Source organism: Scyliorhinus torazame, chromosome 2 (assembly GCF_047496885.1).
Source record: "Scyliorhinus torazame isolate Kashiwa2021f chromosome 2, sScyTor2.1, whole genome shotgun sequence".
In the NCBI taxonomy this organism is placed as follows: Eukaryota; Metazoa; Chordata; class Chondrichthyes; order Carcharhiniformes; family Scyliorhinidae; genus Scyliorhinus; species Scyliorhinus torazame.
This window is the reverse complement of record NC_092708.1, coordinates 27,296,981-27,369,069: the sequence shown is the minus strand read 5'-3', so window position 1 is coordinate 27,369,069 and position 72,089 is coordinate 27,296,981. Positions and strand designations below refer to the sequence as shown.

The 72,089-nt window shown below is 48.7% G+C and overlaps 1 protein-coding gene across 1 annotated transcript; it reads left to right on the top strand.

Moving 5' to 3' along the window:
* The first annotated feature begins 17,988 nt into the window (after window positions 1-17,988).
* LOC140407757 (galectin-8-like) lies at window positions 17,989-58,516 on the top strand. Its single transcript, XM_072495043.1, has 5 exons — window positions 17,989-18,214; window positions 26,795-26,883; window positions 42,270-42,477; window positions 51,138-51,268; window positions 58,223-58,516. The coding sequence occupies exons 1-4, from the start codon at window positions 18,188-18,190 to the stop codon at window positions 51,255-51,257; spliced, it is 444 nt and encodes a 147-aa protein (XP_072351144.1). The 5' UTR covers window positions 17,989-18,187; the 3' UTR covers window positions 51,258-51,268; window positions 58,223-58,516.
* The last annotated feature ends 13,573 nt before the right edge of the window (window positions 58,517-72,089 follow it).

Genomic DNA, 72,089 nt, shown 5'->3' with positions numbered 1-72,089 from the left:
CAGGGGTTATGGGGAGAAGGCAGGAAAATGGGGATGAGAAAATATCAACCATGATTGAATGGTGGAGCAGACTTGATAGGCCGAGTGACCTAATTCTGCTCCTATGTCTTATGGCTTATGTTGCGTGCAATGAAGCTGCTGAATCGTGCCCATAAATGTTATTTTATGAATAGCTGCCTGTGGTAGCATTCTTAAGGTAACAGGCAAACACTCGTGACACCCCATCTAGACCCTGAAGACCAAGACCAAACATTTAGGGCCCAGACTTGCTATCTAAAGAAATGAAGCATAAAAACATTTTTTTTTAAAATTCTTTCATGAGCTGTAGATATCGCTGGCAAGGCCCATTCCCAATTGAACTGAGTGTCTTGCTCGGCCATTTCAGAGGACAGTTAAGAATCAACCGCATTGCTGTGGGTGTAGGCCAGACCAGGTTTCCTTCCTTAAAGGACACTGGTAACCAAGAGCTTGGTCAGAAAGTTATGTTTTGAAATGTATCTTAAAGGGGGAAAGGGAGGCAGAGAGATTTAGGGAGTGAACTCCAGAGCTTGGGGCCCAGACAACCAAAAGCATAGTCACCAAAGGTGGAGCAATTATATTTGCAAAGAGTGGAATTACATGAGCACAGGTATCTCGGAGGGGTTGTAGGGCTGTAGGATATTACAGATATAGTGAGCACGCAAGGCCATGGAGAGGTTTGAAGACAAGAATGAAAAATTCAAAATCACAACACGATTTGACCAGAAGCCAACGTAGGTCTGAGGGCGAAGGGGCGATGCGGGATTTGCTGCGCGTCATCTAAAGAACACAGACACCGTCTAATCGAAATAGATTTAGAAACAATTTGTGATGGAGCATTAGTGTTCTGAAATTTTAACAGCTGAACTAATGGAAGAGGATATAATTGCCTTTGGTTTTCAGAAGGTATTTTCACAGCTGCGATAGCGGAAGATGCTTAAGACCAGGATGATGCAAGGACTCTGGATTCTAAGTAACAAGAAGTGATTTGCAGCTTTGAATTTAGCTGAAGACAAGATACATGCTGTCAAAGCTTTTCACCAGGCACTCATCAGGACAGGTGCCAGAATTCCAAGTTTCAAGGAGCGGCAACAATTTGTACTGCATGAGAAAAGTGGCGCAATTGGTTGACAATCAGCTCTGATTGGTCGACACGATGCCATGGAGAATGCATCAGGGTATTATTGTCCCCCATGCTTAAGGTTGCCAACCCTCCAAGATTGGTTTGGAGTGTCCAGGAATTGATGATCAATCTCCAGGACACTGCTTTCTGCAAACCTGGACCAAAATCATCGGGACATTAAAAACTATATTTTTTTGTCATTTTCTTTGAACATTCCTCTTTACCAGATTAAAAAGTATTGAAAATGCGGAAAATAAGTTGATTGGCTGCCAGTCGAGCATCATCCAATTGGGTACTGAGGCCTTTTGCTTTCCAACTGGTGTATGAAGGCAGTGCCCCACAAGGATGGATGTGGTTGAATAACTAATAGCAAGATCGTGGGGGTAGATCATGTGATAAATCCTCCAAGAATACATTTAATTGCATTGCCAACCCTAACCATGCCTTTGTTTAATTCAAAAAAGATGCATTGCCTAACCTGTTCCTTTTGTCAGCAGAGGACGAGATCTCTGCATGTGAACATATGTAATTTCTAACTAGTGTAAGTGAGCCACTCTGCAAGCCTGACTGATCATTTGAAATTACTTGATAATGTAATTATTAACACACTTGGGATTGTTCAGCAAGTGCTGACATTTGGAATCCCTGAACCTGTTATGAATGCAAGATAAAAAGCCTCGACAGGGACATGTCCCTAATGTCATGATATGCAGACATGCAGATAATGATATGACAGGCAGCAAATGAACACACAGAACAGGACATGACCAATGAGCAGGCAGGACACTCAGGGGTGGTATTTCACTATAAAAGCCACAAGGCACTCACACTCCGCCTCTTTCCACTGATGAACATCTAGAGAGTGAGTCAGGGTGTATGTACAGTATAACACCTCCAGCACGTGGCTAAGAGCTAGTCTGGTTCAGTCAGACAGAGTAACCACACTTAGGTTAACAGAGTCGAACTCATAGAGAACTGTGCTACTGGTTCAATAAATCAGATTGAACTAACTTCAAGGTCTGGAGTATCTTTTGGTTAAAGCTGCATCCAGTTGCAGCCTGTGTTATCCCAGAGTACATAACACAAGACCTAAGACATGAAGGTGATCATAAAGTATAAAATCAAACTTTTTTTTTTGCTTATTCAAAAATAGACTTTGCTGAACTAAAACATGGCTGTTGCAGGTCACATGATTCACTAGATTGGCCACAGTTTCTGGAAATTTATAACAGCAGTTTACAAGGACAAAAGAGTTCCACGCTTATCCTTGTGGAATCATTGTAAGAACACATAATCCACAAAGCCTGAGGACTAGCAGATGATATGGATGATATATCGAGATATTCCCATGGCTATTTGAAAAATTAAATCTGGACAAAAACCTTTTAAAATGGTTGAATTTGTGCCTGTTTGTGACCCTCGAACAAAAAGAGCTACCTGATGAGAGCTATACAAAGGCCATCTGCATTTCATAATCCAAGTTGGTCAACCAGAGTCTACGTGTCTGCTAGGACAAATGGCCCTGCACCCTTCCTTTCAATCCTTATGAGTTGAGACATTTCACCATCTTGGGGACCCAGAAGAGGGTTAAAAGACACTGTAGGGAGTCATGAAAAATGAAAATCGCTTATTGTCACAAGTAGACTTCAAATGAAGTTACTGTGAAAAGCCCTTAGTCGGCGCCTGTTCGGGGAGGCTGGTACAGGAATTGAACCGTGCTACTGGCCTGCCTTGGTCTGCTTTAAAAGCCAGCTCTTTAGCCCTGTGCTAAACCAGCCCCCTATGTGCTAAACCAGCCCCCTGTCATATGACATATATAATTTGCGGAACCAGTACATTGCCTTGCTATAATCACAAACTCAGTCTGCCATTTTGCCATCCGACTAGCAGCATCACAGAAAAGGGACTGCTCAGATTGAATAGCTATCCCAATCTACACAGTTCTTGGATCATATCAAAACTGAGAGATTGGGAAGTAAATCAAAACAACTTTCTGTTTATGGATGGGTGGTGAGAAGAGAAATTAGTGCTGTTTAAATTAACTCCCTTCTTGTCCGTGACAGTAGCCTCACAAGGCAGTCTGCTGATTTAACACCAACCTGTGAACATCAAAAAGCAGGACTCTGGGCTGACAAAACAGCCTGCTACAAATCAGAGCCTCTTTGAATCTTGTTTCTCTGAATGCCAATGGTCATCGCCTGCCTAGAAGACAAGTGTCTGAATGTCAACCTCACTTCATTGCACTGCCATCATCCTTAAAAGGGATTCTATCCTCCTGCTTTCAGACAGGAACCTGCCTGAATTGGAACTTGAGGGATTTGGACATTGTGAGGGATTTGGACATTGTGAACGATGGAAATCACATGGACAGATATCCATTTCTGGACGGCATAATGGCACAGTGGTTAGCACTGCTGCCTCACGGCACCGAAGACCTGGGTTTAATCCCAGCTCCAGGTCACTGTCCGTGTGGAGTTTGCACATTCTCCCCGTGTCTGAGTGAGTCTCACCCCCACAACCCAAAGATGTGCAAGGTAGGTGGATTAGTCACGCTAAATTGCCCGTTAATTGGAAAAATAATATCAATTTCAGTGGTTCTTTTTACTGTAAAGTTACTCATAGTTAGCGTGGGTTTCCTCCGGGTGCTCCGGTTTCCTCCCACAGTCCAAAGATGTGCAGGTTAGGTGGATTGGCCATGCTAAATTGCCCTTAGTGTCTGAAAAGATTGGGTGGGGTTCCTGGGTTACAGGGATAAGATGGAGGTGTATGAAGGCAGTGGGTAGGGTGCTCTTTCCAAGGGCCGATGCAGCCTCGATGGGCCGAATGGCCTCCTTCTGCACTGTAAATTCTATGATTCTAGTTGTAAAACCCCACTTTCCTATTCCCCTTACTCTGTACTTGTTTTCAGTTGCAATCATCTCCCAGGTTTGAATGTGAGAATAAACTAAACGAAAGATGTGGATGTGGAAGACACCCCAACAATCAAACAAAACCCTTACCAACTGAGCCCCAACAACTTGGCTCTGGTATGACAGGATATTCAGTCCATGTTGGACAGTGACATAATTGAGCCTGGTCAGTGTAGTTGGAGCTCTCCCAGTCCCCAAGCTGGGTGGATCAGAACAACTTTGCATTGACGACTGAAAAATAAATGCAGTAACCAGGGCTGATTCCGACCCAATTCCATGCCTTGAGGATTGTATTGACAAAGCAAGCCACTAAGCCAGCAAAATGTGTGTTGGCAAGTCTCCTTGACCCTCAGGGCAAGAGAAATTTCAGCCTTTGTCACCTCGGTTGGCCTACCCCAATGTGTGATCATGTCCTTTGGCCTAAAAAATGCTCCAGTAACCTTTCAGAGATTGACAAACTAGGTAATACCTGACCTCAGAAATTGTGCAATGTATCTGGTGACTAGGTAATTTACAGTAGCACCTGGAATGACCACTTAGATCACCTGGAGGCATTGTTTCAGGGTATGAAAAAAGAATGAAGAACAACTAAAATTACAGCACAGGAACAGGCCCTTCGGCCCTCCCAGCCTGCACCGATCCAGACCCTTTATCTAAACCTGTCTTCTATTTCCCAAGGATCTACTTCCCTCTGTTCCCCGCCCGTTCATATATCTGTCTAGATGCATCTTAAATGATGCTATCATGCCCGCCTCTATCACCTCCACTGGCAAAGCGTTCCAGGCACCCACCACCCTCTGCATAAAAAACTTTCCATGCACATCTCCCTTAAACTTTCCCCCTCTCACCTTGAAATCGTGACCCCTTGTAATTGACACCCCCACTCTTGGAAAAAACTTGTTGCTATCCACCCTGTCCATACCTCTCATAATTTTGTAGACCTCAATCAGGTCCCCCCTCAACCTCCGTCTTTCCAACGAAAACAATCCTAATCTACTCAACCTTTCTTCATAGCTAGCACCCTCCATACTAGGCAACATCCTGGTGAACCTCCTCTGCACCCTCTCTAAAGCATCCACATCCTTCTGGTAATGTGGCGACCAGAACTGCATGCAGTATTCCAAATGTGGCCAACCAAAGTCCTATACAACTGTAACATGACCTGCCGACTCTTGTACTCAATACCCCGTCCGATGAAGGCAAGCATGCTGTATGCCTTCTTGACTACTCTATAGACCTGCGTTGCCACCTTCAGGGTACAATGGACCTGAACTCCCAGATCTCTCTGTACATCAATTTTTCCCAGGACTCTTCCATTGACCGTATAGTACGCTCTTGAGTTAGATCTTCCAAAATGCATCACCTCGCATTTGCCTGGATTGAACTCCATCTGCCATTTCTCTGCCCAACTCTCCAATCTATCTATATTTTGCTATATTCTCTGACAGTCCTCCTTGCTATCTGCAACTCCACCAATCTTAGTATCATCTGCAAACTTGCTAATCAGACCACCTATACCTTCGTCCAGATCATTTATGTATATCACAAACAACAGTGGACCGAGAACGGATCCCCGTGGAACACCACTAGTCGCCTTTCTCCATTTTGAGATGCTCCCTTCCACCACTACTCTTGATCTCCTGTTGCCCAGCCAGTTCTTTATCCATCTAGCTAGTACACCCTGAACCCCATACGACTTCACTTTTTCCATCAACCTGCCATGGGAAAATTTATCAAACACCTTACTGAAGTCCATGTATATGACATCTACAGCCCTTCCCTCATCAATTAACTTTGTCACTTCCTCAAAGAATTTTATTAGGTTTGTAAGACATGACCTTCCCTGCACAAAACCATGCTGCCTATCACTGATAAGTCTATTTTCTTCCAAATGTGAATAGATCCTATCCCTCAGTATCTTCTCCAACAGTTTGCCTACCACTACATAGAACATAGAACATAGAAAATACAGCACAGAACAGACCCTTCGGCCCACGATGTTGTGCCGAACCTTTGTCCTAGATTAATCATAGATTATCATTGAATTTACAGTGCAGAAGGAGGCCATTCGGCCCTTTGAGTCTGCACCGGCTCTTGGAAAGAGCACCCTACCCAAACTCAACACCTTCACCCAACACCAAGGGCAATTTGGACATTAAGGGCAATTTATCATTGGCCAATTCACCTAACCTGCACATCTTTGGATTGTGGGAGGAAACCGGAGCACCCGGAGGAAACCCACGCAGACACGGGGAGGACGTGCAGACTCCGCACAGTCAGTGACCCAAGCCGGAATCGAACCTGGGACCCTGGAGCTGTGAAGCAATTGTGCTATCCACAATGCTACCGTGCTGCCCTTGAGAACAAATAAATCTACACTATATCATTTAACCGTAATCCATGTACCTATCCAATAGCTGCTTGAAGGTCCCTAATGTTTCCGACTCAACTACTTCCACAGGCAGTGCATTCCATGCCCCCACTACTCTCTGGGTAAAGAACCTACCTCTGATATCCCTCCTATATCTTCCACCTTTCACCTTAAATTTATGTCCCCTTGTAATGGTTTGTTCCACCCGGGGAAAAAGTCTCTGACTGTCTACTCTATCTATTCCCCTGATCATCTTATAAACCTCTATCAAGTCGCCCCTCATCCTTCTCCGTTCTAATGAGAAAAGGCCTAGCACCCTCAACCTTTCCTCGTAAGACCTACTCTCCATTCCAGGCAACATCCTGGTAAATCTTCTTTGCACCTTTTCCAAAGCTTCCACATCCTTCCTAAAATGAGGCGACCAGAACTGTACACAGTACTCCAAATGTGGCCTTACCAAAGTTTTGTACAGCTGCATCATCACCTCACGGCTCTTAAATTCAATCCCTCTGTTAATGAACGCGAGCACACCATAGGCCTTCTTCACAGCTCTATCCACTTGAGTGGCAACTTTCAAAGATGTATGAACATAGACCCCAAGATCTCTCTGCTCCTCCACATTGCCAAGAACTCTACCGTTAACCCTGTATTCCGCATTCATATTTGTCCTTCCAAAATGGACAACCTCACACTTTTCAGGGTTAAACTCCATCTGCCACTTCTCAGCCCAGCTCTGCATCCTATCTATGTCTCTTTGCAGCCGACAACAGCCCTCCTTACTATCCACAACTCCACCAATCTTCGTATCATCTGCAAATTTACTGACCCACCCTTCAACTCCCTCATCCAAGTCATTAATGAAAATCACAAACAGCAGAGGACCCAGAACTGATCCCTGCGGTACGCCACTGGTAACTGGGATCCAGGCTGAATATTTGCCATCCACCACCACTCTCTGACTTCTATCGGTTAGCCAGTTCGTTATCCAACTGGCCAAATTTCCCACTATCCCATGCCTCCTTACTTTCTGCATAAGCCTACCATGGGGAACTTTATCAAATGCCTTACTAAAATCCATGTACACTACATCCACTGCTTTACCTTCATCCACATGCTTGGTCACCTCCTCAAAGAATTCAATAAGATTTGTAAGGCAAGACCTACCCCTCACAAATCCGTGCTGACTATCCCTAATCAAGCAGTGTCTTTCCAGATGCTCAGAAATCCTATCCTTCAGTACCCTTTCCATTACTTTGCCTACCACCGAAGTAAGACTAACTGGCCTGTAATTCCCAGGGTTATCCCTAGTCCCTTTTTTGAACAGGGGCACGACATTCGCCACTCTCCAATCCCCTGGTACCACCCCTGTTGACAGTGAGGACGAAAAGATCATTGCCAACGGCTCTGCAATTTCATCTCTTGCTTCCCATAGAATCCTTGGATATATCCTGTCAGGCCCGGGGGACTTGTCTATCCTCAAGTTTTTCAAAATGCCCAACACATCTTCCTTCCTAACAAGTATTTCCTCGAGCTTACCAATCTGTTTCACACTGTCCTCTCCAACAATATCGCCCCTCTCATTTGTAAATACAGAAGAAAAGTACTCGTTCAAGACCTCTCCTATCTCTTCAGACTCAATACACAATCTCCCGCTACTGTCCTTGATCGGACCTACCCTCGCTCTAGTCATTCTCATATTTCTCACATATGTGTAAAAGGCCTTGGGGTTTTCCTTGATCCTACCCGCCAAAGATTGTTCATGCCCTCTCTTAGCTCTCCTAATCCCTTTCTTCAGTTCCCTCCTGGCTATCTTGTATCCCTCCAATGCCCTGTCTGAACCTTGTTTCCTCAGCCTTACATAAGTCACCTTTTTCCTCTTAACAAGACATTCAACCTCTCTTGTCAACCATGGTTCCCTCACTCGACCATCTCTTCCCTGCCTGACAGGGACATACATATCAAGGACACGTAGCACCTGTTCCTTGAACAAGTTCCACATTTCATTTGTGTCCTTCCCTGCCAGCCTATGTTCCCAACTTATGCACTTCAATTCTTGTCTGACAACATCGTATTTACCCTTCCCCCAATTGTAAACCTTGCCCTGTTGCACGTACCTATCCCTCTCCATTACTAAAGTGAAAGTCACAGAATTGTGGTCACTATCTCCAAAATGCTCCCCCACTAACAAATCTATCACTTGCCCTGGCTCATTACCCAGTACTAAATCCAATATTGCCCCTCCTCTGGTCGGACAATCTACATACTGCGTTAGAAAAGCTTCCTGGACACACTGCACAAACACCACCCCATCCAAACTATTTGATCTAAAGAGTTTCCACTCAATATTTGGGAAGTTAAAGTCGCCCATGACTACTACCCTATGACTTCTGCACCTTTCCAAAATCTGTTTCCCAATCTGTTCCTCCACATCTCTGCTACTATTGGGGGGCCTATAGAAAACTCCTAACAAGGTGACTGCTCCTTTCCTATTTCTGACTTCAACCCATACTACCTCAGTAGGCTGATACTCCTCGAACTGCCTTTCTGCAGCTGTTATACTATCTCTAATTAATAATGCCACCCCCCCACCTCTTTTACCACCCTCCCTAATCTTATTGAAACATCTATAACCAGGGACCTCCAACAACCATTTCTGCCCCTCTTCTATCCAAGTTTCCGTGATGGCCACCACATCGTAGTCCCAAGTACCGATCCATGCCTTAAGTTCACCCACCTTATTCCTGATGCTTCTTGCGTTGAAGTATACACACTTCAACCCCTCTCCGTGCCTGCAAGTACTCTCCTTTGTCAGTGTTCCCTTCCCCACTGCCTCATTACACGCTTTCGCGTCCTGAATATCGGCTACCTTAGTTGCTGGACTACAAATCCGGTTCCCATTCCCCTGCCAAATTAGTTTAAACCCTCCCGAAGAGTACTAGAAAACCTCCCTCCCAGGATATTGGTGCCCCTCTGGTTCAGATGCAACCCGTCCTGCTTGTACAGGTCCCACCTTCCCCAGAATGCGCTCCAATTATCCAAATACCTGAAGCCCTCCCTCCTACACCATTCCTGCAGCCACGTGTTCAACTGCACTCTCTCCCTATTCCTTGCCTCGCTATCACGTGGCACCGGCAACAAACCAGAGATGACAACTCTGTCTGTCCTGGCTTTTAACTTCCAGCCTAACTCCCTAAACTTGTTTATTACCTCCACACCCCTTTTCCTACCTATGTCGTTGGTACCAATGTGCACCACGACTTCTGGCTGCTCACCCTCCCCCTTAAGGATCCTGAAGACACGATCCGAGACATCCCTGGCCCTGGCACCCGGGAGGCAACATACCTTCCGGGAGTCTCGCTCGCGACCACAGAATCTCCTATCTATTCCCCTAACCATTGAATCTCCTACAACTATTGCTTTACTATTCTCCCCCCTTCCCTTCTGAGCCCCAGAGCCAGACTCAGTGCCAGAGACCTGGCCGCTAGGGCCTTCCCCCGGTAGGTCATCCCCCCCAACAGCATCCAAAACGGTATACTTGTTTTGAAGGGGAACGGCCACGAGGGATCCCTGCACTTTCTGCCTGTTTGTTTTTTTCCCCCTGACTGTAACCCAGCTATTCTTGTCCTGTACCTTGGGTGTGGTTACCTCCTTGTAACTCTTCTCAATCACCCCCTCTGCCTCCCGGATGATCCGAAGTTCATCCAGCTTCAGCTCCAGTTCCCTAACACGGTCTTTGAGGAGCTGAAGTTGGGTGCACTTCCCGCAGGTATAGTCAGCGGGGACACCGGTGGTATCCCTCACCACCCACATCCTACAGGAGGAGCATGTAACTGGCCTAGCCTCCATCCCCTCTTACCTGACAGAATATAGCTGCCCTGTGGACTAACTAGATCTCCGCCCACCGACCCTGCTCCCAGTCAGCTACACTTTCTGTAAACTCCTGGCTCTCTTCGCACTCTTTGCGGAAATGTCGGAAACAAAATGAAAGGAGCGCCTTACTCCCTCCTCACCTAACTCCCTTGGTCACCAAACTCTCACTATCACACTCAAATGCACCAAATTCAGCACTCAGTGCAAACTAATGTCAAGCTCACAGGTCTATAATTCCCTGGATTATCCCTGCTACCTTTCTTAAACAAAGGGACAACATTAGCAATTCTCCAGTCCTCCAGGACCTCACCCGTGCTCAAGGATGCTGCAAAGATATCTGTTAAGGCCCCAGCTGTTTCGTCCCTCGCTTCCATCAGTAACCTGGGATAGATCCCATCCGGACCTGGGGACTTGTCCACCTTAATGCCTTTTAGAATACCCAAAACTTCCCCTTTCCTTATGCCGATTTGACCTAGAGTATTTAAACATCCATCCCGAGCCTCAACATCCGTCATGTCCCTCTCCTTGGTGAATACCGATGCAAAGTACTCATTAAGAATCTCACCCATTTCCTCTGACTCCATGCATAAATTCCCTCTTTTGTCTTTGAGTGGGCCAATCCTTTCTCTAGTTACCCTCTTGCTCCTTATATACGAATAAAAGGCTTTGGGATTTCCCTTAACCCTGTTAGCCAAAGATATTTCATGATCCCTTTTAGCCTTCTTTATTGCACGTTTTAGATTTGTCCTACTTTCCCGATATTCCTCCAAAGTTTCATCAGTTTTAAGTCGTCTAGATCTTATGTATGCTTCCTTTTTCATCGTAGCTAGTCTCACAATTCCACCCGTCATCCATGGATCCCTAATCTTGCCATTTCTATCCCTCATTTTCACAGGGACATGTCTGTCCTGCACGGTAATCAACCTTTCCTTAAAAGACTCCCACATTTCAAATGTGGATTTACCCTTAAACAGCTGCTCCCAATCCACATTCCCTAGCTCCTGCCGAATTTTGTTTTACTTGGCCTTTCCCCAATTTAGCACTCTTCCTTTAGGACCACTCTCGTCTTTGTCCATGAGTATTCTAAAACTTACGGAATTGTGAGTGCTATTCCCAAAATAATCACCAACTGAAACTTCAACCACCTGGCCGGGATCATTCCCCAATACCAGGTCCAGTATGGCCCCTTCCCGAGTTGTACTATTTACATACTGCTCTAAAAAAAACCTGGATGCTCCTTACAAATTCTGCTCCATCTACGCCTGCAACACTACATGAGTCCCATGCAATGTTGGGGAAGTTAAAATCTCCCATCACGACCACCCTATTGCTTCTACATTTTTCTATAATCTGTCTACATATTTGTACCTCTACTTCACGCTCGCTTTTGGGAGGCCTGTAGTAAAGTCCCAACAATGTTACTGCATCCTTCCTATTTCTTAACTCCACCCATATTGCCTCAGTGCTCGAATCCTCCATCGTGCCCTCCTTAATCACAGCTGTAATATCATCTCTGACCAGTAATGCAACTCCTCCACTCCTTTTACCTCTCTCTCTATCCCTCCTGAAGCATCTATACCCTGGGATATTTAGTTGCCAGTCTTGCTCATTCCCTTAACCCAGTCTCAGGAATACCAATAACATCATATTCCCAGGTACTAATCCAATCCCTAAATTCATCTGCCTTACCTGCTACACTTCTCGCATTGAAACAAATGCACCTCAGACCACCTGTCCCTTTGCGTTCATGATCTCTTCCCTGTCTACTCTTCCCCTTAGTCACATTGAGTTTATTATCTAGTACCTTACTGGCTTTAGTTGCTGCCTCTTTACTGACCTCTAACTTCCTAATCTGGTTCCCATCCCCCTGCCACATTAGTTTAAAACCTCCCCAACAGTGTTAGCAAAAGCATCCCCTCGAACATTGGTTCCAGTCCTGCCCAGGTGTAGACCATCCGATTTGTAATGGTCCCACCGCCCCCAGAACCGGTTCCAATGTCCCAGAAATCTGAACCCCTCCCTCCTGCACCATCTCTCAAGCCACGTATTCATTCTGACTATTCTTGAATTTCTACTCTGACTGTCTCGTGGCACTGGTAGCAATCCTGAGATTACTATCTTTGAGGTCCTTCTTTTTAACTTATCTCCTAACTCCCTAAATTCTGATTGTAGGACCTCATCCCGTTTTATACTTATATCGTTGGTGCCGATATGCACCACGACAACTGGCTGTTCACCCTCCCCCTTCAGTATGTCCTGCAACCGATCTGAGACATCTCTGACCCGTGCACCCGGGAGGCAACATACCATTCGGGAGTCTCGTTTTCGACCACAGAAACGCCTGTCCACTCCCTTTACGATTGAATCCCCTATGACTATAGCCCTGCCAGTCTTTTTCCCGCCCTTCTGTGCAGCAGAGCCAGTCGCGGTGCCATGAGCCTAGCTACTACTGCCTTCCCCTGGTGAGTCATCTCCCCCAACAGTATCCAAAACGGTATACCTGTTTTGGAGGGAGATGGCCGCAGGGTCACCTGCACTGCCTTCCTGCCTTTTCTCTGCCTTTTGGTCACCCATTCCCTGTCTCCTTTACCAATCCTAATCTGCGGTGTGACCAACTCACTGAACGTGCTATCCACGACCTCCTCAGCATCGCGGATGCTCCAAAGTGAGTCCATCTGCAGCTCCAGAGCCGTCATGCAGCTGGACACACTTCCCGCACATGAAGGAGTCAGGGGCATCGGCCGCGTCCCTGAACTCCCATATTGAGCAAGAGGAGCATAACACGGGTCTGGGATCTCCTGCCATTTTTACACTCCCAACAGTAATTTTAAAAAAAATTTTACTCCCCTTCTCAGCAAGCACTCACTCAGCAACCACTGCACCCCACATTATAACACCTCAGGGAAAAGAAAAACTACTTACCAGTCACAGCCATCACTTACCTGCAGGCTGTGACGTCACAGTTCCACTTATGTATTTTCTTTTATTCCCTTTTCTTCTCATGTACTTAATGATCTGTTGAGCTGCTCGCAGAAAAATACTTTTCACTGTACCTCGGTACACGTGACAATAAACAAATCCAATCCAATCCAATCTTTTTACTTCTACCTGCCCTCGAGTCTCCCTCTTGATCTTTACTCAGCTGGGATCCTTACAGTGGTTGTCTTTTTTTTTTGGTTAGAGGAGGAGGTAGGGAGGGAAACACTGAAGAACTGTTTCAGGTTTAACTGTCACTTGACAACAGCTCCTCCACAAACCACCTTTTGGATGCAGTGACCGCAATGATGGATGCAAATGAAAAGGACAAACTTGCTGGTGAACTTGGAAAAAAGTTTACAAGTGCCAAGGTGACTTACCTGGGTTACATAGTGGGACAAAGAAATGTGCTACCCTGTGAAGACATAATATGTGCCCTTATTATTTCCCTACCCCCAAAACAAAAGAGAAATCAAGTGCTTTATAGGAATGTGTGCGTTCCTGGCATCCCCTCCAGCTTCCCACTGACCATCACAGATCTATCCACGGATCGGTCTCAATGCTCCCCACCTCAAAAGCCACTCTTATTAACCAACACCCCCACCCCCCCTTGTCTTCCCCACACCTTCTCCTGCCAATCCCCCCACTTTACTCCCGTTAACTAGCCCAGCTAGCATGGTGGCCCCCGCCCAAGGCCTCTGACTTCCCCTCACCCCTTTAGTCAGCACCTCCCACCCCCCCAACCACCAACAAAGAGAAACAAAAGGCACATTCACCATCACCACTCTCCCGCCGTAACCTTCCCTAATTAATAATAATAATCGCTTATTGTCACAAGTAAGCTTCAATTAAGTTACTATGAAAAGTCCCGAGTCGCCATATTCCGACGCCAGTTCAGGGAGGCCGGTACGGGAATTGAACACATGCTGCTGGCCTTGTTCTGCAATACAAGCCAGCTGTTTTGCCGACTGTGCTAAACCAGCCCCTAATTCACCCACCCAATATGCTCTACAATTTACACAGAACTCCTCTCCAAAGTTCAATGTCCTCACACTCCTCCTAGTCCATGGTCCCTCATAAAGTACATCTCCTCTTCTGGTGAGTCAAAATAAAATTCCTGTTTTTGATGCGTCACCCACAAGCGGGAAAGGCACAAAACCCTTACCTGCACCCCCTTCTTATAGAGGGCGGCCTTTATCCGATTATACCCTGCCCTCCGCTTGGCCAGCTCTGCACCACGGTTTTGGTAAATCCACAGCTCACTTCCCTCCCAGGTGCTCTTGGTCTGCCTCGCCCACTTCAGGATCTTCTCTTTATCCAGGAACCGATGCAGCCTCACCACCATCGTCCTTGTTGGTTCCCCCACCTGAGGCCTTCTCCTCCTCAGCACCCTGTGTACCCGATCCATTTCAAGGGGGCGGCCAAAGGCCCCTTCCCCCATCAATTTCTTCAACATGCTTGCCATAAACTTGGCGGCCTCCGCATCTTTGATGCCTTCAGGAATCCCAACAATCCTCAAATTCTGCCTCCTGGAGTGGTTCTCGAGGTTCTCCAATTTCTCTCTGAGCCTCTTCCGGCTGCTCATTACCATCCTCATTCCCACCTCCAGCGGGGTCAGCCGATCCTCATGCTCCACCACTGACTCATCCACCTTCTGGATCGCCAAGCCCTGAGCCTCCTGACTCTGCTCCACCCACTCGATCGGCAGAGGTCTCTTTCATCTGCTGTTGGAATTTGGCATTTAAAAACTCCATCAGCTGCTCCGTCAACCACTGGGCGGGTAGCACTGCCCCCTTGCCCTCTGCCATCTTCACTTGTGCCATACCACAAAAGCATTCCAACTGTTCTCTCTTTCTCGTAGCACTTCTCATCTGCTGATCCATACCCAAACCTCACCAGAGGAGATAAAAGCAAATTACTGCAGATACTGGAATCTGAAACAAAAACAAAAAATACTGGACAATCTCAGCAGGTCTGACAGCATCTCTGGAAAGAAAAGAGTGCCTACATTTCGAGTCTGGATGACTCTTAGTCACCAGAGCAGTATTACCTTCCCTGGGCACTCATTCACCTTTTCCCCCTCAAACACCACAACATTCTAGTGGGGAAGGACCGAAAAAATCCACCTTGAGCGGGAGCCACCAAATGTACAACCACTCACTCCATGGTCGCCACCGAAAGTCTCCACCATTGCTGACCATGCTTTCAGTTGCCTAGGTCCTAAGATTCAGAATTCCCGTCCTAAACTTTGCAGTCTTTCTACCTCACCTCCTTTAAGATGCTCCTTAAATCCTGTGCTTTTGCCCAAGCTATCGGTCAACTACTATAATGCCTCTTTATGCGGCTTGGTATTTAATTTTGTTTAATAATGCTCCCCTGATGCACCTCAGGATATTTTACAATGTTAAAGGTACTACATAAATGCAATTTATTGGTAATTTTGTGGTACAGGCCACAGCTAGAAATTCAATCACATCCATTTTGCATATTTTTGACAAATTTTTATTCACTTCACGAGCAAGCAATTTGTTACAGAATTTGCTGACTCTGCATAAATAAATCTTGACATCTAACTTAGTTTTATGCAGACGTAATTTATATTCATGTTCCCTGACACTTCTGAATCTAACAGAAATAGACTATACACATGAACAAAATTTAATCTCTTCATTATTTTAAAGACTTCAATCAAAACTCCTCACAATCTATGATTTTCTGAAGTAAAAGGACCCAGCCCTCTCAGCCGATTATGGTTGCTAAAAGGTTTTAAGCTAAGCATCAGTCTAGTGGCCCTCCTCTGAACTGCTTCCAGGGCCTCTATTTCATGACTACATGAGGGATCCTCGCAGATGGACTCGGGGTTAGGAAAAAAACTGCCTTACACTGATCTGAAATCAGTTTTCAGATATTAGATTTTAAATTAAGCTTGTGGCTTACTGGTAGCATCTGTGGCTCTTGTTGTAGGCATGATGTTGAGATGCCGGCTTGGACTGGGGTGGGCACAGTAAGAAGTGTTCCAACACCAGGATATAGTCCAACAGGTTTCTTTAGAATCACTAGCTTTCGGAGCACAGCTCCTTCCTCAGGTGAGACTCACCTGATGGAGCTGCGCTCTGAAAGCTAGTGATTCCAAAGAAACCTGTTGGACTTTAACCTGGTGTTGTAAGACTTCTTGTTGTTGTAGGGTGTTATTTACAGTTTCGTGAATCTGAAGTAAAGAGTACAAGCTAGGAGCTGTCTCCATGCTTTCTGGTAAACAAGGCTCTGTCCAACACTAGGCTGACCCTGGGTGCAGATTGTGTGCTCTCTTACATCACAGTGTGGGTCGTACTCTACTCAGTCCCCTCATTAACGCCATGGGTAAATTTTCCTGTCCCATCACCGCAGTAATTGTCACAGGCATGATGGGAAATTTGACGGACCGTTTAAAGGTCCATTGACCTCGGGTGGGAATTTCCAGTCTTGGGCCAAGCATGATCGGAAAATCCCGCCACATACGCGTCAGGCCTTTGGCACCATTGGGGGGTTGTTGGGGAAGGGGTGATGGTGGTCGGGGAAAGGTGTGGTAGGGTCTTTGGAGAGCTTTAACCCAACTCAGAAACTCCAGGGGAAGGGCAAGACCTTGTTATGATTTGGAACGCACTGCACGGTGGAAGGGTTCAATAACTTTCTAAAGAGAATTGGGTAAGTATTTGAAGGGCAGGGGGAAACATGCAGGACCATGAGGAAAGGACAGCGTGAGCAAGGCCAATTGGACCGCTCTTTCAAATAGATGGCCCAGGCTGGGTGAGGCCAATGACCTCGCTGTTTGCCACGTGTTTAAATTTAATCTCGGAGAATGGAGCACTTTGTGTGAGGCATGGAACGCGTTGTGCTGGGAACTCAAACTCAGCAACAATCTTCTTTTTCTGCCTCACACGCAGCAACAGGAGGATCCATCCAAGACGAGGGTTATCGGCAATAATTCCACCTCAGCGTACAATTATCTGAGACGCTGGCATCGGCATGCCATGGCCAGGTGCCTGCTGGGTTTGGAACTGACAAAACGTGGATGGGAAACACGGATGCCAGGGGAAAAAAAGGCTGTTCGAGAAATGGTTTTTGGATCATAGGAATTAGGAGCAGAAGTGGGCAATTCCGCCCTTGGAGCCTGCTCCGCCCATCATGGCCGATCTCTTCCTGGTCTCAAATCCACCTCCCCATAGCCCATTACTTTTTAATCAGAAATATATCTATATCTCCTTCTTCAAAGGGGAAATGGAGACAAACAGACCTGTATAAAGAAAAATATGAGCTGCAGTACGAAGGGGAAAAGATACTTGCAATCTGCAAAGGAGACATGCAGCATTTAGAATGTACGATTGACGTTTACTGATGCTATTCTTGTTATTCCAACAACAAAAGAATCCACAGCGGCAGAATATTACAACACAGAAGGGGTTACTTGTTTTCGGGTGTTACTGTTGGGGGGGGGGGTTCGGCGGTTAATTCAAAAAGAGAAAGGGGGCGAGGGCTTCGGCCAAGGGGCCCCAAAATGGCGGCCGTCCACCACGCGCGCCCAACGGCCGAGACTTCCACCCGCAGGGCGGGAAAGGCAGGGGGCGGGGTGGGCGCGCGCGGAATAAAGCGGTTGGTGGAAGCAGCCGACGGCCCCGCCCACCGCGGCGATGCGCGCGCGCGGACCGGGTAGGGCGAACACCACGCGCAAGTGGCGTGAGCGGCAAACGGCGACTGCTTCGGTGCCAGTTGGTCACGTCGGTTCCACCAGCTGTTTGTTGCCCATTGAAACGGGTGGCACCCATTAGACCTAACTGCTCCTTCAACCAACCTCACCTCTTTTTAACCGACCAAATCCAGCCGCAAAAAAAAACAACTCATCAACTCTCACCCCCTCCAGCTTCTTTTACCAAAAAAAAAAGAATGAATATACTGAAGCTTCACCGACCGGTAGGTATCTTCGTTTTGAAAACCTATTCATTTTCTTTTCAGTTTTCAAATGGGAATAAAGCTTTCAAGCCCACGGGTTTTGAAAAAAAAAAACCCTCTAGTTTGCGTTTGGGCGGGCGCTTTGCGTCGACTTCCTACGATTTTACGCCACCCTCAGTTCCATTTGGGTCCGGTACGACACCTCCGTTAAAGGTAAGCTCGGGGGGTTTTAAATATGTATTTTATTACAAACATGTATCAAAACAGGTTACAGCAAATGAACACCCCGGGAGACATACTTCCCAACAATCAACGATACAGTCTGTACAGATTTTTCCCTATTTACCCCCCGCGACGAACAGCTCCTCAAACACGGTCACAGACATCCGCTCGTGGGTTGGTAAAGGCTTCGCGTCGGGCGGGGTGTTGGTTTGGAAGCGGAGCTGGTGTTGGCGGACGGCCGTTCATGATCAATTTCCTGCTCAGCAAGATCCCACCTAGAGATTTCCCGCCAACCCCACCAGGCTCATTTTGATGGACCAAATTGAGATAAACTGTTTCCACCGGCAGGAGAATTGTTAACCGGCGGACACAGAGGCGAGACTAGCACTTTTTTTGCACTGCGTTATGATTCGGAGTGAGCTGCCCGAATAAATGGCCGCAAAAAACAAGAATACTTTTCAAGGGGGAATTGGACAAATGCTTGAAAAGGAAAACATTTGCCGGGTTCTGGGGACAGAGCAGGGGGAAATGGGTTTAATTGAGTAGTTCATTCAACGAGCCAGCACAAACACAATGAGCCGAATGGCACCCCTCTATGGTTCCACAATTAAACTAGTCATCTCTTTTAGTTAGAATTGGACAAGGGGAGAATGTCACATCTCAGTTTTTTTGTGTTGCAGAATCAACGAGGACCATTTTGAGGGCAGTAGCTTCATCTAATTTACAGATAACATTGCTGTCTTTGAGAAGTTAATGGATGTCACATTATCAGTGGAGTTAAAGTGAAATTATTTTTCTTTATTAAATGGTGCTGGCGGATTTGGGTCCAGTACGGATTCACACTCTGGGGAGGTCATGTTACAGATGAACGGTATTTGACTTTGGCTGATACTTCCACACTCTCCCTTTTTGGCATTGCAGAAAAACACACCACTGCACACACCATTTTGTTTCTATTTAGAGCCTAAACTGATCTAATCAAATGTTGACTCAGATGAATAGAATCCTGCAATGTTGCTTCTTTAGCCAGCATACACAAACATTCACTCCCTCCACCACTGAAGCACACTGACAGCAGTGTGTACCGTCTACAAGATACACTGCAGGAACTCACCAAGGCTCCTTAGCACATTCCAAACGCACAACGGCTACCATCTAGAAGGACAAGGGCAGCAGGTATGTGGAAATCCCACCACTTCGAATTTCCCCTCAAAGCCACTCAACATTCTGAGTTGGAAATATATTGACGTTCCCTCACTGGAACCCTCTCTCTAGTAGCATTAGGGTGTACCGACTGCAGCGATTCAAAAAGGCAGCTCAGCACCAACTCCTCAAGGACAATTAAGGATGGGCAGTAAATGTTTGAAAATCCAATGTTTTGAGTTGGAAACTGTAACGGAGAGCATGAGAGAAAGAAGATCTTGCATTTAAGTAGCACCTATCGGGGCCTGAGGACATTGCAAAGCACTCGCAGCCGATGAAGTATAGACCTCATGAAATGCAACAGCCAAGATACACAGCAAGATCCTCTAAGCTGACGTGATAATGACCATAACATTTACTTCGGTAATGTTGGTTGAGGGACAAATATTGGCCTGGATACCAGGCAAAATTCAAACAAGAATTGGGAGCAGAAGTAAGCCACTCGACCCTTGGAGTCTGCTCCGCCATTCGATAAAATCATGACTGATCTGATTGTAACCTCAACTCCACATTCCCACCTACTCACTTTCTTTTCAAGAACCTATCTACCTCTGCCTTGAAAACATTCAAAGACTCTGTTTCCAACTCCTTTTGAACAAGAGTTCCAAAGACTCATGATGCTCAGAGAGAAACTATTTCGCTAGCTTAAATGGGCGACTCCTAATTTTTAAACCATGACCCCAAGTTCTAGGTTCTCCCACTAGAGGAAATATCCTCTCCACATCCATCCTGTCCCTATCCCTGAGGATTGTGTATGTTTCAGTCAATCTTACACAGTTATCTTACACTTCTAAACTCCCAACAGATACAAACCTAGCCTCCCCAACCTTTCCTGGGCAACCTGCCCATTCAGAGAAATCCTTCTCTGAACTGCTTCCAATGCATTTACATCTTTCCTTACATAAGAATGTCAATACTGTACACAGTATTCACATTGAGGATACCCTCCATTGTGTTGTGTGGCACGACCACTGTACTAAATGTGATAGATTTCAAACAGATCTAGCAACAAATCTGGACAACAATGAGGCGTTTGGGCTATCACCAGAATTGTACTCAACCAGAATCTGTAACCTCATGGCCTAACATATTCCCCACCGTTACCAGCAAGCCAGTGGATCAACCCTAGTTCAATGAAGAGTGCAGGAGGCCATGCTGGAAGCAGCACCAGGCATACCTAAACATGAGGTGGCAACCTGGTGAAGCTACAACACAGGGCTACTTGCATTCCAAACAGCATAAGCAGCAAGTGATAGACAAGAGCTAAGTGAGTCCACAACCAATGAAACAGATCTCAGCTCTGCAGTCCTGCTGCATCCAGTCATGAATGGCGGTGGACAATTAAACAACTCACTGGAGGAGAAGACTCCACGAATATTTCTATCCTGAATGATAGGGAAGTTCAGTACATCAGTGCAAAATAAAAAGTTGAGACATTTGCAACAATCTTCAGCCAGAGTATCGAGTGGATGATCCATCTCAGCCACCTCCAGAGGTCCCCAGCATCACTGATGCCAGTCTTCAGCCAATTTGATTCTCTCCACGTGATATCAAGAAATGCCTGAAGACACTGGATACTGCAGCGCTTATGGGCCCTGGCAATATTCCGGCAATTGTGTTCCAGAATTTGCCATACCCTTGGCCAAGCACTGACCACACCGCCTCCAACAGCGAGGAGGCAGGCTTTATCGGGAAGGTTGGGGAAACCTTCCTCACAAAATCCAGCACCTGCATATACCTAAAACTTTCCCTCCGTGCCAGCTCATACATCTCGCCCAACTCCTCCAAACTTGCAAATCGTCCTCCCAGGAACAGATTCTTCATTTCCCTAATCCCCCTGTCTTCCCACTCCCGAAACCTCACATCCATCCTCCCTGGGTCGAACCCATGATTCCTCCTAATCAGCATCCCCCCTGACCCAGCCCCCAGCTTAAAGTGCTGTCTAAATTGTCTCCAAATCTTCAACGCGGCCACCACCATAGGACTCGCCGAATACTTTCATGGGGACGTTGTTGTCAGCACCCGCCACCCCGACTCTCTGTAGGAGTCCACCTCCATCCTTACCCACGGAGCCTCCCTCCCACTCTCTGCTCCAACCCCGCACCTTTTGCCAGCCAATAATAGTACAACGGTATCACCCTCCTAATCTTGGCCACCTTTCCCCCTCAAACAATCGAGATCAACCTGTCCACCCCCCTGAAAAAAGACTTGGGCAAAAAGACCCGCAGACATTGAAACAAAAACAGGAGGGACGTCCGGTGGTGGCCATGGTATGAGTGGTCACACACAGGGCAGCTCCTGCTTAAAGGCACAGAAAAGATGTCTTTTTACCCGACACTGGGTGGAATTTTGATAAAAAGGCATAGGTGGAAGTTGGAGGAGTAGTTTCCCCTGGGAGTGGTATGACTGCTGGTTATCAAACCCAGAAGAAAACAGTGAGCGATCAGGCTAAAGAGATGGTGCAGGCCTGTATTGCAGCAGCAGCCAGTGTAAGCAAGGCAGTGGAGGGAAGGGCTGATGCAAGCTGGAAGGCCCCAGATGAAGCAGTTGGTAGCTTTTACTCAGGAGGAATTCCGGCAGCAGAGGAGGGAAATGCAGGAGGAACGCTTGAAGGCCATCGAAGGAGCTGTGGCACCCCTGAAGGGTTTGTTGGAATGGGTGGAGAAGTGTTTGGAGGTGCACTGGTCGCAGATTCGGGAGATCGAAGGAGTGATCTCGGATCACAGCAATCGTGTGGTGGATCTGGAGGCGGAGGTGGGGCTCCTAGGAGACCTCTGTAAAATGTTGAGGGCAAAGGTGGAGGAGCAGGAGAATATCTCAAGAAGGCAGAACCTGCGAATAGTGGGCCTGCCTGAAGGAGTGGAAGGTGTGAGTGCCACGAGGTACGTCGCGAAGATGCTGCTGGGGTTGGTGGCGGAAAGGGTGCTAGATAAGGCCCCTGAAGTGGATCGAGCGCATAGGTCCCTGAGGCAGAAGCCTATAGCTGGGGAGCTCTATGTGGAGAAAGAGAAGATTTTGCTTTGGGCCAGAGAGAACCGTACCTGCGACTGGGAGGGGAATAACGTCCGGATTTATCAGGATATCGGAGCTGAGTTGGCGAAGCGGCGGGCAGGCTTCAATAAGGCCAAGGCAGTGCTGTACCGGCGGCAGATCATGTTTGGGGTGCTCTACCCGGTGGAATTATGGGTGACGCTCGGAGGCCGGAAGTATTATTTCGAGACCCCAGTAGTGGCCAAAGACTTCATTAAGGAGCATAAACTGGGGGATAACTGAGCGGACAATGCTTGGGAACCTTGGGTGCTGCCACTTTGTAATGGTTGGGAGCATGTTTGAAGTGTGGGTAGGGATTGGGCATTTTTCGTCTTTTTTAGGGTACAGCTGTTTACTGTTGGGATTGTAAGGGATTGTAGGGGTGAAATGTTTATGTGGGGATGGATGTTCCCATTCCCCTTCCTGTTTTATGGGACTGTTTTGTGTTTAACATTTGCTTGATTGCTTTTGGAGAAGGCTGCCTGGAGTTCAGGAGAAGTGTTTATTGTGGTGGGGGAGGGTAAGGTCAGCAATGAACCTTCCTCCTTGAGCTGAGGGGTGGGGGGGGGGGGTCATTGGGAGGTGCCTTTGGGCAGGGACTGTCGCACTAGCAGGTGATGCTGGTGAATGGAAGTGAGGTGGTGGTGGAGAAGGCCGCGAGGCGTGGCTGGGTGGGGAGGGGATGGTGGGGGGGTTGTTGCGATGTGGCAGGGGGTGAGAGATGACATGGTCAATAGCGGAGAAGGGGGCCAGCTGGGATGGGCTAGGTATAGGGTGGAATTAAGGGCGGGAGTTTAGTGGGGAAGATGACGGATGGTAGAGGGGATTGGAGGCATAAGATTCCAGTAAGGCTGGTAACGTGGAACGTCCGTGGACTGAATGGGCCGGTTAAAAGGTCGTGGGTGTTCGTGCACCTCTGGAGCTTGAAACCGGGGGTGGTCTTTCTGCAGGTGACGCACTGTATGCTTCACCCGATGCCGGTGTTATGTAGTTACATTGTGTACCTTGTGTTGCCCTATTATGTATTTTCTTTTATTTCCTTTTCTTTTCATGTACTTAAAGATCAGTTGAGCTGCTCGCAGAAAAATACTTTTCACTGTACCTTGGTACACGTGACAATAAACAAAAATCCAAATCCAAATTGGGACGATGTGGGTTTTATGAGGGGGGTTTTGTCAGCGATTCCAAATTTGGCCGCACTAGTTGATCATGGAAGGAGAGGAGGAAAATGTTGCAGGGGTAGTTTGACAGGCTGACAACAGAGAGGGCCGTAGGGCAACTGCATAGGGCAAGGGGGGTGCATCATGAGTATGGGGAGAAGGCGAGCTGCATGCTGGCTCACCAGCTGCCAGGGAAGATAAATGAGACGTTTAGGGAGTGCTACCAGGGACTTTACGAGGTGAACCCGGGGGAAGAGGAGGGGGACATGGGGCGGTTTCTAGATGAGCTGGAATTTCCCCGGGTGGAGGAAGCAAAGAAGCAAGTTGGAGGAGGCCCTGGAACTGAGGGAGGTGCTGGATAATGTCAGGGGTATGAAGTCAGGGAAGGCCCCTGGGCCGGGTAGTTACCCAGCAGAATTTTCGAAGCAATTTGGGCTGCCTCCTCTCCAAAACCACATCTTTCCAATGCGGAGCGTGATTGAGATCACAATTGCTGAGTACTCCGACCTCTTAACCCTAGCCAACAGGGCCTTACCCACCACAAAAAAGTTAATCCGCAAATACACCTTGTGCACCGGGGAGAAAAATGAATACTCTCGATTCCTTGGATACAAAAACCTCCACTGGTCCACTCCTCCTATCTCCCCCATGAGCCCAGCCAATACCTTCGACCCCTCCCCCAAAAGGGTCAGCGAGCGCGGCTGAAGCCTGTCCACCCTCAGTTCCAATGCTACATTCCAGTCCCCCCCCCCTACTTTCAGCCCATGGGTGTCCAAATTCGGGATGGCATCCAGCGCCCTCTTCACAAACCATGCATCGTCCCAGTTGGGGGTCATATACGCTCGACAGTGCCCCCAAACTCCTCTCTAATGCACCTGTCACACCACGTACCTGACCCCCTTATCAGCCACCACCTTCTGGAACCTCACCCTCTTGCCCACCAATACCGCTACCCCCCCCCCTCCTCCCCGAGCCTTACTATCGAACCCCAAATTACCCACCCCTTTCTAAGCCTCACCTGATCCTTCACCCTCAATGGGTTTCCTGCAACATCACCACATTGGCTTTTAAACTCTTCAGTTAGAAGTCTTACAACACCAGGTTAAAATCCAACAGGTTTGTTTTGAATCACTAGCTTTTGGAGCGCAGCTCCTTCATCAGGTGAGTGAAGAGGTGGGTTCCACAGCCACATATATCGACAAAGTCAATGATGCAAGATGATACTTTGAATGAGAGTCTTCGCAGGTAAACTCGTCAGGTGTGCAAAAACCTTCGATCTCCCTAATCCCCTCACTATTCTGACTGGGGGTCTCTCACCCACCCGCCCCTCCTATCCACCATCATCATAACCCTGGCCCTGCCCCTCTGGCCTGCCCTGCTCCAGCCTTTTGTTACCGTTGAACCCCTCCCCCCCCCCACTCTCAGAATCCCCCCCATCCACTTCCCCTTGCAAACACCTCTCCCAGTCTCGATCCGCTCCCGCCACCTTTCCCAGGCCCATCAAAACCTGTTCAAACAGGCTCCAAAGACTGCGGTCCCTCCCCCAACCACACTCCCGCTCACCAGCCAATCTTCGCTTCAAAGTGGGGTGACCCCTGCCAAAGCCCCCTCTTCTCCCATTCCCCTCCTCAGCAACCCAGCCCCACATACCCCAGCAATTCCCCACCTCCCTCATATTAAGGAACAATACAAAACCACGCCCACAGAAAAAAGACATAAACCTAAAACATATATGAACAAATAGAAACAAAGATAAACTATACCCCCCATTCAAAAGGCAGAAAAATCAAAAAACCCAATCAAATAGAAAAAACTGTCCATAAGCACAATCACCATCCCCTCAAACCAAGTCCAAGTCCCAACTCTCATTTCAGACCAGTCCTTCAGCCTTCATGAACATCTCCGCTGTGACGGGAACAGCTCCACCCAGTGACCCAGCCCCCACCATTTTCCTTCCTGCAGGATTCACCAATTCATTCATGGTTGACGTTCGCCCACCCCCTTTCCAGTGCTTTTCTTCTGGGTCTTCAACATATCACACCTTCCTTTTAACTTCCTACACCAACTGATTCACAAACTACCTCTGAAACTGGGCATAAAAGTGCAAAAACTAGAGACTAGCAGCAGCCAGCTCCACCTCCACCTACATGCTGCCACCGGAAGTCCCTAGTTAATCTTTATTTAATTGAATTTTCATAACTCTACATATTCTAATATGAAACATATCACTATTATTTATAATTCATAAGTCATAGAATTTACAGTGCAGAAGGAGGCAATTCGGCCCATTGAGTCTGCACCAGCCCTTGGAAAGAGCACCCTACTTAATCCTAAACCTCCACCCTATCCCAGTAACCACACCTAACCTTTTGGACACTAAGGGGCAATTTAGCATGGCTAATCCACCTAACCTGCACATCTTTGGACTGTGGGAGGAAACCGGAGCACCCGGAGGAAACCCTCGCCGATACGGGGAGAAAGTGCAAGCTCCACACACTCGCATTGGCCTGAATTAAACCCGGATCACTGGCGCTGTGAGGCAGCAGTATTAACCACTGTGCCACCATGCCCCCCATAATTTACATATAGTATATAGAATTTTTGAATTAATAGCTATATCTTGTAATTCTTCAAACTCTAAACAAGCCAGTTGGCTCAGTGTTATGCCCCTAAATGAGATATCTAATTTCACTCTTCTGCTTCCTTTTCATACTCTTTACTAATACTTTTTAATGCAACTTATAATTTCCTCTTTAACAAAAGTAATGGTTTCTGCTTTGACAATGGTTAATGCCAGAGTGTTTTTTTAAATTTTAGTGTCACCCTTGTATCTCCTGATTCTTCTCTTTTGTTCAGAGTTTTTATTGCCTGTCGGGAATTGTATGATCCAAGGGCTCCCAGAAAGACAAAATGAATTAGGAATTTATCTTGGTATTCAATGATGATTCCTACTAATCATTTACTTGCTGTATATCTTAAATTTCAGATGGTTCCTTGTACAGCAAAATTTGATGAAGAATTACGTGAAGAGTCAATAGTCGTTATTAAAGGAAAATTGACTGATGATCCCCTCAGGTAATATACTCAAATAAGCTGAAATTAATTTTTATTATCCAATTATAGTATTTTAGCAAGTAAAGAAATCATACGTTTTCTAACATTTGCACATGGGGTATCGTGTATTTTTTAATTTTAAAAAGATCATGGAAATGTTATGGACCTGAGAAAAGAAAACTTACTTTTTAAGTCAGAGATCAGGTCCTTGGAGTTGGGAAACTACAGTTCCCGGCCAGCCCTACGCATGTGCTGGCGATCGAGTGGTACGTTGGCCTCCTGAAGACACGGTTCAGATGTCTGGACCGGTCGAGAAGGGCCCTCCAGTATGATGCTGAGAGGGTCACCCGCATTGTGGAGGCCTGCTGTGTCCTCCACAACATGGCACAGCAGAAGGGCAATGTGTTGGAGGAGCAGGAGGAACGCCAGGACTCATCCAATGAGGAGGATGAGGGCGAGGGTAGGCAGGACATGGGGCCCAGGCAGGCACGGGAAGCCGCATGACGTGTGCGCCAGGGCCAACGCACACAGGATGCTCTGATTGCCTCCAGGTTCACCAACTGGGGGTGGTGGATTGGGAGACAGGCCAGGGGCACGGACATTGCATCCTAACCCCGCACTCCCTCACCTCTTTCCTCTCTCCACACACACCCCCCCCCCCCCCCCCCCCCCCCCCCCCCCCCCCCCGGCCACCCTTTCTGTGATACATACTTGTACTATGGGGTGGGGGCCCTGAGTTGGCTGTAATAATAATAATAATGCTTATTATCACAAGTAGGCTTCAATTAAGTTATTGTGAAAAGCCCCTATGATGCGATCATCAATTCACTGAGAGACACGTTGAGAAGTAAACCGTGGCTTTAATCAGCTTACAACTGAGCCTGCCTGTGACCGGTACAACAAAGAATGCGGCCCTGCAGGTCAGCTGCCTTTATACTTCCTGTAAGGCGTGGAGCCATGAACGAGCCCGTACATGCCCCTGTGGGTGAAGCCGTACAATGGCCCATAGGTGGAGCCCACAGGGTTAAACACATAACGTAACACGATACAGCAGTAACATGATATCACAGTGCACTGGTGAATTAACAGTAGTTCCATTCACCACATTCACTCCCTGTTTTTAAAAAATGAAGTCCGGCGGGGGTGACAGGTTTACAGATTCAGTCGGTCTGGTGCCTGGATCGTACGTTGCGGCCGCCGAGGTACTGGTGTTGCAGCCGTTTTGGGTGGTTGTGGAGCTGGGCCCGGAGCAGGCACAGGCGTGGACTCCTGGAGCGGCTCTTCCGGAGCTTCATTCCTGTGGACCGGTGGTGCGGGTGCAGGGAGCGCGAGAACCATATCGGGGTAGAGGCGCTGAACATGGGAGGTTGGATAGGGGTAGGGGCGCTGAACATGGGAGGTTGGACAGGACCTAGTGTGGGGGATGCAGATGTGGTTGTGGTGTTGGAGCCTGCGGGCGCCAGGTCCCGGAGGGAGACGGTATCCTGCCGGCCATCAGGGTATCTGATATACGCATAGTGTGGGTTGGAGTGCAGGAGCTGGACCCTCTCTACCAGGGGGTCGGTCTTATGGCTCCGAACATGTTTTCGGAGGAGGACTGGTGTCATCAGCCAGGGCAGAAGCGAGGCCCCTGAGGTAGCTCCCCTAGGGAAAACAAACAAGCGGTCATGAGGGGTCTGGTTTGTGGCCGTGCAAAGGAGGGACCTAATAGAATGGAGCGCATCGGGGAGGACCTCCTGCCAGTGAGAAACCGGGAGATTCCTGGACCGTAGGGTCAGTAGGACGGTCTTCCAGACCGTCGCATTCTCCCTCTCCACCTGCCCGTTTCCCCTGGGGTTATAGCTGGTAGTCCTGCTCAAGGCGAAGCCCTTACTGAGCAGGTACTGACGCAGTTCGTCGTTCATGAACGACGAGCCCTTGTCGCTGTGGACATAGCTGGGGAAACCGAACAGGGTGAAGACACTGTGCAGGGCTTTGATGACTGTGGGAGTGGTCATATCGGGGCAGGGAATGGCGAACGGAAAACGGGAGAACTCGTCTATGATGTTCAGGAAGTACGTGTTGCGATTATTGGAGGGGAGGGGCTCTTTGAAATCGATACTAAGGCGTTCAAAGGGCCAGGACGCCTTTACCAGGTGGGCCTTATCTGGTCGATAGAAGTGCGGTTTACACTCCGCACAGATTTGGCAGTCTCTGGTTACAGCTTTGACCTCCTCGATGGAGTAGGACAGGTTGCGGGCCTTGATGTAGTGGGCGAGCCGGGTGACCCAAGGGTGGCAGAGGTCATCGTGGATAGCACGTAATCGGTCCTCTTGCGCGCTGGCGCACGTGCCGCGGGACAGGGCATCTGGGGGCTCGTTGAGCTTCCCAGGCCGATATACTAAATCATAGTTATAGGTGGAGAGTTCGATCCTCCACCTCAAGATCTTATCATTCTTGATCTTGCCCCGCTGCTTATTGTCAAACATAAAGGCAACCGATCGTTGGTCGGTGATGAGGGTAAACCTCCTACCAACGGGGTAGTGCCTCCAGTGCCGTACGGCTTCCACGATGGCTTGGGCTTCTTTTTCGACCGAGGAGTGTCGAATTTCAGAGGTGGTGAGGGTGCGGGAAAAGAACGCTACCGGTCTACCTGCTTGGTTGAGAGTGACGGCGAGAGCGACCTCTGAGGCATCGCTCTCCACCTGGAAGGGGGCGGACTCGTCCACCGCGCGCATTGCAGCTTTGGCGATGTCTGCCTTGATGCAGTTGAAGGCCTGGCGAGCCTCGGCTGCCAGTGGAAAAATGGTGGCCTTAAATAGTGGGCGGGCTTTGTCCGCATACTGGGGGACGCACTGGGCATAATAGGACAAAAAAAATCCAAGGCACCTCTTCAGGGAGGGAGAGGGAATTGGAGGAGGGGGCGCATACGGTCAGGGTTGGGCCCTAGGACCCCGTTTTCCACGACGTAGCCAAGGATGGCTAGCCTGGCTGTGCGGAAAACGCATTTCCCCTTCTTGTAGGTGAGGTTGAGTTTTTGGGCGGTTTGGAGAAATCGGTGGAGGTTAGCGTTGTGGTCCTGCTGATCATGGCCGCAGATGGTTACATTGTCCAAGTACAGAAACGTGGCCTGCAGCCCGTACTGGTCCACCATTCGGTCCATTGCTCACTGGAACACCGAAACCCTGTTTGTGACGCCAAAGGGGACCCGGAGGAAATGGAAAAGGCGGCCATCTGCCTCAAAAACCGTGTCCTCCGGGCGGATTGGGAGCTGGTGATATGCAGACTTCAGATCTACCGTAGAGAACACGTGGTAGTGCGCGATCTGATTTACCATGTCTGCAATCCGGGGAAGGGGGTACGCATCGAGTTGCGTAAAGCGGTTATTGGTCTGGCTGTAATCAACCACCATCCGGACCTTTTCCCCGGTCTTGACGACCACCACCTGAGCTCTCCAGGGGCTATTGCTAGCCTCTATGACCCCTTCCCGCAAGAGATGCTGGACCTCGGACCTAATGAACGTCCTGTCCTGCATACTATACCGCCTGCTTCTGGTGGCTATTGGCTTACAATCGGCGGTGAGGTTCGCAAAGACGGGGGGAGGGTCGATTTTTAGTGTTGTGAGGCTGCATATGGTGAGCGGGGGCAGGGCCCCCCTGAATTTATGAGTTAGGCTCCTGAGGTTGCACTAAAAATCGAGTCCTAAGAGGAGAGGAGCGCAGAGGTCTGGGAGCACACATAGTTTAAAATTAGCGTATTCAGCGCCCTGGATCGCTAGGGTTGCAGTAGTGCACCCTTGGATTTGCACCGAGTGCAACCCAGAGGCGAGGGAGATAGTTTGTCGTGTCGGGAATATTGGGAGCGAACAACGTCTTACCATGTCCGGGTGAATGAAGCTCTCTGTGCTCCCGGAGTCGAAAAGGCAAGGTGTCTCATACCCGTTTACCCGGACGGCCATCATGGAGCTCTGGAGGTGCTTCGGTCGCGACTGGTCCAGGGTGACCGCGCTGAGCTGGGGGTAGCCGGCGGCGTGATCGGAGGCGCTGGGGGCGGCCCCGCGATGACTGCTGTCCATAGTAGAATTTTAAGTTGATTAAATTGATGCGACCATCAATTCACTGAGAGACACGTTGAGAAGTAAACCGTGGTTTTAATCAGCTTACAACTGAGCCTGCCTGTGACGGGTACAACAAAGAATGCGGCCCCGCAGGTCAACTGCCTTTATACTTCCTGTAAGGGGTGGAGCCATGGGCGAGCCCGTACATGCCCCGACATATCCCCCTGTGGGTGAAGCCGTACAATGGCCCATAGGTGGAGCCCACAGAGTTAAACACATAACGTAACACGACACAGCAGTAACATGATACCACAGTGCACTGGTGAATTAACAGTAGTTCCATTCACCACACCCTAGTCGCCACATTCCGGCGCCTGTTCAGGGAGACCGGTACGGTAATTGAACCCGCGCTGCTGGCCTTGTTTTGCATTACAAGCTGGCTGTTTAGCCCACTGTGCTAAACCAGCCCTGCGAGTTTGGAATAAAGCTGTAACAGTGGATTTGTTCCTGGGATAGATGATGATGACAACCCCCTCTGCGGTGAGCTCTGGTGCTCCGCAATGTTTGATATCATCTGACTCCTGCCCACGGCAGCACTTTCAACCTAGGTGACCCCTGCATGCGAGCTGGCCATTCCATCACATGGTCCCATCGGCTCCCTGGCGGTGGTGGGGACGGTGGGGTGGGGGCACCTACAGGGTCTGGCCATTCCCCCCCCCCTTCGGCTAGCCCAGATCAACCCACTCACCCACTCTTCACACCCATCAGACAGAGCACCGAGACAGGTTTTAACGGTGGCAACAGGTGTTTAATGTGAACAAATATATACAGATTTGTGCCCTGGCCCTTATAACTAAACTGTGCCCTGCACCCGTACCAACTTAACTGGTGCCTAACCTGGCCTTACGGACCCTACGCTACATCTAGGTGGATCCCCAGACGGTACAGCAGGAATGGAGGCGGCCTGCTGTGATTCACACCCTGGGACCTGGGTCCCCGTTGGCGGGTGTCTTCTGGGGCGACCAGGCCTGGCTGGGCATGGCTGCTCCCGGGTGGCGTTGATCCGCCCTGTTCTGCCCACCAGATGCAGCAGGGACAGGAGTGGGGGAGTCCGAGGTGCTACGGTGTTCCGGCATCTCCCCTGTGGGAGTCATTGGCATGGGCCCCATCACGTCATCCTCCCTCAGGATGCCCGATGGCCCCCGGGCTACTCCGTGGGAGGGAGGTGTGAAGGGAGCTATCCCCGGAGGCTCCCCCGCCACCTGGCACTGCCAGTCCTGGAGGGCCACCCTGGTCTCAACCAGGGTCTGCACGCTGCGACTGTGCCACCATCTTCTGGGTTTGTGGCACATCAGCTATTGACTGCGCCATCTCCCTCAGAGACAGGGCCACCTTCCATGTGTCTGCGCCACGTTGGCCAGCACCTGGGCAATGCCTCCAATGTTCCCAGCCATAGCCTGCTGTGACTGGGCCACGCTCAGGAGTGCCGCTGCAAATTCCAGGTGGCTCCCAATGCCTCCACTGCAGATGCCATCCATACGGTGTTGGATACTCGCTGACAACCCCTCATGTAGTCCCCACCTCTGCGACTGCATCTACTATGGAGACTGTTTATTCCAGAAGTTCGAGACCCATCTGGATGGCAGCTAGTCCCTGGTGTCGGCCTGCCCTCTGACCGTCCGCCCTCTTGGGTGTTCCTACCTCCACCTGCTGTATTGGATTAGCTGTGTGGTGCGCACCTGATAGTGCCCTAGTAGCCTCTTGACTAAAGTGCCCAACCGAGGTGAGTGTCTCTCTGTTAGTGGAGGGTTTTGGAGATAGCTGAGATGGAAAATCACTGTTATCCTACAACCTGAGCTTCGGGGTCTCCTGAGTCTCAGGTGGAGGGCTGGTGTCTGAGCTGTTCTCCTCGTTTGTGCTCGGCCCACGGCGGGTTTCGGCTGTGGCACTGGCTGGAGGCAGGGGCACTGGATGGACCCACCCCATCCCCAGCAGGTCCAGCAAGACACGAGACAAGGCGCATGATTAGACCGTGGCCGGGGGGGGAAAAGGGTGGTGTGGGGTTGAGGATGGTGTTGGGGTGAGGGTGGTGTGGGGGTGGTATGGGGATGAGAGTGGTGAGGGTGGTGTTGGGGGGGGGGGAAGAGTTGACACCCATGCCACGGGGAACTGCAACTAAGCGGGCTCTCACTTCCTCATCCGTGGCCAAGCTCCACCTCGGTGACCTCCCGTTCCTCCAGGCCGCCGACCACTTCTAGGTCCCTCTGTGCAGCCATGGTGAGGGGCCACAGGTCAGGCGGTCCCCCTCCTGTCTTCTCCCGCTCCTGGCGGTTTGCGCGGCCTTCTCCCAACCGGGGGTGGGGTGGGGGTGGACAGGAGACGACAGTGTTAGACAGTCCGACTCATGCCCAGGGGGTGGGCCTCAGTGGCCAGGGCACCAGCCCATGTGGCTGGTATGGGTATCGACATGTGGTGCAGGGTGGGGTTTGGCCGTCCTCCTGGTGGGGATGGGAGGGTGGGGGGAGGGTTGTGGGTGTGTGGGCTGTGGGTTATTACTAGGGGCCTACTCACCCTGTCCGCCCTGAGGAGGTCATGCAGTTTCTTGCGGCACTGCTGGCCGGTCCGGATATTGTTGCCCACGCCACTCACAGCCTCTGCCACCTGCGCCCAGGCACAGCGAACGACAGCTGCCAGCCTCTTTCCCAGGCCGGGGTACAGGATCATCCTCTGCTCCTCCACCGCGTCCAAGAGGGTCTCCAGCTCGGCATCTGTAAACCTCGGGGCTACTCTCCTTGTGCCATCTTGTTGGCTGGGATGGTGGGAGTGGGGAGTGGTGTGTATATGCGGCTGCAGCTTGTCAGCCTCATGAGTGTGAATAACGAAACCGGCGAATCCGGCACCATTTCTGGAATCGATTGTGTTCCACGTGGCACCGATGCTAGCCCCTTAGCAGTAGCGGAATCGATCGCAAGTTTTTCTGTTGTGAACTCCACGGATTCGGCGTTGGTGTCAACACTTCATCTCAGGGACGGAGAATCCCGTCCAGGATCTATTGAGCCAGTTTCAACCCTGGAATCTGTCCATTAATGACATCAGCTGGGATTGTAACATACATTTTTATTTAATATTGAAAGATAATGTGGTTATAAATATTATAAACAGCAGAAGCATCATTTAGATGCTGATTGCAAAATTTGTCCCAAAAATCTCATCAGCTGTGTGAGCAAATTTTATAAATCACCTTGGTATCTGGGATACATTCCAGACAAATTGGGAACATTCAATTATACCGCAAGTGAGGTGTGAAATATTTAGTTTTGGAATAAATGTGCCGCTTTATTGCTGTTTTGCAGATGCATTTAATGAGGACTGTTGGAAGAATGAAATACATATTAATATGTTACTTTCCCTGAGGTAGCTTCTGGAGGAAAATGGTCAGCGTCTTGAAATAGTCACCAAATTGAGATAGAAATAGAAGAAAGAATAATTCCCAAACCATAACTTTTTAACAATTTATGGTTTTCAGTTTTATGTTTCGCATTTGTAAAAATTGTGGCACATAAATATATTTATTTTATTGCAACTTAGATTCCTTTCTTCATGACTAACCATTTCCTCAAACCCTTTTTATTCCACTTTGCTATTCAACTCTCAAAGGCAGTATCAAGGGCAAAAATGCAAATGTTTCTCATCTCTAAAACTGTTCTTATACCTGCCTTTTCTGTTTCCTCTCCTCCTGTTCTTCAACTTCCCACCGTTTCTGTGCCCCATCAGCTTCTTCCTTACCTGGCCAGGCTCATCATTTATATAACGGCTATCTCCTGCTCCTTTAACTTTCTCCAACCATGACCTGATTATTCAATTTCCCTTATTACCAGCAGACGTTACGAATGGCTCCCTTTCCAATATCAGGTTATTGGTGAGCCACAACCTTCTTCAACTAAAGTATGAACACCAGAGTTATCATTTTCTTTTTTTTTAAATATTTTATTGAAAATTTTTGGCCAACCATCACAGTACATTGTGTATCCTTTACACAGTAATATAACAATATAAATAACAATGGCCAGTTTTATAAACAAGAAATAAATAATATATAAACAAAAACAAAACTAAATGGCAACTGCCTTGTCCCAGATAAATATTCTCCAAAAATATGTTTAACAGTCCAATATACAATTATCTATAACAACAACCTGTACATATTATACTTATATATTAACATCCCTGAGAATCCCTCTGGTTCCCCCCCCCCCCCCCCCCCCCCCCCCCCCCCCCGCCCCCCCACCCCCCTGGGCTGTTGCTGCTGTCTTCTTCTTTTCCATTCCCTCTATCTTTCTGTGAGGTATTCGACGAACGGTTGCCACCGCCTGGTGAACCTTTGAGCCGATCCCCTTAGGACGAACTTAATCCGTTCCAGCTTTATAAACCCATGTCATTTATCCAGGTCTCCACACCCGGGGGCTTGGCTTCCTTCCACATCAACAGTATCCTGCGCCGGGCTACTAGGGACACAAAGGCGAAAACATCAGCCTATCTCGCCTCCTGCACTCCCGGCTCTTCTGCAACCCCAAATATAGCCAACCCCCAGCTTGGTTCGACCTGGACCCCCACTACCTTCGAAAGCACCTTTGTCACCCCCACCCAAAACCCCTGTAGTGCCGGACGTGACCAGAACATGTGGGTGTGATTCGCTGGGCTTTTCGAGCATCTCGCACACCTATCCTCTACTCCAAAAAATTTGCTAAGCCGTGTTCCAGTCATATGCGCCCTGTGTAACACCTTAAATTGTACCAGGCTTAGCCTGGCACACGAGGACGATGAGTTTACCCTACTTAGGGCATCAGCCCACAGCCCCTCCTCAATCTCCTCCCCCAGCTCTTCTTCCCATTTCCCTTTCAGCTCGTCTACCATAATCTCCCCCTCGTCTCTCATCTCCCTATATATGTCTGACACCTTACCGTCCCCCACCCATGTCTTTGAGATCACTCTGTCCTGCACCTCCTGCGTCGGGAGCTGCGGGAATTCCCTCACCTGTTGCCTCGTAAAAGCCCTCAGTTGCATATACCAGAATGCATTCCCTTGGGGCAACCCATATTTTTCGGTCAGTGCTCCCAGACTTGCAAACGTCCCATCTACAAACAGATCTCTCAATTGTGTTACTCCTGCTCTTTGCCATGTTCCAAATCACCCATCCATTCTCCCCGGAGCAAACCTATGATTATTTCTTATCGGGGACCACACCGAGGCTCCCGTCTTTCCCCTATGCCGTCTCCATTGCCCCCAAATTTTCAGAGTAGCCACCACCACCGGGCTTGTGGTGTATTTCTTCGGTGAGAACGGCAACGGCGCCGTCACCATGGCTTGTAGGCAAGTCCCCCTACAGGACGCCTTCTCCAATCTCTTCCACGCCGCTCCCTCCTCTTCTCCCATCCACTTACATACCATTGAGATGTTGGCGGCCCAGTAGTACTCACTCAGGCTCGGTAGCGCCAGCCCCCCCCTATCCCTACTACGCTGCAAAAATCCCTTCCTCACTCTCGAGGTCTTCCCGGCCCACACAAAACTCATGATACTCTTCTCAATCCTTTTGAAAAAAGCCTTCGTGATCACCACCGGGAGGCACTGAAACACAAAGAGGAATCTCGGGAGGACCACCATTTTAACCGCTTGTACCCTCCCTGCCAGTGACAGGGATACCATGTCCCATCTCTTGAAGTCCTCCTCCATCTGTTCCACCAACCGCGTTAAGTTTAACCTATGCAATGTACCCCAATTCTTGGCTATCTGGATCCCCAAGTAGCGAAAGTCCCTTGTTACCTTCCTCAGCGGAAAGTCCTCTATTTCTCTGCTCTGCTCCCCTGGATGCACCACAAACAGCTCACTTTTCCCCATGTTCAGCTTATATCCTGAAAATTCTCCAAACTCCCCAAGTATCCGCATTATCTCAGGCATCCCCTCCGCCGGGTCCGCCACATACACCAATAAATCGTCCGCGTAAAGAGATACCCGGTGTTCCTCTCCTCCCCTGAGTACTCCCCTCCACTTCCTGGAACCCCTCAATGCTATTGCCAGGGGCTCAATCGCCAGTGCAAACAATAATGGGGAAAGAGGACATCCCTGCCTCGTCCCTCTATGGAGCCGAAAATACGCAGACCCCCGTCCATTCGTGACCACGCTCGCCATCGGGGCCCTATACAGCAGCTGTACCCATCTAATATACTCATCTCCAAAGCCAAATCTCAACACCTCCCACAAATAATCCCACTCCACTCTATCAAATGCTTTCTCGGCATCCATCGCCACCACTATCTCCGCTTCCCCCTCTGGTGGGGGCATCATCATTACCCCTAGCAGCCTCCGTATATTCGTATTCAGCTGTCTCCCCTTCACAAACCCAGTTTGGTCCTCATGGACTACCCCCGGGACACAATCCTCTATCCTCATTGCCATTACCTTGGCCAGAATCTTAGCGTCTACATTTAGGAGGGAAATAGGTCTATAGGACCCGCATTGCAGCGGGTCTTTTTCCTTCTTTAGGAGAAGCGATATCGTTGCCTCCGGCATAGTCGGGGGCAGCTGTCCCCTTTCCTTCGCCTCATTAAAGGTTCTCATCAGTATCGGGGCAAGCAAGTCCACATATTTCCTATGAAATTCGACTGGAAATCCATCCGGTCCCTCCTCCGGTGCCTCCGCATATTGCCTGTCCACCCTCAGAAGTTCTTGCAGCAACCGCTCCCGTTCCCTACTCTCCTGCTTTCCTTTATGTGACCTTATTGATATCAGCTCCCCTCTAACCACTGCCTTCAGCGCCTCCCAGACCACTCCCACCTGGACCTCCCCGTTATCATTGAGTTCCAAGTATTTTCCAATGCACCCCCTCACCCTTAGACACACCCCTTCATCCGCCATTAGTCCCATGTCCATTCTCCAGGGTGGACGCCCTTCTGTTTCCTCCCCTATCTCCAAGTCTACCCAATGTGGAGCGTGATCCGAAATGGCTATAGCCGTATACTCCGTCCCCCTCACCTTCGGGATCAACGCCCTTCCCAAAACAAAAAAGTCTATTCGCGAATAAACTTTGTGGACATAGGAGAAAAACGAAAACTCCTTACTCCTAGGTCTGCTAAATCTCCACGGGTCTACTCCTCCCATCTGCTCCATAAAATCTTTAAGCACCTTGGCTGCAGCCGGCCTCCTTCCAGTCCTGGATCTCGACCTGTCCAGCCCTGGCTCCAGCACCGTATTAAAATCTCCCCCCATTACCAACTTTCCCACCTCTAGGTCCGGGATGCGTCCTAGCATGCGCCTCATAAAATTGGCATCATCCCAGTTCGGGGCATATACGTTTACCAAGACCACCGCCTCCCCCTGTAATTTGCCACTCACCATCACGTATCTGCCCCCGCTATCCGCCACTATGGTCTTTGCCTCAAACATAACCCGCTTCCCCACTAGTATAGCCACCCCCCTGTTTTTCGCATCTAGCCCCGGATGAAACACCTGCCCCACCCATCGTTTGCGTAGTCTAACCTGGTCTATAAGTTTCAAGTGCGTCTCTTGTAACATAACCACGTCTGCCTTAAGTTTCTTAAGGTGTGCGTGTACTCGTGCCCTCTTTATCGGCCCGTTCAGCCCTCTCACATTCCACGTGATCAACCGGGTTGGGGGGCTTTTTACCCCCCCCCCCCATGCCGATTAGCCATCCCCTTTTTCCAGCTCCTCACCCGGTTCCCACGCAGCTGTGTCCCCCCCAGGCGGTGCCCCCCCGCCCACCCCACCCCATTCCGGCTCCCCCCTCTCCCCAGCAGCAGCAACCCAGTAACTCCCCTCTCCCACCCCCCCCGCTAGATCCCCCACTAGCGTAGTTACACCCCCCATGTTGCTCCCAGAAGTCAGCAAACTCTGGCCGACCTCGGCTTCCCTCCGTGACCTCGGCTCGCACCGTGCGACGCCCCCTCCTTCCTGCTTCCCTATTCCCGCCATGATTATCATAGTGCGAGAACAAAGCCCGCGCTTCCCTTTTGGCCCCGCCCCCCCATGGCCAACGCCCCATCTCCTCCACCTCCCTTCCTCCCTCCACCACCACCTGTGGAAGAGAGAAAAGTGACCGCATCGCAGGATTAATAACATAAAACTCATCTTTCCCCCCCTTTTCGCCCCCCATACTCGCCCCACCACTTTGTTTCAAACGTTCTTTGTTAATAACCCGCTTATTCCAGTTTTTCTTCCACAATAAAAGTCCACGCCTCATCCGCCGTCTCAAAGTAGTGGTGCCTCCCTTGATATGTGACCCACAGTCTTGCCGGTTGCAGCATTCCAAATTTTATCTTCTTTTTGTGAAGCACCGCCTTGGCCCGATTAAAGCTCGCCCTCCTTCTCGCCACCTCCGCACTCCAGTCTTGATATACGCGGATCACCGCGTTCTCCCACCTACTGCTCCGAGTTTTCTTTGCCCATCTAAGGACCATCTCTTTGTCCTTAAAACGGAGGAATCTCACCACTATGGCTCTAGGAATTTCTCCTGCTATCGGTCCTCGCGCCATCACTCGGCATGCTCCCTCCACCTCCAGCGGACCCGCCGGGGCCTCCGCTCCCATTAACGAGTGCAGCATCGTGCTCACATATGCCCCGACGTCTGCTCCTTCTGCACCTTCAGGAAGACCAAGAATCCTTAAATTATTCCTCCTCGCGTTATTCTCCAGCACCTCCAGTCTTTCCACACATCGTTTATGGTGTGGCTCGTGCATCTCCGCCTTCACCACCAGGCCCTGTATATCGTCCTCGTTCTCGGCAGCCTTTGCCTTCACGACCCGAAGCTCCCGCTCCTGGGTCTTTTGCTATCCTTTAGCCCTTCAATCGCCTGTAATATCGGGGCCAACAGCTCCTTCTTCATTTCCTTTTTAAGTTCTTCCACGCAACATTTCAAAAACTCTTGTTGTTCAGGGCCCCATGTTAAACTGCCACCTTCCGTCGCCATCTTGGTTCTTGCTTGCCTTCCTTGCCGCTGCTCCAAAGGATCCACTGCAATCTGGCCACTTCCCTCTCCTTTTTCCATCCGTTTCCAGGGGGGATTCCCTTCTGGTTTACCGCACAGTGCTTCTAGCCATTAAAATTGCCGTTGGGGCTCTTATTAAGAGCCCAAAAGTCCGTTCCACCGGGAGCTGCCGAAACGTGCGACTTAGCTGGTCATCGCCGCACCCGGAAGTCAGAGTTATCATTTTCAGCTCACATAAACCGTGCACAATTTCCAATGAATCCCTCCTCCTCTCTGGCCAGCCACTCAGGCTGAGTGCCCAACTATGTCCATTTTGACTTAATAGAGAGTTTCAATCCACATCTTCTCCATCACCAAAACCATAATGTCCTTATGTCTTTTTCTGAGTTATTTGTCAAAGTTATGGTTGGCAGAGGGGAGGAGTCCCATGGAATTTCAGCTTCATATTTAAATTTAAAATCTTTATCTTCAATCCCTTCCGGTTTGACCCAAACTCTGTCTGCAACCTCATGCAGCACGTTCTGGGCCCTACATTTGAAATGAAAATCGCTTATTGTCACAAGTAGGCTTCAAATGAAGTTACTGTGAAAAGCCCCTAGTCGCCATTCCGGCGCCTGTTCGGGGAGGCTGTTACGGGAATTGAACCGTGCTGCTGGCCCGCCTTAGTCTCTTTCAAAGCCAGCGATTTAGCCCTGTGCTAAACAGCCTCTAGGCTCCACTGTTTACTCCACTGTTGGTGCCAGTGGGTCTAAATTCATCTTTTTGACGATACTTTATTAAACATTAATATATATTGAGTTGTTTTGTTTTGGGCCAGCACTGGATAAGCAGGAATTTCCTCCAATTAAATCATAGAATCTACAGAGCAGAAGGAAGCCATTCAGCCCATCATGTCTGCTCTGGCCCTTGGAAAGAGCACCTCACTTAAGCCCACACCTCCACCCTTTTCCCGTAACCCAATAACCCACCCAACCTTTTTGGACACTAAAGTCAATTTAGCATGGCCAATCCACCGTACCTGCACATCTTTGGACTGTGTGAGGAAACCGGAGCACCAGGAGGAAACCCACACAGACACGGGGAGATCATGCAGCCTCCGCACAGACAGTGACCCAAGCCGGGAATCGAACCCGGAACCCTGGAGCTGTGAAGCAATAGTGCTAAAACACTGTGCTGGGCAGCACGGTAGCACAAGTGATTAGCACTGTGGCTTCACCGCCAGGGTCCCAGGTTCGATACCCTGCTGGGTCACTGTCTGTGTGGAGTCTGCACATTCTCCCCGTGTGTGCGTGGGTTTCCTCCGGGTGCTCCGGTTTCCTCCCACAGTCTAAAGACGTGCAGGTTAGGTGGATTGGCCATGATAAATTGCCCTTAGTGTCCAAAAAAGGTTAGGAGGGGTTATTGGGTTGCAGGGATAGGGTGGGGCTTAACTGTTTCGGTGCAGACTCGATGGGCCGAATGGCCTCTTTCTACACTGTAAGTTCTATGTACTATATGTACTAAATATTAGAAAAACTGAAACCATTGTTTTCAGTTCCCACACCAAACTCTTGTTCCTTAGCTCCTAACTCTAACCTTCTCCTTCGCAGCAGTCTGACACGAAACCAGTCTGCTTGTAATCTTGGTTTCATATTTGACCCTGAGAAGAGCTTCTAACAAGATATTTGCACTGTCATTAAGACGTCCTTTTTCTATCTCTGTAACATCACCAGGCTTTGCTCGTCTCAGTTCATTTGCTGCTGAAACTCTCATTCTTGCTATTATTATCTCTGGACTTGACTATTCCAACACACTGCTGACTGGCCTCCTAAATTCTACTCTCTGTAAACTTGAGGTTATCCAATACTCTGCTGCCCATCCTGTTTACTCGCACCAAGTCCTGTTCACCTTTCACCCCTATACTTGCGGATTTACATTGGTTCCCGGTCAAACAATGTCTAGATTTTAAAATGTCCTTGTTTTCAAATCCTTCCATGGTTTCATCCCTTCCTATCTCTATAATCTCCTGCAGCCTCATAACCCTCTGGGATATCTGTTTATCTATATCTGGCTTCTTGTAAATACCTGATTTTTTGGCTCTACTATTGGTGGCCATACCTTAAGCTCTAGAACACCCTCCCCATACCTCTCACCTCTTTATCTCTCTTTTCTCCTTTAAGACACCTTAAAACCTACTCTTTGACCAAACATTTGGTCATCTGACCTAACATTTCCCTCTGTGACTTTTGTTTATAATATTCCCATGAAGCATTATACTTTATCAAGCATCTTACTTCATCAAAGGTGCTATATAAATTTAAGTTGGTGTTGTTTATCCCTGATCAACATTCTCCATTGCTTTGTTGTCGATAACATTGTTACCACTTTCTTTAGATTCGATGTTAATTTTCAAAAGGGTGACCATCCTGATGCAGACATTTTATTCCACTTTAATCCCCGTTTTAAAGAGGAGCTTGAAAAAGTGATATTTAATTCTCGGGGACCAGATGGCTGGGGATTTCAGGGTGAGAAGTATGAAAAGATTGCTTCCAGAAATTCTCCATTTAAGCTGGTATTCATGGTGTGGAACAACTCTTTCCAGGTACTGTCTTTTCAATCTTTTCAGAAATCTGTGATTTGTTCCACGAGGAGAATAAAAATCATAATGAAAATGATAGATTGTAATCTGAAAGAATAAGTTGTTTTTTATTGCTTATTTCCTAAACTGAATATTTTACCAAGTGCAGCAAAGCTCGTAAATGTAGCTTATGTTATGTCTGCCTTGTTTGCCATTCATGTTAACACGGGATTCCAAAGTTGTAAATTACACTGCTCCCCTTAATACCCAATTCATCAGCCAGTCAAACATATGTACATGTATATGCAGCATGGCGTGGTGGAGTACCAATATCTAACACTCAGAATGGTAGGATATGGATTTATGCCAACAATCTCTTACATCTCCGAACGCCTCATTGTGTGGAATTTTTAAGCAGAGGCCAGATGCTTACTCACAGGGTGATTGCCCCTTCAGGCTCCTTTTGCATAATTAAATTGTTCCAGCAGTTTCATATAATTTGTGTATTAAGAAGGGACACCCAGAAACAACTTTCTGAACTGAATTTTGATCTAAATGAAGCAGCTGAAGAATTAATAGATGGCAAAAATGCATTCACTTTCTTCCGTTAGCACTGTGAAATAAACCTGTTATCAAATGTGTCATGGTTTAGTGTCTTTTGTTAAGGTGCTTAATTCATATAGTTACATCTAATATTCTCTTGTATGATTAACTTAATGACAGTGGTAAGGTAAGAAGCAGATCACACTTCAGGGTGAGAACAATAATTGCAGATAAATAGATCACATTTGCTGCATCAATAGCCTTAAATATCCCCCACACACTCTTTTCCCCACACTCCACACCCAGTAACCCCGCTGTCCCACATTTCTCACTTGTAGCCTGGGTCCGCCATGATATTGGGACTCCAGGATGGTGTCCTTTCGGCCCCAGCCGTGGCCTCCTCAGGAGCTGCTGAGCACAAGAGCTGCTAACCTCTGATTTTCCGGCATCGCTCACTAGGCGGCATTCCCACCCTGGTGTCTTGATTCTACGGTACGACCCAAAGGTGGGCTTGACACTGCCTGAGTGTTGTGTGGTTCAGCGACCCTTCCCAAAACAAATTCATCTCTAGCCAGCAGATGAGACTTAGATACCACAACAAGATTCTGCCTAAGCTAAAAATGCTGGAGATCAGACGTAAAATATAGAAGGTCCTGGAAATACATGGAAACTCAGTCAGCATCTGAAAAGAGAAAATGCAACTAATGCTTTTCGACTCTGGACCTCATGAAGTGCCATGGCTTCAGATTAAACATGGGCAAGGAAATCTCCTGCTGATTACCATGTACTGGCCACCATCAGCTGATGAATCAGTACTCCATGTTTTAAAAAAAATATTTTTATTAAGGCATTTATATGAACAAAGAACAAAGAAAAGTACAGAACAGGAACAGGCCCTTCGGCCCTCTAAGCCTGTGCCAACCATGCTGCCCGTCCAAACTAAAATCTTCTGCACTTCCGGGGTCCGTATCCCTCTATTCCCATCCTATTCATGTATTTGTCAAGATGCCCCATAAACGTCACTATCGTCCCTGCCCCCTAGTAATTGACCCCTCTACCCTGGGAAAAAGCCTCTGACTATCCACTCTGTCTACGCCCCTCATAATTTTGTAGACCTCCATCAGGTCACCCCTCAACCTCCATCGTTCCAGTGAGAACAAACCAAGTTTATTCAACCTCTCCTCATAGCTAATGCCCTCCATACCAGGCAACATCCTGGTAAATTTCTTCTGCACGTCTAAAGCCTCCACATCCTTCTAGTAGTGTGGCGACCAGAATTGAACACTATACTCCAAGTGTGGCCCAACTAAGGTTCTATACAGCTGCAACATGACTTGCCAATTTTTATACTCAATGCCCTGGCCAACGAAGGCAAGCATGCCGTATGTCTTCTTGACTACCTTCTCCACCTGTGTTGCCCCTTTCAGTGACCTGTGGAGCTGTACACCTAGATCTCTCTGACTGCCATACTCTTGAGGGTTCTACCATTCACTGTATATTCCCTACCTGCATTAGACCTTCCAAACTGCATTACCTCACATTTGTTTAGACCTTCCAAAATGCATTACCTCACATTTGTAATGTTTTATATTTATGAACAATAAATACAAACCAACGCAAGAGCAAGAACAAACAGGAAGATCATAATAAATAAATAAATAACTCTAATGAGCCAAGGTTTAAAAACTCCAAAGTATGTTATGGAGTTCACCTGACCTATAACGTTTTATGTTGAATTTGGCTTGGATGAGCACAGGAGCCTACCCTTCAGGTGCAATTCAAGTCTTCCTAGACACTTTAATCAAAATAAGCTTTATTCTAAGAACTTAGTTAACATTTATATAAACACACACAGCAAGAATTTTTATCAATTACAAACATGAAGACCCCACACAGCTTTGTTAATCTATGTATAACCCTTAATGAATTCCCCGTTAACTGTTCCAATTCAAAAAAAAATCCCATAAACAAAAAAAAAGCCTTTTTAAGGGTGTGGCCCAGCACTCTGCATTCTAACTTGAATAAGACTGACTTTTCCTGAGATTCTGACCCCGTCTCATCAGCAGGTTTAAACCCTTCCGGAAAGCAAACTATATCTTTTAAGTTAATAAAACAACAGGAAGCTATAATCAATGTTTTTTTTTCCTTGGAACAATTATTTAAAATGAAAATAGAGAGACAGGCCAAAATACTTCTGTCCTCTGTCTAAGTCCACAGGAGCCAAATGTGAAAGCGAAACCAAAAACAGCTCGCAGTGCCACAGCCCAGCTCCACCCACACAATGACATCACTGAAGCCATGTCATAAGACAGAAAACCTTTCTTAAAGGGACACTCGTATGACACTAACCAACACCCAACCCCCCCCTGCCATTCCCTTTATCCCGCCCTGTCTTTCCCATATTGGCCCCTTTATCTCCCCTCCCCCCTCCTCCCCCACCCTGCTGACGCCTCAATTCTCCTTGAAGAAGTCGAAGAATGGCTTCCACCTCCTGGCAAACCCATCAACCGACCCTCTTAAGATGAACTTGATTGTCTCCAACCTTAGGAACTCCGGCACGTCACTCACCCACACCCCCGGTTTCGGTGGCTCCGAGTCCCTACACTCCAGTAAAATCCATCTCCAGGTTAACAGGGAGGCAAAGGCCAGAATATCGGCCTCTCTTGCTCCCTGAACTCCCGGGTGTTCCGACGCTCCAAATATTGCCACTTCTGCACTCGAGACCACCTTCATCCTCAATACCTCAGACATTACATCCGTGAAGCCCTGCTAGAACCCCTTCAGTTTTGGGCATGCCCAAAACATGAGAACATGGTTCGCGGGCCTCCCCATGCACCGACCACACCTGTCCTCTACCCGCTCAAAGAACCTGCTCATCCTAGCCACCGTCTGTGCACCCTATGAATTACCTTAAGCTGGATAAGGCCGAGCCTTGCGCACAATGAGGTTGAATTCACATTCCTCAGAGTCTCCTCCCACAACCCAGCCTCCATATCCCCACCAGTTCCTCCTCCTATTTCTGTTTGACTTCTCCTATCAGGGCTCCCTCCCTCCATTAGCTCGTTGTAGATCTCGGACACCTTGCCCTCACCCACTCCTTCCCTTGATAGCACCATATCCTGTAATCCCAAGGCCGACAAACCGGGAAGGATGGCACCTGCTTCCTCACAAAGTCTCGGTGCTGTAAGTATCTGAACCCATTCCCACTGGGCAGCTCATATTCCTCCTCTTAAGTCCTCTGAACTCGCAAAGCTGCCCCCTACAAACAGGTCCCCAAATGGCTCAATCACTGCCTGAAGCCACCCCCGAAATCTCACGTCCAACCACCTCAGTGCAAATCTGTGATTGTCGCGAATTGGTGCCCACACTGAGGCACCTTCCAACCTCAGATGCCGCCGCCACTGTCCCCACACACCCACAAGGCCTCCACCACCCCAGGGCTCGTGGAGTCAATAATGCCCTGAAACTCGTACCCTTGCAAGAGGCTGCCTCCATCTGCCCCCATGCCTACCCTTTCCCCATTATACAATTCCTCACCATAGCAATGTTTGCTGCCGAATAATAATTCATTATGTTTGGCAAGGCCAACCCCCCCTCCCCCCTCGCCCACATTCCAACAGCACCTTCTTAACCCGTGGGGCTTTCCCTGCTCACAAAAACCCCCAAAATCAAAGTGTTGACTTTCTTAAAGAATGATTTTCGAATAAAGATCGGGAGGTTTTGAAAGACAAATAAGAGCTTCGGCAGCACCGTCAGTTTCAGTGTCTGCACCCGCCCTGCCAGTGATATTGGCAGCACATCCCACCTCTTAAAATCCCCCCTCATCTGTTCCACCAACTGTGCAAAGTTCAACTTGAGCAGCTACTCCCGTCCCCACCCCACCTGAATACCCAAATATCTGAAGCTCGCCCCCACCACCTTGAACGGCAGCTCGCCCAACCTCCTCTCCTGCCCCCTAGCCTCAATCGGGAACCCCTCACTCTTCCCCATGTTTAGCTTATATCCAGAAAACTGGTCAAACTTCTCCAAAATACTCATAATCCCTCCCGATACCTCCCAGTGGGTCCAAGATATAAAGCAGCAGGTCGTCACGAAGAGCGAGACCCTATGCTCAACAACCCCTACCCCCGCAAAATCCCTTTCCAGTTCCTCAATGCTCTAAGAGCCATTGTCAATGGCTCTATTGCCAAGGCAAAAAGCAATGAGTGGGCACCCCTGCCTTGTCCCGCGGTGAAGCCCAAAGTACCCCGAGCTCATCCGATTCGTCTGCTCCCTCACCGGCGCCCTATACAACAATCGGATCCAGTCCACAAACCCCTGCTCGAACCCGAACCATCTTAACACTTAGGATGGGCCTTTAGGATTAACCTGGGCGGCACGGTAGCACAGTGGTTAGCATTGTTGCTTCACAGCGCCAGGGTCCCAGGTTCGATTCCTGCTTGGGTCACTGTCTGTGCGGAGTCTTCACGTCTCTCCGTGTCTTATTTGGGTTTCCTCCGGGTGCTCCGGTTTCCTACCACATGTTCCGAAAGACGTGCTGTTAAGTGTATCGGACATTCTGAATTCTTACGCGTGTACCCGAACAGGCGCCGGGGCATCATTATCACGTTTAGTAGTCTCCTAACATTTGGTGACATTTGCTTCCCCTTTACAAACCCCGTCTGATTTTCCCCGATTAGCCTCGGCACACAGTCCTCAATTCACAAGACGAGGATCTTTGCCAGTAACTTAGCGTTCATATTTAGTAGCAATATCGGGCAACAGGACCCACTCCTTCTTTAGTATTAGGAATTTAGACGCTTGCGATAATGTAGAGGGGAGCTCCTCCTTTTTCCGCGCCTCAATATAAACCCCCACCAGCAGGCGCCCAGGTTCCTGCCAAACTTCTTGTAAAATTCTACAGGAAACCCTACCTGCATCATACTCATACACTGCCCCTCTGGCCCTCGGCAACTGCTCGACTGCCTTCCGTGGGTACCAACCCGAACCCGGTCTGGAGATTCTGCCTCTCCTTCAACAACCCTGCCTCCGGGCCTCCGAATACCTCCTGTCCACCAGCAGAATCTCGTCCACCAACCTTGTCATCTCTGCTCGTTCCACCTTTTCCCTGTTTTCAAATATGTTTGTGCGTGTTCTCAGACTTTGTATTTTCTGCCCAATAGAAGAGGTTGGAAGAGAGAATAACCCGGGTGGGAGGGGTCTTTCATTATGTTGCCCAGTTTTCCAAGGTTTAGTGGATAGTGCAGGAGAGCATGCCAGGAGCAACATCAGCCATACTGAAAAATGAGGTGTCAACCCGGTGAAGCTACAACACAGGACTACTTGTGTGTCAAACAGCATAAGGAGCAAGTAATAGACAGAGCCACGTGATTCCACAACAAAAACATGCAGTCCTATCACATCCAACCGTCAATGGTGGTGGACAATTAATCAACTCACCGGAGGAGGAGGCTCCACAATTATCCCCACCCTCAATGATGGAGGAGCCCAGCACATCTGTGCAAAAGACAAGGCTGAGGCATTCGCAACAATCTTCAGCCAGAGGTGCCAAGCGGATGATCCATCTCGGGAGATCCTCAGCATCACACAAGTCAGTCTTCAGCCAATGTGATTCACTCCACGTGATATCAGGAAATGACTGGAGGCACTAGATACTGCAAAGAATATGGGTCCTGGTAATATCCCTGATAGTACTGAAGACTTATGCTCCAGAACTTGCCACACCCCTAGCCAAGCTGTTTCAGTACAGCTACAACACTGGCATCTACCCAGCAATGTAGAAACTTGAAAAATATATATTTTTATTAGAATTTTCCAATTTAACAATTAGGCATATAAAACACATAGGGCGGGTTTCTTCATCTCTTTCCATCAGCAAGCCGTCGGGATTCTCCGTTTCGCTGGCTGGTCAATGTGGGGCAGCTCCAGGCCGTCGGCTGCCAGAAAAATGGAGAATCCCGACGGTGGAGAATTCAGCCCATGAACTTTACAGAGTGAGATGTTTGTTATGTGCAATTTACATGTACCCCTTTCCTCAGCCTTCCCCCTACCCTTGCTCCCCATTCCACCCTCCCCTCCCCACCCCTCCCCCCGTTGATAGTCGGACTCCATCTTGGCCCCTTGTTCAGCCATGGGTTTTGTATTGTTGTATCCTTTCTTTCATTTTGTGATTGTTGTTGTCACCCCTATGGCTTCGCTGGGGGAGAGGGGCCTCTCTGTATCCCCTCTCGCTTTTTTCCCCAATGTCCCTTCTTGATACTTCTCTGGCTTCCTTCCTTGCCTCTCCCCCCCCCCCCCCCCCCCCCCCGTTCCTCTCTGTTCTGTGTGATCTTCTCTACCCTCATTGGTCCCCCCCTTTCTTCCTAATCGCAATTGGCTTCGAACAAGTCTTGGAACAGGCTGTTGAATAGTCCCCACACTTTGTGGAAACCCTCGTCCCACCCTCGATAATGTATTTGATCTTCTCCAGGTGGAGAAATTCCGACAGGTCTGCCAATCTACAGCTGTGGGCGGTGCTGCTGATTGCCAGCCGAGCAGGATTCGCCGTCGTACGATTGAGGAAGCAAAACCAAGGGCATAGGCCCTCTTCCCCATATGTAGTTCTGGCTGGTCCGACACCCCAAAGACTGCCAATCTCGGGCATGGTTCCACCCTCACCCCCACAACCTTGGACATCGCCTTGAAGAACGCTATCCAGAACCCGACAAGTCTGGGCAGGCCCGGAACATGTGGGTGTGGTTGGCCGGGCCTCCCTGGCACCATCCACATTTATCCTCCACCCGGTCCGGGAAGAACCTGTTCATTCGGGGTCTGGTTAGGTGAGTCCTGTGCACCACTTTAAACTGCATGAGGCTTAGCCCTGTGCAGGAGGAGGTGGCATTGGCCCTACTTAGTGCATCGCTCCAGAGTCTCAACCCTACTTCCATCTCAATTGCATCCTCCCATTTCTGTCTTGCTCTGTCTAATGGTAATCTCATTCTTTCTAAAAGTCATCTGTACATGTCACCACAGTTCCCCTTCTCCAGACTGTCCATGTCCAGCAGTTCCTCCAGCAATGTGTCTCTCGGGGCCCTAGGGTACCTTGTTGTCTCATAGAATCATCATACAATTTACAGTGCCGAAGGAGCCCATTTGGACAGAGCAGCCCATTTAAGCCCACGCCTCCAGCCTATCCCAGTAACCCCACCTAACCTTTTTGGAAACTTAAGGTCAATTTATCAATACACCTAATCTGCACATCTTTGGACTGTGGGAGGAAACTGGAACACCTGGAGGAAACCCACGCATTAATATGGACTAGCCATATTAATACTGTGGCTGACCCCCTAAAGCCTGTCCACCATCTACAAGGCACAAGTCAGGAGTATAATGGAATACTCTCCACTTGCCTGGGTGCGTAGTAGCTCCAACAGCACTCAAGAAGCCCGACACCATCCAGGACAAAGCAGCCCGCTTGATTGCTCCCTCTTCTACAAACATTCAAACCCTCCACCACCGACGAACAGTGGCAGCCGTGTGTACCATGTACAAGATGCACTGCAGTAACTCGCCAAGGTTCCTTAGACAGCACCTTCTAAACCCATGACCATCTAGAAAGACAAGAGCAGCAGATACCTGAAAACCCCACCACCTGGAGGTTCCCCCCCGAGTCACTCACCACCCTGACTTTGAAATATAAATCCGTTCCTTCACTGTTGCTGGGGCAAAATCCTGGAACTCCCTCTCTAACAGCACAGAGGATGTACCTTCACATCAGGGACTGCAGTGGTTCAAGAAGGCAACACATCACCACCTTCTGAAAGGCAACTAGGGATGGGTAATAACAACTGGCCTAGCCGGCGACGCCCACATTCCGTAAATGAATTGTAAAAATAGATGTGTGACCTTGGTTAAACTGGTATCTCTGAAGCAATAGGTGCTGTACCTGAATATTATAGCCCAAAATTCTTTAACTATGCCATTGAACCTTAATCTCTGCGACATGGATGGGCATAGTAGAATTTGCAAGTTATAGCACTGGAACTCTTCACTAAGTTAAATCAGAAGCTACAATTCATTGGAACTTGTTATATACTGTGATGCTGTGTCAAACATATCATTTGTTTTGAGAATTAATTATCATTTACAAACTCTTTGTTTAGGTGTCTGTGAATGGTAGACATATCCTTGACTACCCACACCGATTAGAAGATTGGAAGCCAGATACTGTTATAGTTTTTGGAGATATACAAGTTGAAAGTATTGATGTTCTCAAACTTTGAGGCTAAAATAGGTAAATATAACTTGTAATGTAATCCCATGAGTACATAGAACATAGAACAGTACAGCATAGTACAGGACTTCGGCCCACGATGTTGTGCCGACCATTTATTCTAATCTAAGATCAACCTAAATTACACCCCTTCAATTTACTGCTGTCCATGTGCTTGCCCAAGAGTCGCTTAAATGTCCCGAATGACTCAGACTCCACCACCTCTGCTGGCAGTGCATTCCACGCACCCACCACTCTCTGCGTAAAGAATCGACCTCTGCCATCTCCCCTATATCTTCCTCCAATCACCTTAAAATTATGTCCCTTCGTGACAGCCATTTCCGCCCTGAGGAAAAGTCTCTGACTATCCACTCTATCCATGCCTCTCTTCACCTTGTACACCTCTATCAAGTCACCTCTCTTCCTTCTTCGCTCCAGTGAGAAAAGCCCTAGCTCCCACAACCTTTACGGGCAGCACGGTAGCATTGTGGATAGCACAATTGCTTCACAGCTCCAGGGTCCCAGGTTCGATTCCGGCTTGGGTCACTGTCTGTGCGGAGTCTGTACATCCTCCCCGTGTGTGCATGGGTTTCCTCCGGGTGCTCCGGTTTCTTCCCACAGTCCAAAGATGTGCAGGGTAGTTGGATTGGCCATGATAAATTGCCCTTAGTGTCCAAAATTGCCCTTAGTGTAGGGTGGGGTTACTTGATTATGGGGATAGGGTGGAGGTGTTGACCTTGGGTAGGGTGCTCTTTCCAAGAGCCGGTGCAGACTCGATGGGCCGAATGACCTCCTTCTGCACTGTGCATTCTATGATCTATAAGACATGCCCTCCAGTCCAGGCAGCATCCTGGTAAATCTGCTCTGTACCCTTTCCAAAGCATTCACATCCTTCCTATAATGAGGCGACCAGAACTGGACACAATATTCCAAGTGTGGTCTAACTAGGGTTTTATAAAGCTGCAGCAAAACCTTGCGGCTTTTAAACTCAATCCCCCTGTTAATGAAAGCCAACACACCATACGCCTTCTTAACAACCCTAACAACCTGGATGGCAACTTTGAGGGATCTATGTACGTGGACCCCAAGATCCCTCTGTTCCTCCACACTTCCAAGAATCCTGCCTTTAACCCTGTATTCCGCATTCAAATTCGACCTTCCAAAATGAATCACTTCTCATTTATTTAGGTTGAACTCCATCTGCCACTTCTCAGCCCAGCTCTGCATCCTGTCAATGTCCTGTTGTAACCTGCAACAGCCCTCAACACTATCTACAACTCCCCCAACCTTCGTGTCATCGGAAAACTTACTAACCCACCCTTCCACTTCCTCATCCAAGTCAGTTATAAAAACCACAAAGAGCAGAGGTCCCAGAACAGATCCCTGCGGGACACCACTGGTCACCAACCTCCAGGCGGAATACTTTCCATCCACTACCACTCACTGTCTTCTTTCGGCCAGCCAATTCTGTATCCAGACAGCCAAATCTCCCTGTATCCCATGCCCCTTAACATTCTGAATGAACCTACCATGGGGAACCATATCAAATGCCTTATTGAAATTCATACACACCACATCCACTGCCCGACCTTCATCAATGTGTCTCGTCACATCCCTCAAAGAATTCAATGAGGCTTGTGAGGCATGACTTGCCCCTCACAAAGCCATGCTGACTATTTTTAATCAAACTATGTTTTTCTAAATAAATCTCTCAGAATCATTTCCAGCATTTTGCTCACTACAGACATAAGACTGACTAGTCTGTAATTCCCAGGGATTTTTCTATTTCCTTTCTTGAACAGGGGAACAACATTCGCCTCCCTCCAATCATCCGGTACTACTGCAGGGGAGAGTGAGGACGCAAAGATCATCGCCAATGGCGCAGCAATCTCCTCCCTTGCTTTGCGTAGTAACCTTGGGTATATCCCGTCAGGCCCAGGGGACTTATCTATCCTGATGCTTTTCAAAATTTCCAGCACATCCCCCTTAATACCAACCTGCTCGAGTCTATTAATCTGGTTCACACTGTTCTCATGAGCAACAAGGTCCCTCTCTCTAGTGAATACTGAAGCAAAATATTCATTTAGGGCCTCTCCCATCTCCTCAGACTCTAGGTACAATTTCCCTCCACTATCCCTGATCGGTCCTACTTTCACCCTGATCATCTTCTTATTTCTCACATAAGTGTAGAACGCCTTGGGATTTTCCCTAATCCTTCCCTCCAGAGCCCCCTTCTAGCTCTCCTCAGTCCATTTTTGAGTTCCTTCCTGTAACCCTCTAGAGCCGTGCCAGATCCTTGCTTCCTCAACCTTACGTAAGCTTCCTTCTTCCTCTTGACTAGAAGCTCCACTTCTCTTGCCATCCAAGGCTCCTTCACCTTACCATTCCTTCCTCGTCTCAGTGGGACAAAACTATTCAGCACTTGCAGCAAGTGCTCCTTAAACAACCCCCACATTACTGTTGTGCATTTCCCCAAGAACAATTGTTCCCACTTTATGCTCCTCAGCTCCTGTCTAATAGCAGTATAATTTCCCCTCCCCCAATTAAATACCTTCCCATACTGTCTGTTCCTGTCCCTCTCCATGACTATGGTAAAGGTCAAGGAGTTGTGATCACTCACCGAAATGCTCTCCCACCGAGACATATGTTACCTGGCCTGATTCGTTGCCGAGCACCAAGTCCAATATGGCATCCCCCTAGTCAGCCTATCTACATATTGAGTCAGGAATCCTTCCTATACACACCTGACAAAATCTGCTCCATCCAAACCATTTGCATTAAGGAGGTTCCAGTCAATATTAGGGAAGTTGAAATCTCCCATGACAACAACTCTGTTACTTTTGCACCTTTCCAAGATCTGCCGCCCAATCTATTCCTCTATCTCTCTGCTGCTATGGGGGGGGGGGGGGGGTCTATAGAAATCTCCCAATAAAGTGACTATTCCTTTCTTGTTTCTGACTTCTACCCATACTGATTCAGTAGACAATCCCTCCTCGACTACCTCCTTTTCAGCAGCTGTGATGCACTCCCTAATTAACAGAGCCACTCCCCCTCCTCTTTTACCGCCCTCCTTATTCTTCTGAAAACATCGTAGTTCCAAGTACTGATCCATGCTCTAAGCTCATCTCCCTTATTCCTGACACTCCTTGCATTGAAACAGACACACTTTAACCCATTCCACTGAGTGCAACTTTGCCCTATCAACTGTCTATCCTTCCTCCCAGATTTGCCGCATACTATCTCTTGACTGTTCAACAGCTACCGTATCCTATGATCCATAGCTCTGGTTCCCATTCCCCCTGCCAAACTAGTTTAAATCCTCCCGAAGAGCTCTAGCAAACATCCCACCCAGGATATTGGTGCCCCTCCAGTTTAGGTGCAATCTGTCCTTCATGTACAGGTCCCACCTTCCCCAGAAGATATCCCAATGATCTACATATCTGAAGCCTTCCCTCTTGCACCAACCCTGTAGCTACGTGTTCAGCTGCACTCGCTCTCTGTTCCTTGCCTCACTTGCACGTGGCACCGGTAGCAATCCTGAGATCACTACTCTGCTTATCCTGCTCTTTAGCTTCCAACCTATTTCCCTAAAATCACTTTTTAGATCCTCATCCCTTTTCTTAGCTGTGTTGTTGGTGCCTATGTGCTCCACGACTTCTGGTTGCTCCCCCTGCCCCTTAAGAATCCTGTAGACTCGATCCGAGACACCCCTGGCCCTGGCACCCGGGAGGCAACATACCTTCCGGGAGTCTCGTTCGCGACCACAGAATCTCCTATCCATTCCCCATAACCATTGAGTCACCTATCACTATTGCTTTTCTATTCTCCCCCTATGCTTCTGAGCCACAGAGCCAGGCTCAGTGCCAGAGACCTGGCCGCTAGGCCCTTCCCCCAGTAGATCATCCTCCCCCCAACAGCATCCAAAACGGTATACTTGTTTTGAAGGGGAACGGCCACGAGGGATCCCTGCACTGTCTGCTGGTTCATTTTCCTTCTCCTGACTGTAACCCAGCTGTAACCCAATAAAGTGACTACTCCTTTCTTGTCTCTGACTTCTACCCATACTGACTCAGTAGACAATCCCTCCTCGACTACCTCCTTTTCAGCAGCTGTGATGCACTCCCTAATTAACAGTGCCACTCCCCCTCCTCTTTTACCTCCCTCCTTATTCTTCTGAAAACATCGAAACCCCGAACATCTAACAACCATTCCTGCCCTTGTGAAATCCACGTCTCTGTAATGGCCACAACATCGTAGTTCCACGTACTGATCCATGCTCAAAGCTCATCTCCCTTATTCCTGACACTCCTTGCATTGAAACAGACACACTTTAACCCATTCCACTGAGTGCAGCTTTGCCCTATCAACTGTCTATCCTTCCTCACAGATTCGCCTTGGGTGTGGCTACCTCCCTGTAACTCCTCTCTATCACCCCCTCTGCCTCCCGGATGATCCAAAGTTCATCCAGCTCCAGTTCCCTAACACGGTCTCTGAGGAGCTGGAGTTGGGTGCACTTCCCGCAGGTGTAGTCAGCGGGGACACTGGTGGTGTCCTTCACCACCCACATCCTGCAGGAGGAGCATGCAACTGCCCTAGCTTCCATCCCCTCTGATCTGAATTCCCAGAGAGATTTCAAAGGGAAAAAAATAAAAGATTAAACACCCGTTAGGCCCTTAAAAAAATAATATATATATACTGCTGCTACTCTCTCAAGTGAACCTTCTAAAATTGGTGATTCGGCTAAATGATACAAAGATAGCTTGCTGCCCGCAAAAAACAAAAAAATTTTTAAATGAAAAAACCAAAAACAAACAACTCTTATCTTACAGAATGTAGCTGCCCTGTGAACCAACTGGAACTCTGCCCTCTGACTCTGCTCCCAGTCAGCTGCGTTCTCTGTAAACGGCCAGCTCCCTTCACGCTCTTTGAGGAAATGTAGGAAATGAAATGAAAGGAGCACCTTGCTCCCTCCTCACCTAACTCCCTCAGTCACCAAACCCTCACTTTAACACTCAAATGCAACCCAGTCAGCACTCAGTGCAAACTCACTGAGTACTAATTGAAAGTTGTATAGTAAGGGTTAAGAGATGGCATGGATTACAGAAATAGTTAGTGCTGGATGCTTAATTTATGAACATTGTAAATGGGAGTGAATCTAAAAGTGGTGAAATAATTGGATTATTCTCTGTAAACAATTGATTCACATATATGAAGTTACAAGCCTTACCCTTGAGGGAAGGATTCAAATTTACTCTTGGAATGATGCCAACTAACTGACTTTGGTGGTGTTCATGCCTGCACACCCGCAAGATGCTTTGGGGCAAGTTTAACTTTTGCCAATAATGTAAAACGGAAATAGTGGATGGGCTGCCCTGAAATTTGGAAATGAAGATCAGGAAGTGGTGGATAATGGCCAATATCATGTATTTTACACTATTGAATAAAATCTCTCTGTCTGAGCACTGCATCCACAAGTTTGGTCAAGACCTTGTCCAGGAAATGATCTTTCCAAATGTATGGCTGAGATGTAAATAACTGGATCGCACCCTACAACTAGACTAATGGTTAACCTTTTGAGAAATATGAAATCTGCATTATCCGAGGTATATTGCTATTGACCAGTTTGTGTCATGAACATTACTGCAGAGGTGGTGAAAGACTGCTCCCCGCTGGCAAAATGAGGGATTTCACTTAGAGATGGCGTTTAATCCATGCGTTTATATTCCTCGAAACAGAAGCACAAAACATACCTAAATACAAAATAATTAGTCTCCACTTGCTGTCTTTTGTAAATATGCTTCAGAATATTTTTTATATATCTGAAGAGGGATTTTTTTGGACATTATGCCACAATGATAATAGGCAACATCTAACTTTTATCTTGTATAGCACTTGCCATCAAATTCTGTTTCTATACTTAATTTATTCCATCAACATTCATCTCCCGCATGTGCATTTAATTTATTATCCAGCTATTAACCTCTGCATTTATAAGCAATTATTATACTGGAATTAAACACTTCATTTATAATTAATTTCAATTTATAATTTATTATACTAGAGTTAAACTGCATTTATATCCAATTTATTATGCTACAATTAAATACCTAAACTAAAATTAATTTATAATTTAATATTCTGCAATTAACCACTTCATTTATAATTAATTAATTTGTAATTTATTATACTGGAATTAAACATTACATGTACATCCAGTTTATTCTACCATCATTAACATCATGCCATGAACACCTAACCAATGATGTTACCATTAACTTCAGTATTTATACTGAATTTATTACACTACCATTGAACTCTGCAAATTGCCAATTCCTGATCCCGTATGGTGGAGAGACCCACACATGTCAAAATTGGTGGAGTCTGACCCCTTGTAAACCCTTGACACATTTAATTTGAATAATGCTGATGGGACAACACAAGAATCTGGCCATCAGGAGACTAGATAGACGGAGGTTTAGGGACAGCCCGTCAAAATATCCTGCCCCAACAAAGAAGCAATTGGCAATTTCCACCTTTCCTTAACCAGGAATTTCTGGACTTGCACTCATACCCATTTATTACACCATCGTTAATCTCATGCATGCTGAATATATTCTACTTTTACCATCCAACTCTGCAGCTTTGACCATTTTATTACACCACCACTAGGTTCATGCCCGATTATCCAATTTGCTACAATGCAATTAACCCCAACATTTCCACTCAATTTATCCCCACTGATGTTAAACTCTGACTTTTTAAATCCATTATTACACTACAACTAAACTTGTGCGCTATACCTAATTATCTTACTGTCATTAAACTCTGCATGTATTTCCAATTGATTACACTGCAATGAAACATCATATTTATTCTGAGTTTATTACATTGACCGTAAATTGTGCTTGTATGCAAATTATTGCATTGGTGTTAATTTCATTATGTATATTTTTCCCCAAATGCTTTTTCCTACAGCTGGTGAAGGAACAGAATGAAACTTCTAAAGCAAAGTTGAATTACACATCAAGAGTTAAAATAGCAATTTATCAGCTTCTGCATTTTGTTCTGTCTATACTTGAATATTTGTTAATTTGTGTGATGATTTTTTAGATTTGTTTCATACAATGCCGATATTGATTCCCTTTAGATATAGAGGAATGAAAATGTGCTGTGTGTTAGGTTTTGTGGAAGGGTTACTTCTGTAAAGCTTCATTGTTCAGTCTGCATTATTTTCAGCTGGACTATTAAAATAATACCCTTTTTAACAAATCAACAGTGTTCACTGCATTTTAATTTAAGGCATTGTTTTCAAATCAAATCACAAAAGGGATATTTGAAAATTCAAAATGAAAACAATAACCATCAATTGAACTGGCCCTTAAAAAACAAGGGTAAAAATAGGTGGGTTCTGATGGAACTTTTACAACATAATGCAAAGAAACACAACCCCCAAAAATAAACTGGAAAGTGGCTAATGTTTTAATATGTCACTAGAGTGAATTATGGGAGAAATTACTGTATAGGTCTGTGAGGTCAGCATCTGTAATGAAAGACATGTTAGTCCGTTACAAAGAAAGTAACTCAAGAAATTTGGCAAGAGAGCAGGCAATATATCTCAGCCAAAGTGGATTCATGAAAGGCAGATCATGCCTAACAGTCATAGTGGAATTCTCTGAGGTAATATGACTGAAAATCTTGCCTTCTTAAAAAAAAATCACCCACAAGAAACTTACGACTAAAGTGGAAGTTCTAAAGATCAAACAGGAAATCATAAAATTAAATGATAAATAGACTGGATAATTTGAAGCATACTGTAGTTAACAATTAAACAGTTCTAACTGAGCTGCTATAACTGATGGACCCCCTCAGGCATCCACCCTGAAACCTCGTTACTATTTGTCTTATGCATATTAATAGTTTCAGTGAGGTTATTTTAGTGTGCGGATGATACCAACCTGTCTGGCAAAGCAGAATTTTATAAAGAGGGTGATATTTTTCAAAGGCACCTTCTGGAGCAGTATCTTGGATCCCTAGCATGCAATACTGAGCTAAGTATTTTATTCCAAGCAGAAAATTAAATAACAAGATATTTCTTGTTAAGGTATTGAACGTTACATTGCAGACTGCCAAGGTAAAAGGTACATCTGGATAGCTGTACGTTCCCAGGCTGTGGAGTAGTGTCAAATGCAAACTATTGTACTTGGATGTTGCATTCAATTTTGATCAACCCATTTCAAAAAAGAAGAGCCACAAATTGTTAAAACCAATGCACAGATTATGGCTGTTGGCCATAGATTATGAGGGTTGATTTTATCCCATTGATCCCCACAGTGGAAACTGAATGATCCAGCAATCAAAATGACCATTGCCATCGTCCCCACAGGTTCACCTACGTTTTAGATAGGTGAGACGGACACCCAGCTACTGGAAGACTCTCTGGGGTCCTTCTTTTGATTGGGCACAATTGTAACTTTAACCTGAGGATATGGTTTCCCTGCCACGCCATTCCAACAGCAAAAAAAAATGCCATATCAGAAGAAGCCCAGAGAGGTCATTGTTTTTTCTTCTTTGTCCGACAACATGAAGGAGAAACGTTCCTCCGAACCTCACAAGGAAAGCGTGGGCCTTCCCTTGTCCTTTGCTGCTCTCCACTTCCACCTACTTCCCTCATAGCCTGTGCAGATCAGGCTTGGGAGTTTTAAGTACCTTCGGATTTGATGTTGTGGAGGATCCAGTGGCTTTGCCATCTGCTTCTGACTGTTCAAATGACCTCTGGACAGGAGTTAAAATAGGCCCTATTGAGTTCACAAATGACTCATAACAGCACCAAGAGCTGTGCTTTAGGGGATCTATTAAGATGTTCAAATGATAGTGGTTTCTGATCGGACTAGATGAAGAGAGATGGGCTTGGCTGATATGGGCACCGACACTGGCATGAATCAATTGTGCCAAATGGCCTGTAGCTGTGCTTCAAACTCCATAACATTCCGCCATTGCTTTTAAATCAAAGTTTCTACTTCTAAATGGCTGCTCCACATTTTTGCATAAAACATTAATTTTATCAATGTTGCTAAGTTATCTTCTATTTCTGATAATGTTGTGGTAAACCACTGTGTTCTGATATTAGAGGTTGTACGGTAGAACCTGCACTACAGGTTCACCTGTGGCCCTGCATGGCCCAGGAGCCGGGATATAAATATGCGTGGCTTCCAGCTTGCTGCCATTTCGTCAGCTGCTGTGTGAGGCCACAAATTGATTGTGCCTCAAATTATTAGTATCGGATTCAGAAGATGGACCTCTGGATTAAACCAGATCACCTGCACCTGGATCCACACGCAAGCGACGCCAGAAAGGACTTCCAGCACTGGCTAGCTTGTTTTGAAGTGTATATCAATGCGGCGCTGGCCCCTGTTCCAAAGGCTCAGAAGATTCAAATATTGGACTCCAGACTCAGCTCCAAAGTCTTCCCGTTGATCCAGGATGCGCCCAATTACACTGATGCCATGACTCGACTCAAAGAAAATTATGAACAGAAGACGAACACGCTCTTCGCCAGACACGCGCTCACATCGCGTACTCAACTACCTGGTGAGTCAATCGAGGACTTCTGGAGGGCCCTGATCCCACTAGTCCGGGACTGTGATGCCAGGACGTTACAGCTAAGGAGCACTCAGATCTCCTTTTGCGGGATGCTTTTGTAACGGATTGGTTCTGATGTTATCAAGCAGCGGCTCCTAGAATGGGCCACGCGCGACCTCGCAGTGACTAAAACACTAGCGCTATCCATGACGGTCGCCCTGCGCAACGTCCAGTCCTACGCCCCCAACTGCGCGGCCAACTCCTACTCTTCATGGGCCCCACATGCAGCCGCCCCAGCGGGGGCGCTACCCACCCAATATGCCTGCGCTACGCGCCAGCCAATGATCACGGGGGGGCCCTGATGCTATTTCTGCGGCCAGCAAAAACACCCCCGCCACGCTGCCCGCCCCGTGCTGCCCTTTGTAAGGCCTGCGGGATGAAGGGCCACTTTGCTGCGGTGTGCCAGGCCTGCTCAGCGGCCGCGATCGCCCCCCCCCCCCCCCGGTCACGGACAATGGGCGCCGCCATCCTCCTCTCGTCCCAGGCCATGTGCGACCAATGGGCGCCGCCATCTTCTCCCCCGCACAACACGTGCGTTTCATGGGCGCCGCCATTTTGCACCACCTCTGCAACATGCGTTCTATGGGCGCCGCCATTTTGTAATCCCCAGGATCTCCGGCGCCACCATCTTGTCCACCTCGCAGCACATGGATACCAACGGTGTTCAAGGACCTCAACACAACGGCCGCCTCACTACCCGACGATCAACCACGGCTCGCCTCCATGGCAATCGACCAGTCCCGACCACATAATCTGACCAACGCATCCACCAGCGTGAAAGTCACCGGCCATGTGACCTGCCTACTGGACTCTGGGAGCACTGAGAGCTTTGTACACCCGAATACGGTAAGGTGCTGCTCCCTTAAGGTACACACTACCAATCAAAGTATCTCCCTGGCCTCCGGATCCCATCGCGTAGCGATCCGGGGGTACTGCACGGTCACGCTCACAGTCCAAGGCATAGAATCCACGGCTTTCGCCTCTACATCCTCCCTTTTTAAAAAAAAAAATATTTTATTGAAAATTTTTGGCCAACCATCACAGTGCATTGTGTATCCTTTACACAGTAATATAACAATATAAATAACAATGGCCAGTTTTATAAACAATAAATAAATAATATATAAACAAAAACAAAACTAAATGGCAACTGCCTTGTCCCAGATAAATATTCTCCAAAAATATGTTTTAACAGTCCAATATACAATTATCTATAACAACAACCTATACATATTATACTTATATATTAACATCCCTGAGAATCCCTCTGGTTCCTCCTCCCCCTCCCCCGACCCCCCCCCCCCCCCCCCCCCCCCCCCCGGGCTGCTGCTGCTGTCTTCTTCTTTTCCATTCCCTCTATCTTTCTGTGAGTTATTCGACGAACGGCTGCCACCGCCTGGTGAACCCTTGAGCCGATCTTAGGACAAACTTAATCCGTTCCAGCTTTATAAACCCTGCCATGTCATTTATCCAGGTCTCCACACCCGGGGGCTTGGCTTCCTTCCACATCAACAGTATCCTGCGCCGGGCTACTAGGGACGCAAAGGCCAAAACATCAGCCTCTCTCGCCTCCTGCACTCTTGGCTCTTCTGCAACCCCAAATATAGCCAACCCCCAGCTTGGTTCGACCTGGACCCCCACTACCTTCGAAAACACCTTTGTCACCCCCACCCAAAACCCCTGTAGTGCCGGACATGACCAGAACATGTGGGTGTGATTCGCTGGGCTTTTCGAGCATCTCGCACACCTATCCTCTACTCCAAAAAATTTGCTAAGCCGTGTTCCAGTCATATGCGCCCTGTGTAACACCTTAAATTGTATCAGGCTTAGCCTGGCACACGAGGACGATGAGTTTACCCTACTTAGGGCATCAGCCCACAGCCCCTCCTCAATCTCCTCCCCCAGCTCATCTTCCCATTTCCCTTTCAGCTCGTCTACCATAATCTCCCCCTCGTCTCTCATCTCCCTATATATGTCTGACACCTTACCGTCCCCCACCCATGTTTTTGAGATCACTCTGTCCTGCACCTCCTGCGTCGGGAGCTGCGGGAATTCCCTCACCTGTTGCCTCGTAAAAGCCCTCAGTTGCATATACCGGAATGCATTCCCTTGGGGCAACCCATATTTTTCGGTCAGCGCTCCCAGACTTGCAAACGTCTCATCTACAAACAGATCTCTCAATTGTGTTACTCCTGCTCTTTGCCATGTTCCAAATCACCCATCCATTCTCCCCGGAGCAAACCTATGATTATTTCTTATCGGGGACCACACCGAGGCTCCCGTCTTTCCCCTATGCCGTCTCCATTGCCCCCAAATTTTCAGAGTAGCCACCACCACCGGGCTTGTGGTGTATTTCTTCGGTGAGAACGGCAACGGCGCCATCACCATGGCTTGTAGGCAAGTCCCCCTACAGGATGCCTTCTCCAATCTCTTCCACGCCGCTCCCTCCTCTTCTCCCATCCACTTACATACCATTGAGATGTTGGCGGCCCAGTAGTACTCACTCAGGCTCGGTAGCGCCAGCCCCCCGCTATCCCTACTACGCTGCAAAAATCCCTTCCTCACTCTCGGGGTCTTCCCGGCCCACACAAAACTCATGATACTCTTCTCAATCCTTTTGAAAAAAGCCTTCGTGATCACCACCGGGAGGCACTGAAGCACAAAGAGGAATCTCGGGAGGACCACCATTTTAACCGCTTGTACCCTCCCTGCCAGTGACAGGGATACCATGTCCCATCTTTTGAAGTCCTCCTCCATCTGTTCCACCAACCGCGTTAAGTTTAACCTATGCAATGTACCCCAATTCTTGGCTATCTGGATCCCCAAGTAGCGAAAGTCCCTTGTTACCTTCCTCAGCGGTAAGTCCTCTATTTTTCTGCTCTGCTCCCCTGGATGCACCACAAACAGCTCACTTTTCCCCATGTTCAGCTTATATCCTGAAAATTCTCCAAACTCCCCAAGTATCCGCATTATCTCAGGCATCCCCTCCGCCGGGTCCGCCACATACACCAATAAATCGTCCGCGTAAAGAGATACCCGGTGTTCCTCTCCTCCCCTGAGTACTCCCCTCCACTTCCTGGAACCCCTCAATGCTATTGCCAGGGGCTCAATCGCCAGTGCAAACAATAATGGGGACAGAGGACATCCCTGCCTCGTCCCTCTATGGAGCCGAAAATACGCAGACCCCCGTCCATTCGTGACCACGCTCGCCATCGGGGCCCTATACAGCAGCTGTACCCATCTAATATACTCATCTCCAAAGCCAAATCTCCTCAACACCTCCCACAAATAATCCCACTCCACTCTATCAAATGCTTTCTCGGCATCCATCGCCACCACTATCTCCGCTTCCCCCTCTGGTGGGGGCATCATCATTACCCCTAGCAGCCTCCGTATATTCGTATTCAGCTGTCTCCCCTTCACAAACCCAGTTTGGTCCTCATGGACTACCCCCGGGACACAATCCTCTATCCTCATTGCCATTACCTTGGCCAGAATCTTAGCGTCTACATTTAGGAGGGAAATAGGTCTATAGGACCCGCATTGCAGCGGGTCTTTTTCCTTCTTTAGGAGAAGCGATATCGTTGCCTCCGGCATAGTCGGGGGCAGCTGTCCCCTTTCCTTCGCCTCATTAAAGGTTCTCATCAGTATCGGGGCAAGCAAGTCCACATATTTCCTATGAAATTCGACTGGAAATCCATCCGGTCCCGGAGCCTTCCCCGCCTGCATACTCCTAATTCCTTTCACTACTTCCTCTATCTCGATCTGTGCTCCCAGTCCCACCCTCTCCTGCTCCTCCACCTTAGGAAATTCCAGCCGGTCCAGGAAGCACATCATTCTCTCCTTCCCATCCGGGGGCCGAGCTTCGTATAATCTTTTATAGAATGCCTTGAACACTCCATTCACTCACTCCGCTCCCCGCTCTATCTCTCCTTCCTCATCCCTCACTCCCCCTATTTCCCTCGCTGCTCCCCTTTTCCTCAATTGATGGGCCAGCAACCTGCTCGCCTTCTCCCCATACTCATACTGTACACCCTGTGCCTTCCTCCACTGTGCTTCTGCAGTACCCGTTGTCAGCAAGTCAAATTCTACGTGTAACCTTTGCCTTTCCCTGTACAGTCCCTCCTCCGGTGCCTCCGCATATTGCCTGTCCACCCTCAGAAGTTCTTGCAGCAACCGCTCCCGTTCCCTACTCTCCTGCTTTCCTTTATGTGCCCTTATTGATATCAGCTCCCCTCTAACCACTGCCTTCAGCGCCTCCCAGACCACTCCCACCTGGACCTCCCCGTTATCATTGAGTTCCAAGTATTTTTCAATGCACCCCCTCACCCTTAGACACACCCCTTCATCTGCCATTAGTCCCATGTCCATTCTCCAGGGTGGACGCCCTTCTGTTTCCTCCCCTATCTCCAAGTCTACCCAATGTGGAGCGTGATCCGAAATGGCTATAGCCGTATACTCCGTCCCCCTCACCTTCGGGATCAACGCCCTTCCCAAAACAAAAAAGTCTATTCGCGAATAAACTTTGTGGACATAGGAGAAAAACGAAAACTCCTTACTCCTAGGTCTGCTAAATCTCCACGGGTCTACTCCTCCCATCTGCTCCATAAAATCTTTAAGCACCTTGGCTGCAGCCGGCCTCCTTCCAGTCCTGGATCTCGACCTGTCCAGCCCTGGCTCCAGCACCGTATTAAAATCTCCCCCCATTACCAACTTTCCCACCTCTAGGTCCGGGATGCGTCCTAGCATGCGCCTCATAAAATTGGCATCATCCCAGTTCGGGGCATATACGTTTACCAAGACCACCGCCTCCCCCTGTAATTTGCCACTCACCATCACGTATCTGCCCCCGCTATCCGCCACTATGGTCTTTGCCTCAAACATAACCTGCTTCCCCACTAGTATAGCCACCCCCCTGTTTTTCGCATCTAGCCCCGGATGAAACACCTGCCCCACCCATCGTTTGCGTAGTCTAACCTGGTCTATAAGTTTCAAGTGCGTCTCTTGTAACATAACCACGTCTGCCTTAAGTTTCTTAAGGTGTGCGAGTACTCGTGCCCTCTTTATCGGCCCGTTCAGCCCTCTCACATTCCACGTGATCAACCGGGTTGGGGGGCTTTTTACCCCCCCCCCCCCCATGCCGATTAGCCATCACCTTTTTCCAGCTCCTCACCCGGTTCCCACGCAGCTGTGTCCCCCCCAGGCGGTGCCCCCCCCGCCCACCCCACGCCATTCCGGCTCCCCCCTCTCCCCAGCAGCAGCAACCCAGTAACTCCCCTCTCTCACCCCCCCCGCTAGATCCCCCACTAGCGTAGTTACACCCCCCATGTTGCTCCCAGAAGTCAGCAAACTCTGGCCGACCTCGGCTTCCCTCCGTGACCTCGGCTCGCACCGTGCGACGCCCCCTCCTTCCTGCTTCACTATTCCCGCCATGATTATCATAGTGCGGGAACAAAGCCCGCGCTTCCCTTTTGGCCCCGCCCCCCCATGGCCAACGCCCCATCTCCTCCACCTCCCTTCCTCCCTCCACCACCACCTGTGGAAGAGAGAAAAGTTACCGCATCGCAGGATTAATAACATAAAACTCATCTTTCCCCCCTCTTCGCCCCCCATACTCACCCCACCACTTTGTTTCAAACGTTCTTTTTTAATAACCCGCTTATTCCAGTTTTTCTTCCACAATAAAAGTCCACGTTTCATCCGCCGTCTCAAAGTAGTGGTGCCTCCCTTGATATGTGACCCACAGTCTTGCCGGTTGCAGCATTCCAAATTTTATCTTCTTTTTGTGAAGCACCGCCTTGGCCCGATTAAAGCTCGCCCTCCTTCTCGCCACCTCCGCACTCAAGTCTTGATATACACGGATCACCGCGTTCTCCCACCAACTGCTCCGAGTTTTCTTTGCCCATCTAAGGACCATCTCTTTGTCCTTAAAACGGAGGAATCTCACCACTATGGCTCTAGGAATTTCTCCTGCTCTCGGTCCTCGCGCCATCACTCGGTATCCTCCCTCCACCTCCAGCGGACCCGCCGGGGCCTCCGCTCCCATTAACGAGTGCAGCATCGTGCTCACATATGCCCTGACGTCTGCTCCTTCTGCACCTTCAGGAAGACCAAGAATCCTTAAATTATTCCTCCTCGCGTTATTCTCCAACACCTCCAGTCTTTCCACACATCGTTTATGGTGTGCCTCGTGCATCTCCGTTTTCACCACCAGGCCCTGTATATCGCCCTCGTTCTCGGCAGCCTTTGCCTTCACGACCCGAAGCTCCCGCTCCTGGGTCTTTTGCTCATCCTTTAGCCCTTCGATCGCCTGTAATATCGGGGCCTCTACATCCTCCCTAACCTCTGCGCTGCACTTATCCTCGGCCTGGACTTCCAGTGCAACCTCCAGAGCCTGACCCTTAAATTCGGCGGACCCTTACCACCCCTCACTGTGCGGCCTCGTGATCCTAAAGGTCGATCCTCCTTCCCTATTTGCCAATTTAACTCCAGATTGCAAACCCGTCGCCACCAGGAGCAGACGGTACAGCTCCCAGGATAAGGCCTTCATCAGGTCCGAGGTCCAGCAGTTGCTTCGGGAGGGAATCATCGAGGCCAGCAACAGCCCCTGGAGAGCTCAAGTGGTAGTGGTTAAGTCTGGGGAGAAAAACCGAATGGTCATGGACTACAGCCAGACCATCAACAGGTAGATCGACACGTACCCCCTCCCACGCATATCTGACATGGTTAACCAGATTGCACAGTACCGGGTCTTAACGGTGGACCTGAAATCCGCTTACCACCAGCTCCCCATCCATAAATCGGACCGCCCATACACCGCCTTCGAGGCAGGCGGCCAGCTATATCACTTCCTTAGGGTCCCCTTCGGCGTCACCAATGGGGTTTCGGTCTTCCAAAGGGAGATGGACCGAATGGTCGACCGGTACAGCTTGCGGGCCACGTTTCCGTACCTAGACAATGTGACCATCTGTGTCCATGATCAGCAGGACCACGACGCCAACCTCGCTAAATTTCCCCGCACAGCCACTCTCCTCAACCTCACGTATAACAAGGAGAAGTGTGTGTTCCGTACAAACCGCTTAGCCATCCTCGGCTATGTGGTCCAGAACGGAGTTCTGGGGCCCGATACCGACCGCATGCGTCCCCTCATGGAGCTCCCCCTCCCCCACTGCCCCAAGGCCCTCAAACGCTGCCTGGGGTTCTTCTCATATTACGCGCAGTGGGTCCCAAACTATGCGGACAAGGCCCGCCCCCTCATACAGTCCACTCATTTCCCCCTGACGGCCGAGGCCCAACAGTCTTTTGCCCGGATCAGAGCTGATATTGCCAAAGCTGGAATGCGCACTATAGACGAACCACTTCCTTTCCAAGTAGAAAGCGAGACATCGGACGTCGCCCTTACCGCCACCCTCAACCAGGCAGGCAGGCCCGTGGCATTTTTTTCCCGCACCCTCCATGTCTCCGAAATTCGGCACTCATCCATCGGAAAAGAGGCCCAGGCTATTGTTGAGGCTGTGCGACATTGGAGGCATTACCTGGCCTGCAGGAGATTCACTCTCCTCACTGACCAGCGGTCGGTAGCCTTCATGTTCAACAACAACACAGCGGGGCAAGATCAAAAATGATAAAATCTTGCAGTGGAGAATCGAGCTCTCCACCTTGTAGTAGTCTGTGTAGAGGTATTATGGTACCTGGTAATGCTGGAACACCATTGGTAGCTTTTGTATGTTTCCTATTGGTCAAACTGTATGGTAGCTCCGCCCTGCAAGGCGGGGTATAAGAGCTCGTGCCACCCCAGCAGCCTTCTTTCTGTAACTGAGTTGCTGGGGGAAACATCTAGCTTATTAAATTGATGCACGATCAATGACCACTAAAACGTGGTAGAAATTATAGTTATGGAGGTACCGTATTACGTCCGTACAGCATTTTGTCTTATTGTCGTAACTATTTACAGATTCACAATTAACTATATACACTTTAAAATGAAGCAATCAGTCGATCGGGGGCCCTGGTCGTCCTCTGTGATCGTCGAAGCTTTGGTGGTGACGCCGGTGAAGGCTTGGGCGCCTGTGACTCTGGGAGCATGGCCTCGATCTCTGTGGCAGCTTCAACACCCCTAGGTTAACATAGAATTTACAGTGCAGAAAGAGGCCATTCGGCCCATCGAGACTGCATCAGCTCTTGGAAAGAGCACCCTACCCAAAGTCAACACCTCCACCCGATCCCCATAACCCAGTAACCCCACCCAACACTAAGGGCAATTTTGGACACTAAGGGCAATTTGTCATGGCCAATCCACCTAACCTGCACATCTTTGGACTGTGGGAAGAAACCGGAGCACCCGGAGGAAACCCATGCACACACGGGGAGGATGTGCAGACTCTGCACAGACAGTGACCCAAGCCGGAATCGAACATGGGACCCTGGAGCTGTGAAGCAATTGTGCTATCCACAATGCTACCGTGCTGCCCCACTGGGGAAGCCGGTTGACCTGGGAAGGGAGCGGCTGCGGTGTGCGTTGGTGGGCAGGGGGGCCTAGACTGGGCTGGCGGAAGGACCGATCCTCCTGGGAAGGGGGCAGCTGGAAGGTGCACCGGTGGGAGGGAGGGTGGGACTGGTGGCTGGGGTGTGCATGGGGATCCAGCGGGCGCCAGGTCTCGTAGGGAGACCGTATCTTGCTGGCCGTCGGGGTACGCCATGTAGGCGTACTAGGGGTTAGCATGGAGAAGATGGATCCTCTCGACCAACGGGTCCGACTTGTGCGCCCGCACGTGTTTTCGGAGCAGGTTGGGTCCGGGAGCTGCCAGCCAGGTCGGGAACGAGGTCCCAGAGGAGTACTTCCTGGGGAAGACGAGGAGACGTTTGTGAGGTGTTTGGTTGCTCGTGCTACAAAGCAGTGACCGGATGGATTGGAGGGCATCCGGTAGGACTTCCTGCCAGCGGGAGACTGGGAGATTTCTGGACCGTAGGGCCAGTAGGACGGTCTTCCAGACCGTTCCGTTCTCCCTCTCTACCTGTCCGTTACGCCGGGGGTTGTAACTGGTTGTCCTGCTCGAAGCAATGCCCTTGCTGAGCAGGAATTGACGCAGTTCGTCGCTCACTACGTATGTAAGCGGGGAACCCGAACAGCGTAAAGATGCTATGGAGGGCCTTGATGACGGTGGTTGCGGTCATTTCGGGGCAGGGGATGGCGAATGGGAACCGGGAGTACTCGTCAATCACGTTCAGGAAGTACGTGTTGCGGTCGGGAAGCCTTTATCAAGTACGCTTTCTCTGGCCTGTAGAAGTGCGGTTTCCACTCCGCGCAGATTTGGCAATTCCTGGTGGCTGTCCTGACCTCCTCGATGGAGTAGGGCAGGTTGCGGGTCTTGATAAAGTGAAAGAAGCGAGTGACCCCCGGGTGGCAGAGGTCCTCGTGGAGGGCTCGGAGGCGGTCCATTTGACCGTTGGCACATCTGCCGCAGGACAGGGCATCAGGAGGCCCGTGTAGCTTCCCGGGACGATACAAGATCTCGTAGTTATAGGTGGAGAGTTCGATCCTCCATCGCAAGATCTTATCATTTTTTATCTTGCCCCGCTGTGCATTATCGAACATGAAAGCAACCGACCGTTGGTCAGTGAGGAGAGTGAATCTCCTGCCGGCCAGGTAATGCCTCCAATGTCGCACAGCTTCTACTATGGCCTGGGCCTCCTTTTCGACTGAGGAGTGGTGGATTTCGGAAGCATGGAGGGTACGTGAGAAGAAGGCCACGGGTCTGCCCGCTTGGTTGAGGGTGGCCGCCAGAGCTACGTCAGACGCGTCGCTCTCGACCTGGAAGGGGAGGGACTCGTCGATGGCGTGCATCGTGGCCTTTGCAATGTCTGCTTTGATGCGGCTGAAGACCTGGCGGGCCTCTATCGACAGGGAAAGACTGGACTGGATCAGGGGACGGGCCTTGTCCGCATATTTGGGGACCAACTGGGCATAGTAGGAGAAAAACCCTCGGCAGCGCTTCAGGGCCTTGGAGCAGTGAGGGAGGGGGAACTTCATAAGGGGGCGCATGCGTTCAGGGTCGGGGCCTATAACTCCATTTCGCACTATGTAGCCGAGGATGGCTAGGCGGTCGGTGCTAAACACGCATTTATCCTTGTTATACGTAAGGTTAAGGATCTTTGCGGTCTGGAGGAATTTTCGGAGGTTGGTGTCGTGGTCCTACTGGTCGTGGCCGCAGGTGGTGACATTATCGAGATACGGGAATGTTGCCCGTAAACCCTACCGGTCAACCATTCGGTCCATCTCGCGCTGGGAGACAGAGACCCCGTTAGTGACACCGAAGGGAACCCTTAAGAAGTGGTAGAGCCCATCTGCCTCAAAGGCAGTGTACTTGTGGTCACTAGTGCGGATGGAGAGCTGGTGGTAGGCGGACTTAGGATCCACCGTGGAGAAGACCTTGTAATGCGTGATCCTGTTTACCAGGTCGGATATGCGGGGGAGAGGGTACGCGTCCAGCTGCGTAAACCTGTTGATGACTGTAGTCGATGACCATCCTATGCTTCTCCCCGGTCTTTACCACCACTACTTGAGCTCTCCAGGGACTGTTGGTAGGTTCAATGACTCCTTCCCTCAGTAGCCTTTGGACCTCTGACCTAATAAAGATCCGATCCTGGGCACTGTACTGTCTGCTTCTGGTGGCGACGGGTTTGCAATCCGGGGTGAGGTTCGCAAACAGGGAAGGCGGATCGACCTTGAGGGTCGCGAGGCTGCAGACAGTGAGAGGGGGTATAGGGCCGCCGAATTTGGAAGTGTATATAGTTAATTGTGAATCTGTAAATAGTTACGACAATAAGACAAAACGCTGTACGGAGGTATTACGGTACCTCCATAACTATAATTTCTAACATGTTACCATGTTGTAATATCAAGCCACCACCCCCGCCGGACTCTTTTTTAACAGGGGGTGAATGTGGTAGTCTGTGTAGAGGTATTATGGTACCTGGTAATGCTGGAACACCATTGGTAGATATTGTATGTTTCCTATTGGTCAAACTGTATGGTAGATCCACCCTGCAAGGCTGGGTACAAGAGCCCGTGCCGCCCCAGCAGCCTTCATTCTGTACCTGAGCTGCTGGGGGAAACATCTAGCTTATTAAAGCCTTCAGTTGGACTACAACCTCGCTTTAGTGGTCATTGATCATGCATCACACCTATAATTATGAGATTAAG

Coding starts and splice junctions, on each gene's coding strand:
- LOC140407757 (XM_072495043.1), top strand. CDS start 18,188: ATGAATATACTGAAGCTTCACCGACCG. Junction 26,884..42,269: donor TTGACTGATGATCCCCTCAG/GTAATATACTCA, acceptor CACTTTCTTTAG/ATTCGATGTTAATTTTCAAA. Junction 42,478..51,137: donor TGTGGAACAACTCTTTCCAG/GTACTGTCTTTT, acceptor CTCTTTGTTTAG/GTGTCTGTGAATGGTAGACA.